Source organism: Phyllostomus discolor, chromosome 10, assembly GCF_004126475.2.
Source record: "Phyllostomus discolor isolate MPI-MPIP mPhyDis1 chromosome 10, mPhyDis1.pri.v3, whole genome shotgun sequence".
NCBI lineage: Eukaryota > Metazoa > Chordata > Mammalia > Chiroptera > Phyllostomidae > Phyllostomus > Phyllostomus discolor.
In genome coordinates, this window is record NC_040912.2 from 17,538,115 (window position 1) to 17,610,203 (window position 72,089).

General features: G+C 41.0%; 2 protein-coding genes and 1 long non-coding RNA gene across 4 annotated transcripts; 2 read left to right on the forward strand and 1 right to left on the reverse strand.

Annotated features, from left to right (window-relative positions):
• The first annotated feature begins 26,747 nt into the window (after nt 1-26,747).
• FERD3L (Fer3 like bHLH transcription factor) lies at nt 26,748-27,533 on the forward strand. The gene has a single exon (XM_028525195.2). The coding sequence runs from the start codon at nt 27,039-27,041 to the stop codon at nt 27,531-27,533; it is 495 nt and encodes a 164-aa protein (XP_028380996.1). The 5' UTR covers nt 26,748-27,038.
• Nucleotides 27,534-44,354: 16,821 nt separating this feature from the next.
• LOC118497051 lies at nt 44,355-53,047 on the reverse strand. Of its 2 annotated transcripts, none has more exons than XR_004899601.1 (4): nt 52,681-53,047; nt 50,051-50,144; nt 48,258-49,456; nt 44,355-46,590 (listed from the first exon to the last, which is right to left on the reverse strand). It is a non-coding gene; the product is annotated as an uncharacterized LOC118497051 (long non-coding RNA). The 2 variants fall into 2 exon arrangements; XR_004899602.1 differs by lacking the exon at nt 52,681-53,047 and adding an exon at nt 50,419-51,326.
• Nucleotides 53,048-58,387: 5,340 nt separating this feature from the next.
• Nucleotides 58,388-60,332, forward strand: TWIST1 (twist family bHLH transcription factor 1). The gene is made up of 2 exons (XM_028525978.2): nt 58,388-59,156; nt 59,673-60,332. The coding sequence occupies exon 1, from the start codon at nt 58,518-58,520 to the stop codon at nt 59,112-59,114; it is 597 nt and encodes a 198-aa protein (XP_028381779.1). The 5' UTR covers nt 58,388-58,517; the 3' UTR covers nt 59,115-59,156; nt 59,673-60,332.
• The last annotated feature ends 11,757 nt before the right edge of the window (nt 60,333-72,089 follow it).

Genomic DNA, 72,089 nt, shown 5'->3' on the forward strand with positions numbered 1-72,089 from the left:
CTCTGGGGTATCTATCTAAAGGCTTCTCCACCCACATGTCTGATGCCTCTGCTGACATGATTGGGACAACTAAGGACTGAATACACCTTCACATGGCTCTCCATGTGGCTAGCCTGCCTGGGCTTCTCCATAGCATGGTTCTCTTAGCATAACCAGTCTTCTTACTGCTTATCCTCAGAACGAGCATTTGAAGAGGTTATAAATGGAAATTGCCTTTTTCTTAAAGGTTAGGCTTGGAAACAGATCCAAGGTCACACTGTTGTATTCTAGTGATCAGAGAAGTCACAGAACTTGCTTAGATCCCAGAGGTGGGGAAGAGACCCTACTTCTCATGGAAAAAAGCTCAAATAACCAGCAACTACCTTTAATATATCACACTCAGGTCTCAGCTGGAAATAAAGCCTTAAATTTTATTTTGAAAAATTTGTTTTCACTTACCAAATTTTTAAAGAAGAGAAGTAGAAGCTAGTAAAATGTAATATGTTTAATCATTATTCACAGAAAGGAAGTAATTTATATTCTATTAGAATTTTAAGTTTTAATTAGCTCATAACCAGTATATAACATTGACTAATGGTTCAAGTGTGCTTATTTATGTTAGCCACTAGTTTGAAAATTTGATGGATGGTGTTATTTATGGGTTGTATCTTCAACTTGGCCCAGATAAATTGGCAGAGATGCCAGCATAGAAGGTTATAGGGAAGAAAATGGCAATTCTTTCATAGTACATATAAATATTTTTTGAAGTTAGAAGTTATGATCGACTGCATAGCAAATAGTGAGCCCTCTCAAATGACTTTATAATGATAGCAACCATTATCATATGCTTCCATGGGAGAATTTTCTCTTTCCAGAAGTATTTTTTAATGGCCATTTAAACAATATTTGATATTCACACAGAATTTAGACCATAATGGCTTGATTCACTTCATTAGTAAGTCTGTGGGAAAATCAGTGGCCCCTTGATTTAGGATTAAAAGGTTTTCTCCTATGGCCTTTAATTTAAATTCCCAGGGAGTAACCTAGGATATGAGTCTTTAAAGTCCCATATAATAATGTAGGCTGTTTCCAATGCGCATTAATAGCACCGTCTTTTGCTGAATAAAATTTATAACGCAGTCCACAAGGGAGGTCGTACGAGGGTTGTTTGTGGTGGTAAGAAAGAGGAGCTCTCTGAGCCCACTATCGGTAAGGAGAGACAAACCGTACATGCGCACTCTGTGGCACATACTACTCTGTGGTGGCAGGGGAAACATCGAATAGATATAAAGGGAGTAACATAGATCTCAAAAATAATACTAAATAGAAGAAAAAAAGCAAAATTAGATCTACATAGCAATACAATTTATGTAAACTAAAAATCCACACAACAATATATATAGATTTTACAAGATTAAATACAAACAAAATGATACATCTCGACATATTCTAAGGTTGCTCATAAAGGGGAGGATATATGAGGAAAATTGCTGATGAAATGGGACAATTTTTAAAAAATAAATAATTAGAGGAAACTTGCATAGCCCACTAAAAATCATTAGTTATAAACTGAGTGGTTATGTTTGACTCAACCCTCTTGACCAAATAAGACAAATTATGATCCAGTTACTGCCATCAATTTAATTGTATAAATCACTAGATAGTACAGATTACATTCCAGAGACTGATAAATACAGCTAGTCATTGATTAAATGTCATACTGGACAAAGAAAACTATTATAACATCACGGTATGTACAAACCAGTCATATTAAAATAATAATAGATAAAGGGAATCAAAGGGGTTTGCTGGTCTTCCAAGATTTATTCACATCTTTCCTTCTCCAGTTAATTTAACTTGGGCTCTTAAAAATATATTTTAAATATTGGCCTATGTCTAAACAACCACTTTAAGAGATTGATCAAAAAGACATACTGACTCAGAGAACATTCCGAGAAGTGTAGAGTAGGAAGCACCGGGAATCCGTCTTCCCACCTAGACAAAAATTGCAGAATCTTTCTGATGTAACTATTTTGGAACTCTCCAGTCTAACCAAGGCTTGGAGGTAAATTGTATCTAATCTTGGTCAATTTCAGCTCTCAGCACAATAGCAGCTATCCATCTCTGTCTGCTCCCCTACTGCCGAGTGGGCAGACATGCAGGCTCCCCAGGAGCAGCTTGTACAGTTGGCAGGAGCCACAGCGGGTGAAAGGACCCTGTCCTCCAAATACCTGGGATCTGTGCTCTGATCACTGATGGCTGCTTCTAGTCACAGAGATGCAGACAAAGAGCTGGGTGGCCGTTTCATTCTACCTTCCCCCACCATTGCAAGCCTCTGCCCTATAAAACTTTTAAAAGAAAAAAATAGAAGAAAAGCTTCATGGCATAAAACTTGGCAATGATTCCTTGGATCTGACATCAAAAGCACAGGCAAACAGAAGAAAAAACAGACCAATGAAAAGTTATAAAAGTTTTTAAAAACTGTGCACATCAAAAGACACTATCAGCAAATTAGAAATTAAATCCATGGAATGGGATAAAATAGTTGCAAATCGTATATCTGAAAAGTTATTAATATCCAGAATTTATAGAAAACTCCTAAAACTCAACGACAACAACACAAACCCTGATTCAAAAATAGGCAAAAGACTTGAATAGACACTTCTCCAAAGAAGATATACTTGGAAAAAAAGAAGGTATACAAATACCTAATACACACATGAAAAGATGTTCAACATCACTAATCATTAGGAAAATACAAATCAAAACTACAATGAGAAAGCACCTCACATACCTTAGGATGACTACTATATAAACAAAAAAACAAACAAACAAACAAACAAATAGATAAAGTTGGCAAAGCTGTAAGAAACTGGATCCCTTGCCCTGACCAGTGTGGCAGGCTCAGTTGGTTGGGCATCATCCCACAAAGCGAAAGTTCACTGGTTTGATCCCCGTTCAGGGCACGTGCCTAAGTTGTGGGTTTGGACCTGGTTGGGGCAATACAACAGGCAACCAATCGATGTCTCTCTCCCTTCTTTCTCTCTCCCTAAAAAAATTAAGTTATAAAAATTGGAACCCTTGTACACTGTTGGTGGAAGCATAAAATGGTATTGCTACTATAATACCAATATGGTCGTTCCTCAAAAAATATACGATCCAGCAATTCCACTTCTGGGTATATACTCAAAAAAATTGAAAGCAAGGCCTTGAGAATGTATTTATATGCCCATATTCACAGCAGCATTATTCACAACCACTTAAACATGGAAGCAACCCAAGTATACATTGATCAACGAATGGATAAATCAAATGGTATGTACATACAGTGGAATATTATCCAGCCTTAAACAAGAAGACAATTCTGACATATGCTACAACTTAGGTGAACCTTGACAGCATTATGCTAAATGAAATAAGCAAGTCACAAAATGCAAATACTGTATGAGTCTACTTACATGAACTACTTAGAATTGTCAGCATCATAGGGACATGACCTAGAATGCTGGTTGCCATGAACTAGGGGGAGGAGTGATTAGAAAGTTACTATTTTAATGGGGGTAGAGTTTCAGTTTGGAAGATGAAAGAGTTCTGGAGATGGATGATGGTGATGGTTACACAACAATATAAATATATTTAATACCATTGAGGTGCACATTAAAAATGGTTAAGCCCTGGCTGGGTGAGTCATTAAGTTGGAGTGTCATCCCATACACCAAAAGGTTGTAGGTTCAACCCCCGAGTCAGGAGGCTTACAGGAGACAATGGATGGATGTTTCTCTCTCTCATTAATGTTTTTCTCTCTTCTCACCCTTCCTCTCTCTAACATCAGTAAATATATTCTCAGGTTAGGATTATATATATGTGTACATATATATATCACATATAATATATATTATATATTATAATATATAAATAGTTAAGATGGTAAATTTTGTGTTGTGTGTATTTTACCACAATAAATAAAACTGAGAATGAAATGGAGGAGAAAGGAAGGCTCATAACAATCTCAGATCTATCATGATTCTGAAATACAGCTAAACACGCACCTCCAGTTCCCTGATTAAAGCCAGGCCAATTGCCTGAGGGTAATTTACCATGGCTACTGGCTCTGCCTTCTGGCCTGAGTTTAGAGCTGAATAACTTTCTCTGCTTGATATCTGCAGAAGCTTGAAAACCAGGAGACCCCTTTTCATTATAAAATGAGTCTGTTCCTTAAGTTCCAGTTAGTATGATTTCTTTAAAGTCCTGGTGGATTTCTTGCTTATCAAATCATAATCCGTATCAGCCCTGGTCAGATAGCATCATCCAGATATATCAAGGTTGCAGGTTGGATCAGGGCACATACAAGCAGCAATTAATGAACCCTGGCTGGCATAGCTCAGTGGATTGAACACGGGCTGTGAACCAAAGTGCCGCAGGTTTGATTCCCAGTCAGGGTACATGCCTGACTGGGAATGTTTGATGTTTCTCTCTCTTTCTCCCTCCCTTCCCTCTTTAAAAATAAATAAATAAATAATCTAAAAAATAATTTTTAAAAAGAAGCAATCAATGAGTGCATAATTAAGTGGAACAACAACTCAATGACTCTCAAATCAATCAATAAATAAAAAATTATAATCCATATCACATTGCATATGAATGAGTTAAAATGGAATCACCTAGGAAATGAAGAGCTTATGTGTAACATAGCTAGACAGGTATGAGATTTATGTTAAAACTGAAATTTCATAATATATTCAACCATAATGTTTTAGCACATTTTTCTAACATGAGTGTGTGTGCAGAAGATTTCCATTGTTTTTGACAGTATTCTGTAAACCGGCTGCAAATTTATAAGAAATTTTGAAGAACACTTTGTTGATAAATTCAAAGTTAATTTTTAATTTTGCAATACCATTTTGAATTCAATATTAATAATGCTGTGTTATCAAAAGAGTGAATTTACTTAACTTAGATACAAGTTTGAAATTATGTTTTTGCTTTAAGTTCATATCAATTCCTGTAAAAGAGATAAATCAGTTTTTATCAATGCAAATGTGAATGTTAAAGGAAATTATTTGGGATTTTCAATTAAGTTTTGCAAAACTTTTGAATATATTTGGAATAATTTGGATATATGGATCTTTTTAACTGTAAATTTTATGAAATTTAAATATAGATCAAGTACACCCAATGAAAAATTAGTGTCTGAGATATGCTTTAAGTACAAATTATACATTGGAGTTTGAATATTTAGTGAAATATAACAATAATATATCTCATTAATAATTTTATACTGATTAAATGTTGAAATATTTGACCACATTCAATACAATACTGACATTAATTTTACCTGTTTACTGTTATATGTGGCTATGTGTTAGTTATCAACTTACTGCCTCTAAGCTCTAAACTCCCTCTTCAGTACCTGCTCTGTGAGACCTTAAAGATTCTTAAAGCATTTCCTTTTTACAGTCCACATGCTTTTCAGCTTTGTTAAGTTGAGGGCATTAGAGGAACACTGCAGGGTGAAGGGGCTCCTCCTCTTCATTCTGACTACTGCGCTTTTGGGTTTTATCTTGCTCTTGCTGCACAGTTATTAGGGACCTCACTGCCCCGCCCTGGGCACAATGATCACCATCCAGCAGCCCTTGACCTAGGGGCACTGCTTGTTCCCACCCTGGTTCCCTGGCTCTGGCTGAGCACCTTCCTAGCAGCCACGGCTGCATCCCACGCCCCAGGATTGTTTGCTGCTTTGCTACTCACTGACTGTGGATCATCTCTGACCCAGGCAGCCCAGAAAACCTCTCAGCCATCCAAAGAGCTAAAACCACATTTTCTCTAAGGGAGTCTGAATCCCAGTCTTGGAGTGGGGCCATTATTCCAAGGTTAGCCTTCTTTGAGCACACTCCCTTAGCTCAAGTGCATTTTTTTAGAGCTCTCATTATATCTTCATAGTCACTCTCCCTTCTTAGCTTTAGAACTCTTTATATTACACTTCCCCTGTTTGAATTACTGTGTAACTTCTATCTGCCAGTTAGACTCAAACTGTTACAGGTATAGAAATGTTTAATTACATATGTGGTTTTATTTTAGACAGTGTTATTTAGAACATAGAACTAAAGAAGGCAGGCAGAGAACAAGCAGAAAATCTTGAAAATAATTACACTTAAATAAAATTAAGAACTGAAAATCATTTCAAGCTTCAAGAGATAGATGATATGCTTACATTGAAATGTTGGAATGGTGCAGAAATATGGTTCTATCTATACAGATGCAAAGATTTAGTTGGAGGAAGACTTACCCGAGAGGATAGAGTATTTATCCCACTGAAAGGTAGTTTAAGTCCCTTACCCCAACTGAAAAGAAGAATGAAGAGAAAGACATGACCAAAAACAAAAAGTCAAAAGTAAAGCTGGCATGCTAGTTTTTATACAAAATTGATATGTTTGGAAAGGCCAGTGTGATGTGAAAAATGAAATGATTTGTACAATTAAGCTATGATCAAAAGTATGAATATCTAAAAAACACGATTTATGCCCTGGCTGGCATAGTTTAGTAGATTGAGTGCGGGCTGCAAACCAAAGTGTCGCAGGTTTGATTCCCAGTCAGGGTACATGCCTGGGTTGTAGGCCATGACCCCCAGCAACCGCACATTGATGTTTCTCTCTCTCTCTTTCTCCCTCCCTTCCCTCTCTAAAAATAAATAAATAAAATCTTTAAAAAAATGGTTTATTAATTTGCTTCTTACAAACTACTAGTTCAGGTGTTAGGCAGCATAACATTAAACCATAAAATAAATCCATATTTAACCTCATAATAGGAATTTAGATCAACAACAAATATTCAGATATAAATAATATACTACTTGGAAATCTATTATACTCCTTAGCAAAAGGACTAATCATTACAGCCTCTTAAAAACTATCTACCAAATTGTTAAAAGTTAGACAAAATCTCATTGATTGTTAAGAAGACAATACCTAATATTGTTTATATGAGCAATGTAATAATAATATAGATTTCATGTTTGATGGGAAATATATCTAATACTAATTATTGATCAAAAATACTAATCAATATTATTTTATGTGGTCTAAAACTGCAATTATCTAGATATTCCTCAACATAATAACTGAATGATTTTTCTTAATGTGGTAGATTAAAGACCATCATATTAATCAAAAACAATATTCATTGAACAGCAAAGGAAGGGAATTTTATAGTAATGTAAATTCTCAAGCATTCCAACTATAATTTAAGTCATGCAAAGACCAGAATATTAAGCCATCAAAAAATAATCCATAAGAAAACTGCTGACTCCATGGGTTTTGGACTGAATATAGCCCTAAAAATATGTTTTAGAAAGTTTGTTTAGTATTATATAACTACTTGGGTTATGTGGTTTTCATATTTTTCAGTCTATTTATTAAAACCATTGGTCCTAGATTTAATTGCTTGCCACATACGGAGTCTTTCCAAGGTTCCAAAATAATAGGATCACATTATATTTCATCAAAGTTTAAGATGACAATTGTATTAGGTTACATACCGATGATAAAAGTAATCAGAAGACATTTTTTAAAGTATGCACAGTATGTAGAATCCACTAAAAAACTAACTTAAAATTATAATATAAAGGCCTTTTCTAGAATTAGCAAAAACAATGAAAGCAATTACAGATTGGATTCCACAGACTCTGCCTGTATTACCCATATTTTTCAGACCATAAGATGCACCTAGGTTTTAGAGGAAAATAGGGAAAAAAGTTTTGAAGGAAAAAATGTGGTAAAATATTTAATAACATAAATAGCATAATATTTCACCAATGTAAATGTAAACAGAACTCAACAACAGCATTATCAACCATTATTCTTCTAAAATTTTGGGGGGGGAGTGTCTCATAGTCTGAAAAATACAGTAAGTATTATATCCATAATCTAAACAATAGGGTACAAAGCAATCTCGCTGAATTGTGAATGGCACAAAACTGAGGGACTAAATTCAAGATATTCTTAGTTAAACCATGAACCAGAATTCTAGCTCATAACTTTTAAGGTTTGGGAAATTCCCAGGTATATAACTCCAGAACCCAGATTTATTTCAAGCCATTAGAAGCCATATTCTTCAGATCCTTTGGCATGTGATTCTCATTCTTGGCTGCACACCAGTCTGCTGAGTAACTGCACCTCTCATCAATTCAGGAAAGCTCAAGTAGTTCAAGGGAAGTTTTATTTATTAGACATTCTCTCTCTCTCTCTGTAAATCAGCTGTATTTAAAGGTATAACTGACAGATAAGTGGTGCCTACTTAAAAGCAATTAGAGAAGTTTTGACCAAGGTATACATCTGCAAGCATATCACTACAATAAAAATGATGAGCATATCTAGCACCCGCAAGTTTCTACATGTCCTTCTGTAATTCCTGCTTCCCAACCACATGCCCTCATTCAATGACAACCACTGATCTGCTGCCAGTTATTATAGATTAATTTGTATTTTCTAGAACAGTATATCAGTGGAATCAAAATATAAGCTCTTACTCTGTTTTCCTTAATTTGGCGTAATTATTTTAATGTTCAACTATGCTGTAGCAGGTATCTATCATCTATTCCTTTTCATTGCTGAATAGTATTCCATTCCTTAGCAGCCCTTTTGTTTACCCATTCATCTGTCAATGGACAATTAAATTGTTCCCAGTTTGGGGCTATTAAAGTAAAGCTGCCATAAACATTCCTGTCGAGCACATATGCTTTTATTTTTCTTAGGTAAATATGTAAGGGTAAATGGCTGGATCATATGGTAAGTATATGTTGAACTTTTTAAGAAACTGCTAAGTTGCTTTCCAAAATAGTCATACCATTTTACATTCCAATAAGCAGAGTATAAAAGTTCCAGTTTCTGTACATAGTCACCAAAACTTAGTATGGTCTGTCTTTTTGATTTATACAATCTTATAGGAAGTTACTGTGGTTTCAATATGTATTGCCCTGTTGCTTAATAACATTGAACCTCTTCATGTGCTTATTGTTATAAATATACTTTCTTTGTTAAAGTTATCCAAAAAATGTCTCAGCTTTTTATTGAGTGGTTTGTTTTCTTCTAATTGAGTTTTGAAAGTATTTTTAATATATTTTTATTTTTTATTGTATTTTTCCATTACCATTTAGTCCCCTTATACTTCCCTCCCCAACCCCACAATCACCACACTGTTGTCCATGTCCATGAGTTCTTTTTCCTCGATCTCTCCACTGCTTAATCTTTCCCCTTTCCTTTGCTGTCATCCTGCTCTCCTTCTATGGCTCTGTCTTTATTTTCCTTGTTGGTTCAGTTTGTTCATTAGATTCCACACATGAGTAAAATCATATGGTATTTGTCTTTCTCTGACTGGCTTATTTCACTTAGCATAGTGTCCTCCAAGTCCACCAATACTGTCGCGAAGGGCCAATTTTTCTTTTTTTATGGCTGACTAGCATTCCATTATGTAAATGTCCCATAGTTGTTTTATCCATTCCCATATTGATGGACAGTTGGATTGCTTTTATTTATGATCACCAAAATATGGAAGCAGCCCAAGTGTTAACTATATTTTAAAGACACTTCCTATATATTCAGATATTGAATTTGCAAATAGTGTCTCCCAGTCTGGGGTTTGTCTTTTTTTTCTGTTAGCAGTGTCTCTTGAAGATCATGTTTTATTTTGTTTTGTTTTTAAATTTTGATTACATCTATTTATCAATTTGGTATTTTTATGAATCATGCTTTTGAAGTCACATCTCAGAAATCCTTGCATAACTCAAGATCACAAAGATGTTCTCTTATGCTTTTTATAAAAGTCTTATGGTTTGGGCTTTATATTTAAATGTAAGATTCATTCGGAGCAGCATTTGATTTTATCTCAATATGCATAAAGTTAAATTTACTAATGTGGTATCATCAAAGAAATGCATAGCGGTTAGTTAGTTGGCCAAAGTTACAATCACAGGTTGTATGATATAGAAAGGCTCTGAGGGCTGTTGGAAAATCTGACTGTCCTAGATATTTTTCAAATGTTGTATTCATTTTTCTTTTGTTTCATACAACAGGGTAAGTGCAGTGCCTATTGCTCCACCATTCACAAAAGTGGAAGCCCTCTATTCTTTATTTTTTAAAAGAGCATTAACCACACAATCTCTGTATTCATTTCCTACCTGGAGAACTAGGGAAAAAACCAGAAGGATGGTACCACAGGTGCAGGGAATGTTCCACATCAGAAGGTCTGGAGAGTAACTGTGGCCATCCCCAGGAATTCAAAGGGCCCCAGCACATCTAGAACACAGAGAAGAAGTGAGAGATGACTCCAGAGAGCTTGTCGGAGATCACACTACTGAAGACCATCTAAGTCATATTATGGATTTCTGATTCCGTCCTAGGAATGATCGAAGTCACTGAGCAGATGTTTGCAGTGTAGTTGTGATTAGATTTGCAAATTTAAAATAATCGCCATCAGCTGCAGAGTGGAAAATGCATTACAGTGGGTTAAGATATTCAGGGACAACTTAGGAAATGTGGAACATTTTTGGCAGATGCATGACATAGAGTTAGTCAGGATGAGGGGTTCAGGGTGCACCGTGATCAGTGGCAAATAATCAAGAAGGAGAAAACATATTCCTGACATGGTTAAGAGGAAGCATGTAAGGTTTAATGGGAAGTTAGAAGATAGAGAGAGTTTGGAGAATCTGTAATGGTACTCCAAGGATTTCATATTATATTAATAGCAACTTTAAATATTGAGCAAGTTGATGGTTTTTTTGTGGAGGAATGTCAGAGAAGTTCTTTAGGTTGATAATAATATAGTCTGTTAACTAAAAGAGATAAAGAGGAGTTTCAAGAACATTTGGAATTAATTGCAGATGTTGAATCAAAGCAATACGGAATTGTGGTAGATTTATAAAAATGGGAATTAAAATCAGAACAGAAATCTCTATCTAGTTTTAAAGCTTCACAGTTTATTCACAGTCACTCATTAAAACAACCTTGTTTCTCAATTCTGCTCTATTTGTCTCTTATAAACCTAATATTGTTTAGTCCACAAAATGTTTTATATATTTTAAGTGCCCTTATTGTAACATGTTGTGACATTTCCTATATTATGCAAATAACTTGTGACTACATTAACGTATTTCAAGCCATATCATTTTGATTAAACTTAGCATTTTAAGTATGAAAATATACCCATCTATTTATTAATTTATATCCTAATCAATTTAAGCATTTAATAGATTAATGATAATAAAATGATTAATCATCAAATGAAACAAATTAACTCCTTCACATTTATCACTATTAATCAATGAAGTCAAAATGATAATAGAATAATGCATGGACATTTCTCATTTCCCTTTATGGAAAATATTCTTATTGAGCTCTGTATTGAAGAAAATATATTCTATGTCCTGTAATTTGAGATTGATTTTGACTATTTGATTCACAATTTGCATTATAGAAACCACTACTGATTTTTCTCCCTAGTCTAAATTGTCATTACTGTTTCCAAAACCAAAAAGCTCCATCACATCAATGAAAAGAATGCTCCGGTTCAACAAAATTGCAGTATCATAGGCCAGGGGTGTCAAACTAATTTTCACCAAGACGCACATCAGCCTCATGGTTGCCTTCAAAGGGCCAAATGTCATTTCAGGACTGTGTAAATGGAACTACTGCTTAACTAGGGGCAAGGAGCTCAGTGCTGCTGCTGGGTAGAAACAAGGTGCCGGGCTGGATAAAACAAGGTGAAGGGCCAGATTTGACCCTTGGGCCTTGTGTTTGCCACCTGTGCCACAGACTTAAAATTCATAAATGATAATTCAGTAACTGTATAGGTAAATACACATCCTTTAACCCTGTGTGTGTCTGTGATGATGATGATAATGATGACACTAGAATCCTTTAAGAAATGATGCACCATACCTAAGAATCGCTGGCAGTCATTTAGGACAGCAGTCCCCAACTTCTTTGGCACCAGGGACTGGTTTTGTAGAACACAATTTTTCCACAGGCCAGGAGTCAAGGAGTAGTTTTGGGTGATTCAAGTTCACCTCCTACTATGTGGCCAGTTCCTAATAGGCCCAGCTCGTGCCTGTTGGGGACCCCTGATTTAGGAAATCACCTGATACAACATTAATCTGGGCACTGAGTATGTCTTGGCAACGTAAGGGTGACAAGAAGACCCTCAGCATCGGTTGTGGCAAACAGGCTTTTCTGCATCGGATTTCCATCATTTGCAAGAAAAATAAAATGAAGGGAAAAGATTTTTCCTTTTCAATTTATGTGATACTCTCATCATCTTTGAAAGCTGATGAAGGAATCTTTGGTGAAATGTGTTTAAAAATCTATCCCATTTTATAGTACAAATTTTACCTAACTTGACTTTAGCTAAAATGATCAAATTTTTATTTTTACAACATATGTAAAACAAAGTTTCACAGGCTAAGAGCTCAGCACAAATATTAGAGTTTGTGTGTTATTATTGGTTCTAAATATATCTCATGTTTCTTCTCATTGGGAGTATTGACTAAACTGATTCTATAGGAATCCAACTCTGATTAAACCACATCCCATGAGGTCATAATAAAAGCAAAGTCTAAGAAAGATGTCACTATTTAGCCAATACAGCTTTCCTAACCCATGCATTTCAACTGTACCTGCATATTAGAGTCATGTGGGGAAATTCAGTTTAAATGCTGAGTTAATTTTTCTGAAGCATTATCCCACTATCAATAGTTTTCAGTTCACATGTACTTTTTAAATGCAACCAAGATTGAGAACCACTGTTAGACTTAATCCATGCACCAAAATCTTGAGAGTGCATAACAGTAAGCCCTGGACAGGGCAAACCCTGTCGACCATTCAATAGCCTGACTCCATAACTCTAGGCTGGGTCCAAGAATCTGCCTTTTAGCCAGCAGTTCATTCTGAGATAGGTGGTCTACAGATCAAAGGAGAATCACTGTCCTATACTCAAAATCAAGCTTTGTATTGTTCCAGTCTCTGTGTAAGACCTGTGTAAAGTACACACCCCAATTTTAGAAGAAAGAGAGACCCTGAGAGTCAGAAAGGAATATGAAGTCAGAGGGCAGGTTGACAGGTGAGGGCTCCAGCAATGAAGAGCAGTGAGAGGAGAAGACCCAGCTGAGCAGAAGTCCCGTCTGTGCAAGCTCTACCGATAAAATGTCCCACAATCTGCACCGAACTTCTCCTCCTCGGGAGTGAAATTAAGAGGAGGGTTAGAGAGAGGCCTTGTGCTCTTCCTGAAAGCCAGTGTTTTTTTTATTTGTTTGTTTGTTTGTTTTTTGGTAATTACTATTACCACAAAAAAATCTCAGTTGATTTCTTCTGGACTTATTTAGCACACTATGAACTTCAGTTCTTCATTTCTTTAAACAAATTAAGATCGTCAAGATGGCATATTTTAGGGGGTAAAGTGAACTTCACCTTACAATGATACCAACATTCATCCAAGTCAACCTGTTCTTAGAGAACCCTAAAATGGAACGCTGCGGGCCAGTATTCTACTGAGGACACATAACCAGTCCGCTGCTGGAGGGGAAGGTTAACCACAGCCATCTCCTATAGTAAAAGGAGTTGCTCCCCCTGGGTGTTCATGATGAAAAGTTAAACCAATCACTTGGATACAAGGAAATATCTTAGTCTGGACTAAGGCACTGGAAGAGAAATACTTGGTCCAGAATGGATCCAAGTCATGGATGAGGACAAGGAACCGTTAAGAGATCAAGAGCGCATGCACAGTGTCTAATGTATAGCAAGTGCTCAAGAGCAGTGTGTTCTGCAGCAGCCACGCCCCGGCTGCTCAGAAAGGTGGGCTCTCCGCACTCCACCGAGCTATTAGTCCCTGTTTGTCTCCTTCCAGAATGTGCAGCCACCGCCTACTGCCACCAGCGAGGCCACCCTGACCCTCCTGCTACACTGTCCCGGGAAGCGGCTCTCGACCTACACGTTCAACACAGGCTTGTACCTGCTGCCGTCCTGTGAATCTGAGCCCCGCAAGGCCCTGCCCACTGCATCCCCAGATGCTCCAACAACAGCAGCGCCAGGTCCCAGTAGCAGGCCGGGGACGCCGCTCTCCCGGCCTAGGAGATGTGCCCTGTGAGTCAGCAAGTCTCTGCCCACCCTGACAGCTGCAGACTCTCAGTCTGCTACCCACGACACCTCGGACTCAGCCAGAGACACAGAGGGCTTCCGGTCCCTTGCAGTGACTCAGTGACAACCTCCGCAGTCCCCACGTCCTGGCTGCTCACCCAGCCCAGCATCTGCTTGGTAGACCCAGAGACACTGTCCCCCCACACCCAGAGCAGGCGGGGCAAGCAAGACCTCAGCCATACCCAGAAGTCCCTGGCCTCCCTCAAACCCAGCACTGCAGCCCCAAAGGCACTCTGATGACCAGGGTTAAAATAGAGGGGCTGGCCTGTGGGGACACGACCAGGTGGCCACTCAGCACCCCTGAGCGAGCCCAGTAACAAGGAAAGTCTGGCGCCCCTGTCCTCAGTCCTCAGAACCGGCTTTGGTGGCCCATCCAGGTCAGCTGGCACTCAGCGCGGTCTGCAGGTGGCCCACACGGTGCCCCCATCTCCCTGGCCCTGACCTACCTGCCCAGCCAAAACAGCGCCCTCAGGGTGGAAGAGGTACTCATCCTGCCGGGGGTTCACTCAGCTGCCAAGTCATCAGCCACAGAGACCAGGGAATGGAAGAGCGCATGCGCTGGCCCACTTGGCCACAGGCAAACAGCCAGGGGCCGGAGCATCCAGGTGACTCTTATTAACTTTAGTATTATAGCACCGATCATTACAGAGCCCACAGGCCAGTAGAAAGGGGCATCATTGTGAAATCTGAGAGTCATTGAGTAACAGTGTGAGAAGAAGGAGAGCAAAATGAGGAAGGAGAAAAGGCACACTGTGGAAACCTAGAAAAGTCTCCCCGGGAGGCCTGCTCCATTATCACACTGTGTGTTGGGGATGTTTCTTCTCAGATGTGAGAAAGCAAATTGACAATGGCTAACAACGTTATGGTACGGCTTTCAATGTTGTTTACTCTGTTCACTGCAAAGGCAGTGCTGACCTAGCGCACACTTTTCCTCCGTGGTTTTTGGTTCCCATAGCATGCCGGGCACAAACCTGATATCCAAACAATGTCAAAGTCACCAGACTGAGCTGGAGTTAAAACACAACAAATCTTTCAAGTCTTGTTTTACCTATAAAGTACAGATAAATTTTCAGGAACTTTAAAAACCATTTGACCATTTTTTTTTCTTTAGAATTTTAAAAATTTAAGTATTGCATCTAATCATCTCTGCTATCTTCACTCCACCTTATGATGAACTGAAAGAAATTCATCCTAATTTTCCTAGGAGTGAATTCTGACTGAAGATAACCAGTCTGGAGATCAGGGTCCCAGGAGCCACTTCAGACTGGCCCTGGGGAAGGATAACAGTTCAGATCCACTGTACATAATCTTAAACTCAGGTTGGAGTAACAGGGACTAAGTTCTGAAGCCTGGAGAGATAGCTGCACTGAGATTGCATGTATGTGTGGGTTAACATGTAAGGAGATGAGACTAGTCCCACTGACCTGGGCCCTCATGGGTGTGGCAACTTATTTGTAAAGGTTCCTTATGTTAATGTAGGTGGGTGAGCCGGGGTGGCTCTAAAAGTCAGAAGGAGGATAGGCTCAAATTTGGATGAGAACTACATGAAATTCTGAGGCAATATATTGAAAGAGGTCCAGGACGAGGATAACAAACTTGTGTAACAAACCACTTTGCCAAATAAGATGACTGATAATGACGTCAGTGCCACTTGAATGGGATGAAAGTTTGTTTCAAAAATGGGAATTTTCGGTAGGCACAGAGCAGCACTTGGGAGAGTGCTCTGAAGGGTCATCATCTTTCAGGACCCACAGGGATAATGACAGTAGCAGCTTCCACCGTGATGATGGTTTTTTCCATCCATGACCCTCACCAATACGGAGATTCTGTAATCCTCAAATGATAGCTCTGAGAAGCCACAAAGAAGCTAAAGACTGTGGCAGGACAACCAGGAAACCCTGCCCAAGGAAGATGGGTGAGTCAAGAAGCAGGAAAATGGTTAGGCAGCCTTTCACTTCAAAGTTGTTAGTTTTGATACAGCCAGCATTTTTTTAAGCTTAAGTAAATCACTTAAATTTAGGAGAGATAATATAGGACAGAAATAAATCTAAGTGATACCCCTGGTATCTTTACCTAAAGAAAGTTATTTAATGAAAATGCCTAGTGAACCCAATAGAGTATTCCTCATTGAAGAAAAAGGTGATAAGAAGCTTCCAAACAAAATGCAAGTAACATTGAAGGAATAAATTTTATAGAAACCCTTTGAAAATTATTGAGGAAATATTGGGTTAGACTTTCTACTAGGTGCTGACATCAGATAAATACCTGAGGTAGTGGAAGCATTGTAACTTGGTAATCAAACCTGTGGGCTCTGACTTACGTTTGAATCCTGATGTGAGCATTTATATGATGCATGGGTCACCAGCCAGCAGTGATCACGGAACGCTGTGGATGGCTCGTGGAAACGAGAGAAAAAACATGCACAGAGACAGACCAGCTTCTGTGGAGAAGTAGGGACAGGATGGCCACCCCTTCAAGAAGGGAGCATGCCGATTTACCGTGTTAACCTGCTTTTATTGGGCTCGTTTTGCATAAGAATTCAGGTAAAGCACAGTACTCATTACAAGGAAGTAAGGATCAAATAATAGATAACAAGGAACTCTGAGGGTCTGTTTTGAGTCAGGGTCAAAGAGCTGTAAGACTTTTAAGGAACAAACTAACTTCCTCCTTGGACCCTTCTCATTCAACTGAGAGCATTCTAAACAAAGCAGGTTTCACAGGAGTTTACATATTCTTTCTTAGGCCTGATCACCCGGGGAATCCGCCCTTTTCAGCACAGAGCTGCACCACCCTGTCATTGTTTCACGCTTAGGTGGAGCAAGGGAAGTGAGGCAACCAGGAGATAAGGAGATTTTCTCCCAGACGATGAGGACTCAGGCTATGTCAAAGCTAAGGAGCGAAGGTCCATCACCCCCTTTTGTTGTAGCCCCCAAAGCCCTTCTTTTGGGGGCCTCCCACATGATCATGCCTGTCTTACGTCGTTCCCCCCTTGGGGAATCTTACCCGTCTTTGGCTAACCAACCAAGCTTTGGGGTTCAGTTACGAATGAAGCAGCAGAGGCAGCGCTCCTGCCAGGGAGATAAGCTTTTGTCTCCTTGCTGGCTTACGGTTCTAAGGGCGTTGCCTTAGCCTTGGCGGGGGTTACAGCTTCTGATACCAGGCAGGGCGGTTCCCAGTGGTTATACATTTGTGAAATCAACCATTTTGAGACTCATTTGGAAAAGAGGAATATTTGAGAATCTTCTGCATAAGGTTGTGGCATTAAATGAAATAATAAAAGCACAACACTTCAGTAACATTTTTGTTGTTTTTGTCATTATTATACAAGTCCTGAAGGAGCCTACCTCTGATACAGAGGGAGATAATCATCATGTGTCACTCATATTACAGCTTTAAAAATCTACTTATTTAATGACTAGAACTTGGAAGATATTGCTGAAGGCACTGGAGATTCAGCTGAGATAAAAAAAATGATGCCCTGCCCTCATGGAGTAGGTCAGTTTGGGTCCTCCTCCAGGAAGCAGATGCTGAGACCCAGTTAGGAATGAAAGAGGCCAATGCCTGTGTGGGGGATGGAGGTGTGTGGTGTGATGCGTATGGAAGACAAAGGAAGTGGGAGTAGAACTGACCTGGAAACCATTCAGTCTGTGATACAGATATGCCACCTGTGAAAGGAAATCAGTGGGAAGCAAAACTGGGCAGTGAGAGAATTAGACTCTGAGGCAGATGTGACAATGGCTCAGGCAGTACAACAGGGAGTTATAGTGCAAAGGGAGACTGTCAGCTAAATGCACTTCTCAAGCTGATTAAGTCCTTTCTAGAAGGAAGACAGGAGCAGTGCACATCCACAGATGCCACAGTTCAGTCTGTGCCACATGGATTCCTCTCCATGCAAGAGTTGAGTGGTGACTTCTCCAGGGTTCAAAGTTGGTCTGTTCCTGAGCATAAATGTGGAAGACAGAGACTAGTAGAGCCAACGAGAGCCCCATTGCTGCTGTTCTTCTTGTGGTTGCAACTGGTACTCCTTGTCTTCCTCTTCCACTCACCATTCTAAATCCCTCCCTCCCTCAGCTATCCGCTAGCCTAGTCTTGGAGGTTTACCTAATGATGTATCTCAAATCCTCTTTCCAGAAGTCTTAGTCTGGTAACCACATGCTCCTCACTCATAATCAGACAAGAAAGTGCCAATAGGTGCCAGAGTGGATCACCTGAGTCCACATACTTTCTTCCTGCTCATCAGAGGATGGTGATTCCTCTTCCTATTTGCTGATGCCTGAGGACTCCAAAGTGTCCACATGACACCAAAACTTATAATTTAACAAGACTTTTGCTGTCTTTAAAGCTCAGCATCTCTAAATATTGAGTCCTGAATTTAGTTTCCAGCTTTTTCTGCTCTCCCACTGACGGATTTAAGAATTTCTTGCCATCACACTTCATTTCAAATCATGTGTAAACTGCTTGAAATTTTTAAAATACTCTTTATTCACTACATTATTGCAACTTCTTAAGAGCTGGTCAGTTTCATCATTCTTAAAAGTATTGCATCCCTCATACTTTTCAAAAGCTTACAGCATGTCATCACCCAGGATAATCCCACCCACTAGAACATCCTCCCTAGTTACCAGCAGTGAAAGTTTCATCAACTGGACCACCACTTTGTACCAGGAACTATGTGTCCCACATACCACCCAGGATGGCTGGTGATCTACTCCTCAAATTCCAATTCTACTTGTCAGAATACTCTTAGTAGCAATCTAGTGAGTTCAGATCCTCTGGAAAGGGGATACTGATATCAAGTTAGAAGAGGACGGGCTTTTCATTTTTGTTGTTGTTGTTGTTGGAGGTGGGGTGGTAACTCCTGTGAAAGATAAAGGGGGGAAAGAATTCAGCTGGGAAGACCTTGAGTCATAAGGATTGACATCCATAAAAATAAAAAGAGAGAGAAGGAGGAGGAGGGGGAGGGGAAGAAAGAGGAGCGGGGAGAAGAAGAAGAAAAAGAAGAGAAGAAGAAGGAGGAGGAGGAAGAGAAAGGGAAGGGAAAGAAGGAGAAGAAGAGGAGGAGGAGGGGGAATGGGAAGGGGGGAAGGAAGGAAGGAAGGAAGGAAGGGAGAAGAAGGAGAAGAGGAGGAGGAGGAAGAGAAAGAAAGAAGAAGAGGAAGAGGAGAAGAATGGGATCTGCACAGGAAGAACCTCAAACTGTGATGCAGAGCTGGAAAAAAACAGCAAACATGATAGGGAGTTATATAGAAATATTACCTATTGAGATGTCCCACACAGGGTAGAATGGCCAGACCCTAGTATTCCTTTCGTGCTGAGGCTGACCAGAAAGAGTGTGGCCTCAGCTTGAATGGCGCAGCAGGTCCCTAAGACACCACAGTGGGAGCATGTTGGCTTAATGCAATCCTTGCGGTTGAAAGAGAAATCCAAGCAGTGTACTTCTATAATTACCCCTGGGAGTTCATATTCCAATGAGGGAAACTGAAAGCTAACAAGTCAACAAGTAAATATATACTGTGTCAGAGCTCTGTGAACTGTAGAGAGTGCAAGACAGAGGAGGGAGGTCTATATTAGGGGGTCAGGAAGTGCTTCTCTGGTAAGCTGGCATTATCTAGGGACCTAAGGGAGAGACAGATAGCTGAGAGAAGGGCACTGCAGTCAGAGGCAACAGAAATGCAGAGGCACTGAGGCACGTAATGTGTCTGCATGTTGGAGGAGCAGCAAGCAGACCAACATCGCTAAAGCAGAGTGAAAGAGGAGGGAAATAGGACAGGCGCTCTCACAGGTATTAGTGTGGGAAAATCGTGTATCATGTAAAATAGCTCCTTTTAAGACATGGTTATGACTTTTACCCTCAGAGAGAGAGAGAATTCCTCAGTGTCTCCACTTGACTGTCTAATAAAATTAAACTCAACTTACGCAAAGCTGATATTCATGCTGTCCCAGATACACTTTTCCTAGGTTCTTTCTCTTCTCTGTGATCATGACACCTTTTCTAGTTGTTCAGACCAAAACCTTGGGATCATCACCCTTGACCATTTCTCCCCCCGACCCCCATACAATCAGCAAATCTGGTTGAATTTTCTTCAGAATATATCCCCAATGTAATCACTGTGTATCACAGCAACTGCTCCGAACCTGGGTTACTGTAAAGACCCTCTGGTTAGATCTCTCCTTTGTGTTCCCTGTAGATTTATTCTCAACACATGAACCAAACAGGTTTTTTAAACAGTAAGTAAATCTTCAAAAGGCTCCAGTGGATGCCCATCTTACTCAAAGTAAAAGCCAATGTCGTTAAATGGTTGAAAAGGCCCTACATGATGCAACCCTGCCCCACAGGACCACACGAACCTCATCTCCTTCCATCCCTCAGTTCTTTGTCTTGTGGTCTCTGTGGTGTCCCTCCAGCATCCCAGGAGTCCTTCTTCCTTATCTTCTCTGAATTGTCAGCTCTCTTTTCCTGGGCACTCTCATTTGATGTGCTCTTAACTGCCTCCCTACCACCTTCCAGAATTCAAATATCACCTCCAATCAAACTTTTACATGATAACCCTATTAAAAAAAGCAACTTGCACCCAACTTTCAGCATTTACGATCCCCACTTACACTAAGCATTTTTCCCATAACACTTACAACCTTCAACACAATAAAGAATTGTTTGTGTTTCCTATCTCGTCCATTAATGTATACCAAACTCCTAAATCAATGCCGCCACATGGACCAAGCACTTGTAGGCATTCAATAAAAGATTGTTGAAAAATGTGTATGTTTTCTTTAAATTTAGGGTAACATAAATTTAGTATATGATAGAATAACATTATAATTTGTATATATTGATGCAAGTAGTAGATTCATGTGTAATATTAATTTTAATATATTTAATTTCATTTTCTTATTAAGTGGAAGTGCTCCTTAATATATTAGGTTTAACCAAATTAAATGGCCCACTTTTTTAGGTTAAAACTGGTTTGATTTTTGGCAGTTACACATTTTAACTTAAAATTAAGATTTCCCCCATATTACCCTGGCTGGCGTAGCTCAGTGGATTGAGCGCGGGCTGCGAACCAAAGTGTCGCAGGTTCAATTCCCAGTCAGGGCATATGCCTGGGTTGCCGGCCATGACCCCCAGCAACCGCACATTGATGTTTCTCTCTCTCTCTCTCTTTCTCTCTCCCTTCCCTCTCTAAAAATAAATAAATAAAATCTTTAAGAAAAAAATGTTTAAAAAAAAAGATTTCCCTCATATCACAAATAAAGAGTATGATGTCAAAAAAATTTTGAAAAATTGTTAAATTGCAAAATCACACATATAGTGTTTAAACTCCAAATGTACACAGAACTTATGGATTTATGGATGACTATCAAACCTATATTTATTTTGAAAGAAAGTCACTATTAAAAATACCGTGCAAAAAATATAGTATAGGAAATGAGGGAAAAAGGGAAAGTTATTTAGGGGTAGTAGTTTATAACATCCTGAGGGATATTTTTTCACTCACACCTCTCTAACTTCCACAAGTTTTTCAAAGAGAAGTGAAGAATTTGGAGGGGGTTCAAACAACAACTAATGTAAGAACCAATAAAAATTTGGAAAATAGATTTGTCCCAAGGCTAACTTTCATATTAAGAGGAAAAACATTCCATGTGAATAGGAAAAACCTGAGGCAAAATAAAACATTTAAACTAATTTGAGCAGTTTTTTTAAAATGATACTTTAAAATAGATGTGAAGTAGCATATGTAGCTGTGTAATCTTTTTGCCGGCAGAAACACGCCACTGCAATAAGAAAGCTGGTGTGTGCTGGAAGTATGATCTTCCTCTGATGTGCTCCCTTTGAGTGGTGCAGTTCACTCCATTAGATCACTACAGACGCCATCTCCTGTTGCTCTGCCATCCTCCAGGGCAGCGGTCAGCAAATGACAGCCTGAAAACAAAATTCTGCCTGCCACCGACTTCTGTACGTAAAATTCTACTGGAACTCTGCCGCACTCACTCACTTATGTATTAGTTATGGCTGTTTTCACACCACAGTGGTAGAGCTGACTAGTTGTGACAGAGATCATACAGTCTGCAAAACCTAAAATATGTACTAGCTGGTCTTTTCCCAAAAAAAGCTTATCCACCCCCTGGCATGGTGTGATGTCTACTTGGTCAGTGCTAGCTCACCACCAAAGTACCCACATTCCTTGCTGTGGGAAGAGGGCAACAGACCAAGTGGAAGGCAAATGTTTTCATCTTCAAAAGGGCAACTTTAATTTGCACATTTCGCTTCTCATTTATCCCATTGTTGTGAATGTGGTGGGGCAAAAATGTCCAACTAAAGTATGTGTGGGTGGGCCTATCACTAAAAGGCAGAGTAAGTACATCCTGGAGAACAATGAGCAATTCCTGTCAGAACTCCCTATGGCAAAAGAAGGTGATGTAGGTGGAAAGTAGGATGGAAAGGATGAGCCTCTCCAAGCAGCTGTCTTCTTTTCTGAATGAATGAACGGATTTTGACAATGAGAAACACTTCGCAGAGTAGAAGTCTGCTCTGTCAAAGAACTTTGCATCTTCTTATTCCTAGTTACTTGTAATTCACCCAGAGCTTAATTACACTAATACTTTAAAGAGCAGGTCATTTGTCATCAGGGAAATGCAAATCAAAATCACAATGCACATCTTCAGGATGGCTTGAAAATGCTAACTTTTGATAAGGATGGGAAGAAATGAATTCTAATACATCTCTGGTGATAGTGTAAATTGTTGCAACCATTTTGGGAAGTGATTTATCAGTAATTACTGAAGTTGAACATATACATAAACCATTCCACTTCTAGGTGTATGCTGACCAGGAATGCATAAACGTTCTCACCAAAGATATGTACAATATCCAAATTGTTGCAACTTATAATATCTAAAAACTGGAAACTACCCAAATGCCCATCAACAGTAGAAGATATATTCACACAATGAAATACTGTTTAGCAGTGAAAATAATATGCATGAGTTTAGTTAAAAATCTTGAATGAAACCATAGAAGAGTATATAGGGTATGGTTTATGTTTATGTAATGCTCAAAATGTGCTAAATTGATCTTAGAAGTCAAGAATAATACCTCAGAGGGTGGTACTTTGGAGAGTGGCTAGTGACTGAGTATAATGTCTTAAGGGAAGTTGAAATAGCCTCAAGTGATACAGTTAAGGTTTATCTATTTGTTTATCATCTCCAATTTCTTGAGTACTCAATTTCTTGATTTGGGCACTAGTTTCATGAGTATGTTTACTTTATGAAAATTCATTAAGCTGTATATATAATTGGTGATTTTTTAAATACATACTTGACTGCAAAAAAAAAGTCAACCTAAAATAGAAAAATAAAGTAGATGTATACATATATTCTTTTAACTCTAAAATCAGCCATGGCCACAAGCCATACATAATTTGAAACTGAGTGAAAAAAGGACACAGCCCACTCATTGTGTGACTTAAGGGAGTGTTTCTTAGACCTTTCTCTCTACAAACATTACCATAGTCTGCTGTTGTTCTACTTTATCACTTTCCCTAAATTAATGATTCTGTAAGAATAAAGGAAGAGATGTGAAAAAAGGGAGGGAGAAGGAAGGTTTAACACATTTGGGAGAGTTAGGTATCTGCTTTACTGTAGATCCTTTTAAATCTACCTTTCTCTCCTTACCACTCAGTTCCACCCTCCAGCCCCCTTAAGAATCACTGCTCAAGTTATTCTTGGTCATTTGCTTTTTTTCTGCTTTGATTCTGAATACAGAAAATAGCATACACAAAATGTTTAATGTTTAATTGGGATGGCCTATAGAGTTAAAAGAGGTAACAAAGAGAGCAAAATTGTTATCTCATGATCATATCCTGAAACATCTTGAGCAAAATTATCAAATTCTTTACAAAACCCTCCTTGTAGATAACTGAATAATTATAAATTATAGGCTTAGAACTAAAAGGAGACAAGTTTGAACTTACCTTCTTTAATCTTCAGTTGGGTTATTTGAAATGTTTCTCCCTTAACTTTCAAATCTAGAAATGAAAATAATAGTTCCTCCAATGGGATGAACTGTTTTAAACTACTTAGTATTTTATAAATATACAACATTTGCTTATGTTTACTAAGGAATGAAATATTCACAAAAACAATCTTTAAAGTAGATGCTTCCAAATAGGCAGAGAAAACACTTTCACTTATTTGTGTTCTACAATTGATTATATTTATCAATCAAACAAAATATACTGTTTGATATCAAACAGTATATCAAACTGTTTTGTTTGATATACTGTTTTTATCAAACAAAAAGTATATTCAACCATAACCTAGGTGTTAATATTTTTGCTTTAATATTGTCATCAGAATTAGAACATTATAAGGTAAACTGAAATTATTAAACAGAAGTGTCTACATTAGGATTTTATGATGAAATTAAAAACAAAGGGTTTTAAAATTATGCTAAAGACATACCTACAAAGACATTTTTACAAATTCATCAATATTTTAATGTTAATATTAGAAAGCAATTATGCATGTAGGTCCCATTAATTTTGCCACAATCTTTGTTGTGGTGTGCTTGTTGAAATATTCATTGCCTTGGATAAAATAATAAAGAATTTTAGTCCAAGAAAAGTGGTTCTTTAGCACCACATGATAGTGCCTGACATATATTTTATTAAGTGTTAAGTTTAAATTTTTACCATGTTTCCTTTCATTAGGTGCCCTAAAGTATTTTGTTGCAGAACTAGATTCTTACCATATGAGGTATTTAATAGACGTATGTGCGCATTTATAAAGGGATATATGTCATTAGAAAAATTTAAGAACTAAAAATCAACTATAAAATTTGTCCAAAAATGTAATAACACATTAAGTTATCCAAGAGTTAGAAAGCATGTCACTGCTTGCCAAAACAAAAATTAACTCTCCCATTTACTTATTTCTCAGCTACTGTTGGAAGTCCAATTCATTTTTATTTTTCAGACTTTTTTGAATATTTAGTAAAAACAAAATAATTAATCATAGTCAAAAGATCTCATTCTCATTAACCTCTTTCAGGAATGTACATTTCAATTCTTCTCTGCCTGCATTATCACAATAAAAGTTGGAGAGTGAAGAGTAAACACAAGCGAGGAAAAATAAAATTAGTTAAAAGACCAAAGAGCAAGAAGAGCTACGACACAGTGGGTTAAAAAAGAAAGAAAAAGAATTCTAGACGGCACTGCTTGAACGGTATCTGGGAGTATACCCTGGGAATCTAGGAAGAAGAAGGGGAATTGAGCTCACCTGTCAGAAATAGGCGGTTTCTGGGAGCTGTCCAATGTACTAACCAAAGCATCATAGTTGCAACTTACCTTCCTTATAGGAATTGGTGTGCTTGGTGATTTTTTCCCTCTTGAAGTAAACAACTGTTTGCTCACACTCCTTTTTCCCCAGTTATGTCTTCTAATACATCTTTAAAATGATTTCTAACAAGTTGTTCTGTCCACAGTGTCTTCTTAAAATTCCCTACACTGAATAATTAAATATAGTTACTGATCAACAAAGAAGGAAAAATGAATCCTTTGTTAAAATATTAGATAATATGAAATCGGTAAAATGTTCTTTTCATTATACCAAATTTGAATTTCTTTTTATGTAAAAAAAGCTATCTAAGGATAACCAAAAGTCTCCCATAAATAGAACTCAATAAAGTATAGTTCCTGCTCTTATGTCTTGTTGGGTAGTGCAGATCAATGGGGGAAACCAGCCAGATGGAAGTGTTAGGATTTTTCTTTGTTCACAAATACCGATCAGCAGTTTAAAATTCTCAACAGGAAGACTTCTCAACAGAAGGTGGGCTGATGGACCCATGGATTTACCAAAGGGTAAGTCACATTTTTTAAAGGATATTGAAGCTGTTTTAGGGAGTGGTGGGAAGAGTTTGCCTAGCGCCCGCCCCCCCCCCCACCCACACATACGCTGGGATTATTCACTAGAGCAAGCTCTGAGAAAATATGCTGGGCCTCCCCTTTTCAACTTATTGCCATCATAATTTGTGCCCTTGGAGTAAAATCCTCTCCTTTACAAGAGTAGGGGATAAGGGTAGGGAAAGGAAAGTCAAGTATCTGAATTGTTAGGCCGCCTACCACAAAACAGACTTTCGAAGTCAGGGTTTGTAACGCGGCAGGAGAGATGTTTACAAAGCCCTGGAAGGAGAAAGCCGGTTCCAACAGCGACTCTGGGGAATGCGCTCTGGGCCCCTCGACCGTGCTTACTTAAGCTAATGGAAGATCTTGCCTTTCAGTAGCCGCTGCACTGGGATACCAGACAAACGGCTCCCCTCCACCCCCCGGCGGGCAGGGCCCCTCTTCAGGACATCATTAAAAGCACATGCACTTGTTTCACACTCATTGGCAGCGTCACACGGCAAGGTTCACAACTCCGAGTCGGAAGCCAAGGAGAAGCCAGAGAGGTGGAAAACATCCTCGCTTTGAAACGCCAACTCTAAATTAAAGAACTACATGAGATAAGGAGCCTGCACAGTATTAGTTGGCCGCGGGGTGAGGAGAGACACGAAAAGCACAGCAGGTAAGAGCTGGGGGTAGTTGCCAAGAAGGAACTGTCCCAGGTGGCGCAGCGAAATGGATGGCAGAATTGGAGGCCGGTCTCTGTGAGTCTTCCAGGCTTGCTCACGCTTGTCTCCTTCCATCAGTTTCGAGAGGAGGGACGTCGTCACAGACTTCCCAATCGGTGCGACTAATCCTGTTATCAGCTTAGTTATAAATATTAACGTCCCCTAGCCCTTCGTCGATGCTATCGCATCAGATTCAGGGCTGTTAGGAAGCCGGTCGCCAATCTCGCCACTCCCTGCGAGAAACCGATGAGACACCGGGCCAAGAGGACGCGATGGCGGTCTATCCCGAGAGCTGCGTGGACGCCACCGTGCTGGACTTCGTCGCAGACCTGTCCCTCGCCTCCCCCGGGCACCCTCTCCTTTGTGACTTCGCGCCCGAAGTCCACTTTGGGAACCGAGGCCTTGTGCTCCAGGAGGGAAGACCCAGGAGTCTGGCGCGCTTTGAGGAGGAGGATCCAGAAGAAGAGGAGGGCGAAGTAGACGAGGAGGAGGAGGAGGAGGAAGAGGAGCACGCAAGAGGCACCTCCCTGCTGGGTCGTCCCAAGAGGAAACGAGTGATCACCTATGCCCAGCGCCAGGCAGCCAACATCCGCGAGAGGAAACGAATGTTCAACCTCAACGAGGCTTTCGACCAGCTGCGGAGAAAGGTGCCCACTTTTGCGTACGAGAAAAGACTGTCCCGGATCGAGACGCTACGCCTGGCCATTGTCTACATTTCCTTCATGACCGAGCTCCTGGACAGCTGCAAGAAAAAGGAAACCTGCTGAGCCGATCTGGGAGGGACGCGTCTGCTCCCTCCTCGCCTGGGCGCGTGCAGCCTCGGGGTGTCTCAGGGGCCGGCAGTGGGCGCAGCTGAAGGGCCTGGAGGGACGTTCCGAGACAGAACGTCTGGCCTCTTGGAGCTCGGGCCGGAATTGCAAAACACCCACAGTCCCCCTAGAGTTAATATACACGCGGTCGCCCTCCATGGAGTGTGCTGGGCGGCGGCGGGCGGGCAGCGCCTGGCAGCGCCTCGTAAGAGCCAGCGAGGCCGTCGAGGCGCGAACTGAGAAGCAGTTTCTGCCTGCGGTGGGTGGAAAGTGAATCCTCTCCGCCTACGGCAGACTCCGGGGGTTTCTATCGACTCCAATCTCTCTTCCTTACCTTTTTAAAAATTAGATATTAAAAATAGACAGTTTTTTGATTCTCAAGAGTCTGCGGTGCCGACCCTGGCAGGCTCGCTACTCAGGCCTGCGCGCTTAGCAAATCCGGCAGCTGAGACCCTGGAGGGGCGCTGGGCGCGGGCTCCGGAGAGGCCAAGGGACTCTGCTTCTCGTCCGGTCACCCAGGCTCATAGAGAGACGAAAGAAGATGCGGAAGGCAGTGGGGTCGAGAGGACTGGCGACCTCACACTGTTCCTTTCTCCGCCCCTGCTCGCTACTTCCCTGTCTTCTCCCGGAACTAGCAGCCCCGTTGGGGAACCTCCTCGAGCCCCGCGCTTTTACGCGGGAGCAAGCAGCTGCGCTCCTGGGGGCCTAGGGCGCCCACGGCGCTCGCCAGGGGACAGCGCTTCCCCAGTCTCCTGGGGGGAGGGGGAGGGGCGCAGGGCGGGTCTTCCCCAGTGCTGGGTAGCCTGAGCGCGCACTTTTAAAGCAGGGAGACAGCTTTGGGTCTAGTCGCACCTAGGAACAGGCAAGGAAAACAGTCAAAGGAGGAGACGCGGTCCTCTGCTTTGCAAAAATGTGTGCATTGGAGATGAGGTTGAAGCAGGGCCATACTCAGGGTCCTCTTCCCGTTTGGACTTTCTGCCATTCCCCAGTTCTTCCTTCTGGGGGACCTGCTAAACCTGAACTGGGGGGCTTCAGAGAGCAGTAGGTGAGGAGAGGAACAGGAGTGAACAGTGCCAGTCTTACTGTAAAGTCAGAAATCCCGAAGGATGAGTCCGGTTCCCAACACTTTATCTTGCTCTTTCTCTCCCTCTCCCCGACGCCTCGACCACCCCTCCGTCCCCACCCCCACACTGTTCCTATCATACTTTAGAAATGTAATTCATTTTACTAAGAAGTAATATATACTTATGCTAGAAAGCTGGAAAAACAAAAGTTAAAAAAGAAAGAAAATTTAAATCATTCCACATTGCACACAGCATTTTTGCCTATTTCCTTGTCTTTTTTGTCTATACAGATATAAAATTAATATGAACAAGTTTGGGACACTTTTGAGTACCGATCTTTCTCCACTTGGCATTATGGAATGATCACTTTTCCTTTGACTTTAAATGTGATCCAAACGTAATTTTGATTGTTGTATTTTACTGTCACATTGATGTTTCACAACTGAACTCCAGTCCTTTACAAGTGCATAACTAAGATAGTTTCTTTCAAAAATAAATAATGATGCAAAGACCATTCTTATAAATCTCTGCCTATCATAATTCCCTTAATACTACATAGAAGTGAAATCTCCACATCAAGTGAACATTTAACTTGGTGGCTACGATGGCCAGATGGTGTCCCTGGTAGGTTCTGCTGGTTCACACTCTCTCCCACCAGCACTGAAGGGACGTGCCTGCCTCTCAAGTGCCTTGGGAAACTTTCTGTAGGAACTGGGTTAGTTCTGAAATGACCACCCTCCCAAAGATGATTTCTTACTTTGACTGTATCTCTTCACCAGGATTTCATTTTCTGTCTCTACTACAAGATCATCAGGATGGACAGGTAAAAGAAAAAAATGTAACCAGCTGAGGCCAAACAACAAAACCAGGCCATGTTTGTTTGTTTGTTTTTAATTTTCCAGTGTCTTCATTAAATAAACTGAAATTTGGACAATGACCTCTATATCAGTTTTATAAAGTAAAATCACTCATTTTATTTTCTATTTCTAAATAACATTTTAGCTACTAAGACTAGCCTATTTGTATTTTTAAAGACAAAATTTAAATTATTCATTTCAATAGATTAAAGGAAAATAATTATTTCTCATTTCATTATCAAATAGTGTTGTGCCTCCCAACTTATACAGTGCTAGTGGCTACATCAATCCCTAATGTTTATCCACTTACTCATTCATTCAGTTAAAAAAGGTGTTGATATTTTACACATAGTGTGAATGGGTTCAAAACTGAAAGAGACTATGCAAGCATCTCTTCTTTTCCCACTTAAAGTCCTAAAACCTAAACATGACTTATTAAAAAGTCTGCAAGCTTCAAATAAGTAAAAAAAATGGTTCAACTCTAGGAACCATTAATATTTTTTTGAAAGAATCAACTTTGAAAATTAGAATTAAAAAACTGTGTAGACAAAGGATATCAAAAATCACTGGGTTCTGTAGAATAAATACAACCATCACCCTTTTTTTATTGTTCAAGTACAGTTGTCTCAATTTCCCCACCACCACCAGCACCCCCTCACCCCAGCCATCCCTGCCTCCCACCCTTGAACCTACCCCCTTTGGCTTTGTCCATGTGTCCTTTATACATGTTCCCTGATGGCCCTTCCCCTCTTTCCCCTATTATCCCTCTCCCCTCTGGTTACTGTCAGTTTGTTCTTTATTTCAGTGTCTCTGGTTATATCTTGCTTGCTTGTTTGTTTTGTTGATTAGTTTCCACTTATAAGTGACATCATGTGATATTTGTCTTTCACAGCCTGGCTTATTTCACTTAGCACAACCATCACCCTTAAGCCTCTCCCTCATATTCTGAACTGTTCTGTTAGATTCTTAGCGAGAACATAATATCCTAGAGTGAATACCCCTTCGGCATAGTAAAGAATACTTGAAGAACTTCCAAATAAAAAGCTATTTCCCTATTATTAGTAGAATGATGTCCACAATTCTTCAAACTGTTACAGCTCATAAATGCTTTGTCCTTGTAAGTGTTTTATATGTTTGGAAGGTAAAATATAAAGTCTCTTAAGGCATTTTAAAAATCTTTGTACTAATAGAATAATGTGAAGCCAAGTAAGAATCAGAAACACAAAGAAATGGATAGATTTTCCCCCTTACACCAAATTATCCCTGGAGGCAACACAGAATGGTCTGGATTTCAAACATGAATCCACTGCACCTCCATATTTTGACACTCAACTAAGCAACATGATAGCTTTAATTTTTCCCATTAGATCCATAAATTCAGCATACTTTTTAATACACTGTTTTAGTATATATACAACCTATGTTAAAATTGTTTTATTTTTTATTATCTTCTTAAACAAAACTGATAGAAATGTCAGGAGACATTAGTTTTTAATACCTTGTACCAGTTAAAAAATATCCTAATTATGTCAATTACTTCTGGAAAATTGTACTGATTAGTTTTTGAAATCTTAAAGTTATTTGGACACTTGGAATGCACCATTTTAGCTATTGCTTGGAATCCATTTATTTTTACGCTCTTTGCTGACTGAAAACTGCCTTTTGGTCTCAAACTAAGTTCCCCATAACTATCAGGTTACTATTAGTATTGAGACATATAAACCAAAAAAAGATCTAAATGAAATCATATTTGAAAGACACAATCAGGCTTTCCAGGGAAAGTAAAAATAACCAGAAGACTCTGCCATCAATAAATAGGCAGCCCCTCGAGATGATCATCTTTTACAGTTGCCCAGCGTGAAAGCAGGTTTTGGCAAAATGAGCACTGGAAATTGACCCAAGTCTGACTCTAGCATGCATAACTCCTGTGTGGACATACAATTAAGACCCTCGGACTGGTGTTTATTATTGCATTTGTCAGCATTTCATTCTAAAAACACTATATTGTGAAAGATTTATAACATGGCTATAAAACTTCTGAGTTGAAACTCAATAAGCACAGTTTAGTATAATTTTATTTTATGTAATTATAAATCTTCAAAAATGTCAAAGGTAATTAAGACACCCAAATACATTTTACAAGTAAGGTTCCAAAGTGTACCTGCAACTTAAAAAGCCAAGAGATTGATTTAATACAAAATATAAACTAGATTATTTAATTTTCATCCAAAAATAGCTGCCAGATTAGTAATAAATTTTAAGTATGACATCTACTTTTGTAGGGTGATAGTTCATTAAATTATATTTAAGTGAGTTAGAAAAGTGTTGAAGTACTGGTATATATCTATATCTTGGCCTAAGTGCAGTCCAAGGTTCCTGAATTTTCCAAACATTTTGGGTGAAGTAAGGCCCCATTTCTGGTCAGTGCCCTCTCTTCCTGTGAACGCTGAACTGAAAAAGGTTACAAAACAAGAGTCAGCAGTTCTGACCATTTTGTTTTGACTTTGGGGTTTCTTTGAATCCAAAGCTCAAAACCAAACCTGGCGGAGGAGGAGAGAAGGAAAGGAAAGAAGCAATGCAAACTGACAGAAATAAAATACCAGAAAGATGGAAAAACTTCTTCAAGTCTCTAGAAACCAAAGCTTATAAATTACCACAACTTTCTCTGTGACACCAAATTTTTAGTTCTATGCTTAAAATGCATTCTGTAAAGAAGTATAAGGAATCCAATGAAATGCAAAGAACAATATGAATGCATTTTAAAATACTATGGCTCATATTTGGTAGACCTCTACCCTTAATTAAGGCAAAGAAATTTTGATATTCAGTGAAATCAAGAGTTTGATGAATATTATAGAATTATTATAATAAAACATCTTATGGTTACTCAGTTCTTTGTTGTTTTTAAAGAACCATGTACATACTTTCTTTCATTTGATCTTCCCAACTGGATTTCAAGAGGATCTAGGGTCTCAATTAAATCAAGTCATCAGCATACCATCTTAAAAATTCACTCACTTATTAAAATCAGCATGGTACCGAGATTCCCAGGAAGGACCAATGGTCACATGTAAGTAGCACATGACTTTGAAAGATATTGCTTTTAAAGACCAAAAGTACCTTAACACACTCTGTGGATGATAAATTATATAAAAGTCTGATACGGTCTGTCTCCCTCAAAGGCCAAATTATACAACCTTCTATTTAGGACTGTGTGAAGGAGATTTCCACTTGTGGGCAGCAAATATAGATGACCTCCAAGCAGTTATTAAAGACAGCTTTTTATGCTATCCAGTCTTCAAAAGGGAAAGAAATAGCTGTGAGATATGAAAACAGGTAAGACAGCTGGTGAACATAAATATGTTTGAATGAATATGATTACACAATTATTTTATTGCAGATAATTTTGTGACTTCAAAACTTAATAAAATCACAAGCTATATATGTTACTGGTCAGATCTTGAACTGTATTTAGTCCTATAATTTAGTAAAATGTTGACTAATTTAATCCCATAGTTTAGTGAAATGTTGGAGAAACTAAAAATGGGATGAAGGAGGTCAACCAAGTAATTTCAAAACTATTCATTCTGGGTGAAGTAATAATAACTAAATAGCAATAGTAATATCTGTAATAATATATATACTGTATTGCTACTTGCTCACATGAAAGCACATGTTCTAAATGCTGTGTTTAGTTCTTTACGTAACTTACAGTAAAGTTCTCATAATAACTTTAGGATATACTATTATCTTCATATTATTACCTTCATAATGATGAGGACACTATGGAATAGAGATGTTAAATAACCTCCCGTGCTTGATGAGCTAATAAATAGTGAAGCTAAGATTTACATCCAGTGAAGACTTTCAGAGCCCAAATTCTTAGGGACTGAAGTTACTTGTAAATGATTATATGATTATTATATTTAAGCAGAAATGATGAGAAAATAAGTATTCATTATCTTTACTGAGGACCTCAGAAATGTAGGCATGGGCTTTTCTTACAGCAGAGGGATACAGCCTCTGCATGCATGTGCACGCACACACACACGCACACACGCACACACACACACACACAAACCTGGGAAGAAGGACTACTCATGGAAGTTTTTAAAAAGGGCTTGAAATAATCTCCTGTGGATAATTTGAGGACACAGCTTTCTTTTCATGACCACATGCTTATAAACAGAAGCTTTGGAATTTGTCAGCGGTGCGTCTGAATCACAAGTACATCACATAATGCTATGGAAACTGGTACAAGTTACTTAACCTTGTTGACCCTCAGTCTCTTCACCTTTAAAGCAGGGATAATAATGCTTATCTGACAGGGCTCTTATGAGGATTGACTGAAATATGTATGTGGAGTAAATGATGTATAGTGAGCACTCAGTAAGTAGTAACTACCATGGGAATACACAGCACCATCATTATTATCATCATCATTATATCCCTTCCAATTCTATGGCAACAAAGACTCTATGAACACGGCATCACCTCTACCACCAACGGTAACGGGTGAAAACATAAAATACTATATAAAGATCAGGACTTGTTATATAGTGCTTTTAAACAAACTGAAAACCAAAATAGATTTTTTTATCTCCCAATATTTGTTACATCTGGAATCACTGACTGCCAGCATTTAGTCCTGGTATATGCATCTTTCTAAGTGGAACAATACACCCCCAGCTGATGAACGCAGAGATCAAAACTGGCTCATTTAACCTGCTATTATAATAGCATATATATTAAAAACAAATGGTAGGTAAGTTACTTTAAATCTGAAAATAATCACCTGAATTCATTCAGAGGAGTTCTATTCTCTCAGCCTAGACATTATGTTTCAGTATATGCTTGCCAAATGAGTGTGCATTTATTCAAATTAGATAATTTATGATGAAACCATTGTGTATCTTAGCTGCAATGGTGTCACACTAATCTACATATATGATAGAATGGTGTAGAACTATGTTTTTTTTTACACCAATGTCAAGTCTCAGCTTTAATATTGTACTGTATTATGTAAGAAGTAACTAGTGGAGGAAACTGAGTGAAAGAAACACAGAACTTCTCTGTACCATCTTTGTGATGTCCTGCAACCTATAATAAATTCAAAATAAAAAGTGAAAGAATCAGATAATTACTACAACATGCTATTGAACTTATAAATGTAAATTGTCATTAATTTTAGGGAGACATTCACATATACTTGGTTCATGTCATGTTCTACAGTTTTTCTCCAAATGTTTCATGAACATGAAACCAAGTTTTTTTGCATGGCATTCTGTGGATCCCGAAATAAAAGTCAGGACGCAACCTCTAAAGGACCTGGCCAAGCACTGAGTATCTGACTCTGGGTCCCTTGGATCACGCTGACATTTTTAAAATTAAATTTATTGAAGTGACATTGGTTTATAAGATTATATAGGTTTCAAGTGTACATTTCTATGCCATATCATCTGTATATTGCACTGTGTGTCCACCACCCAATGTCAAGTGTCCTTCTGTCACCATATATTTGACCCCCTTCACCCTTTACTACCCTGACCTCATTCCTTCTAGTAACCGCCACCATGCTGTTGTCTGTGTCTATGAGTTCTAATTTGTTTGTTTTTCTCATTTGTTCATTCATTGCTTTCACTTCTATATACCACATAGGAGTGAAATCATATGGTTCTTAACTTTTTCCGTCTGACTTATTTAGTTTAACATGATATTCTCAAGATCCATCCATGCCGACATTCTTGGCAAAACGCATTCTCAAGAACGAATTTGTAATGTTGAACCTTCACATCTTAATTCTCCTACTTACTAAATTAGATAACTCACTTAAAACATCTGGGCTTCACTACCTGCCCGGATCTGTAAAATGGAAAAAAATAAACACAGGGTTATTTTAAATATCAGAAGAGATCTTACAAAGAGCTTCATACAGTGCTTCACACAAAGTAAATACTAAACAACATTGTTGTTTCTGCTAGTTCAATGTTGAACTTTTATCTAGAGCAAAGTGACAATTCAGCCTTTTAGAAGGGCTCATGAAAACACACACAAAAGCGATATTCAGTAATCTGTCCTGCTCCTCTCAAACAGTCAGTCTTAAACAACATGGCATTTGTGTCCAATTTAAGCTGTTCTCCTAATAATGTATTTTTGTTTAATTTTGTTTTTAAAACAGATATTTAAAGGCATGACTTCTGATCTATGACACACACAACCACAACCTTCAGCTGGCAAGGAAGGTCACTACAAACCTGACATTCCTAAAATAATCTGTAAAATTTGCACACAAAGCTTTGTATGTGAAAAAGTGATACCCCACGAGGTAAATCCTCTGAGAATTTATATTTGAGCAAGTTAATCTCGAAAGCTAAGGTGTTGGTGATCGTAAATGACAAGCAGGACTGCCTCATTTATTAAGTATTGATTTAGGCCAGCAATTTTTTTCATTTCATGGCATACATAAACTAATTACTAAAATTGTAGCACACCAAAAATATATCTTTGCTGATCTGACAAAAATAGGTATAATTTTGATAGAACCACAGAAAAAATCATAATAGTAATCACCTACCCTTTTGTTTCAAAGTGACTTTTTAAAAAATCAGGTGTCTATATTTGTGTATAAGGAATTGTTGCACCAACCAATCAGACGAGCTTGTTCTGTGACATGACCAATAAGATGCAACTCTATTATATGACATACACATTCATGGTTCGAGGCAGGGCATTCACACCTCCCGGATGCCTATTACTGTGTTGGCCATTGTCATTTTTCTTTTTACAACCTAACAGAGAAGTTGTCAAAGCCTCTGACCAAATAGTCAGGTGTTGCATGTTTTGAAAATCCTCAAAGCACACCAGTTGAAAGCCGCTGATCTAGGTGAACATGAAATCAAAAAACCCACTCAGCCCACTTAACTGGGAGTGGGTAGCAGAGTCATGCTTTGCTTCAGGTCCCCAGAGAACATAACGGTGCTTGCACACCCGAGCAGGTCAAGAGACTGCCACCTGCCTCGGACAGAAAGGAATCGGGGAGGAAAAGAGAGCAGGTGCCTTTCAGAAGCTGCAGAGAGAGCAACTGAATCCCAGAGTCCATTCTTGAACCTGTTCTGTTGCCTGGCTTCCTTGTCTCTTTATGCACACAGATTTTTGCTTTCACTCTGACATTAGTGGGTTAACACAAAATCTCTGAAAAGTGGTGTACTCTTTGGCCTAAATTTAGTTACAATGTAAATATCAGTTTTTGAAAAGATAACCTTAGCCTTAACGTATACAAAAATTTTCATATATACTATTTATTATGATCATTTTTCCTCCTTGCATAGAAAGTTAAAAGAATAATTATTAATTGGGATTTTCAATGCTTTGATTCAATTTCAAGTGGCTTGAGGGCTGATGATAAAGGCCCTTCTGAAATTTATTAAAATTTTTCTGCCTTGGGAAACATACCCAATTTCAAATATTCTCACCATGGGTTTACATTTTTGACCAAAAAAATGTGGCGACTATAATTAACGAGCACTTGACAAGTAGTGGTTTTCTTAATTGTAGATCTTATTGAACATGCCACACCATTTCTTTCATCACTATTCATTTGCCTAATCTCACCAAAGCCTATTACAATTAGAGAGATGAGCTCAGTTAAAATATATGTATATAGTATACCACTTTGTTTCAAGATGACAGAACCACAAATTAAATTTTATATCCTTATTAGTGTTCTACATTTCATCAAATTCAACCAACTGCTTCTAAATTTAACCTGAAACAGACTGAAAAATGCCCAGAACTCAAAGCATTACACAACAAAACGACGAAAATCTTCCCAAATTACACCCACATGAAAATATGCCCGACCTCAATCCGTACTTTGGGGGCTTGCTTTGGGCACCTCAGAATTTCTACTTTTATGGTTACAATCCCTCCCTCCATTGTATGACTCATGTGCATGCACACATGCACACATGTAAAAGCATTTTCATCAGAATACCTTCACATGTGTTTTAGCACAGATGGTACTTATCTCCATTTTTTTTTACTCATACCTTAAACCTTAAGCTTTTATTTTCTTCCTTTCCTTCCATACTTGGGTAATTTCACTCTGCTTTACTAAGAGGCATCTCTTTCTTGAACATTATCTATGTCATAATGATTGTTGAACATTCCATTTTCTATCACCATAAGTATCCGTGTTTGTATATACACTGAAAACAAGCTCCAAAAGTACTCCAGTTCTTGATTTAGCATGAGCCCCACATAAGTATATCAGGCCTGAATATAATTACGAGGACCAGCAGCCAGTCAATTGTTGTAAAGCAAGTGTCTGGAATTGCCATTCAGGAAACCTTCAGAACACTCATTGATTAGATGAGGGTCACTGACTCAATGAGAAAAACAGAATTTTCCCTCGGAGCAGAGCTACTTCCTCTGGAGAGATTCAAGAGTATGTAAAGTTTAGGTAATTTACCATATCAAGAAAGAAGTTAGAAAGGACACAAGAATGCTCTCTGAACCTCAGCTCCAGCTCAGATCTAAGCCATATTTCACAACATTAGCACATTTTGTGGATTTTTACAGCTTGTTCACAGAAATCTCACTGGTAGGAATTTAGACTGAGGAAATAATCAAGGCTATGAACAAAGATCAGACAGCAAAATATGTATCTCATTCTTGTTTATGATATCAAAATATAGAAAATAGCCTAGATGTCTAAAAATGTGTATCTTTATTATAAACTGTTGCAGTTGTTGAAAGGATAATGCACAAAATAGTTTGTGTTGTGGAAAGATATTTTCAATAAATAATAAGTAAAAAGTATTTTATAAAGGAATATGTAAGACATGATTTCATTTCTGTTGTATATGGGAGTGTGTGTAAGTATATATGGATATGTATGCATATCTTTATATCTGTAAATATAAATGTTCTTTTATACATGATGTAGGAGAACTGATCATTTTTGCATTTGTTTGTATTTTTACAGTTTTCCACTATCTCCTTTTGCTCATAAAAATAATAAAATTATTTTAAAGCAACTGGGACAGCAAAAGAAACCACCAACAAAATGAAAAGCAACCTATGAAATGCAAGAAAATATTTGTACATCATCTATCTGATAAGGAGTTAATATCCAAAATATATAAAGAACTCATGCAACTCAATAGCAAAAGCACAAATAATCTGATTCAAAAATGGGCCAAGGATCTGAGTAGATATTTTTCCAAAGAAAACATACAAATGGCCAATAGGTACATGAAAAGATGCTCAACATCACTAATCATCAGAAAAATGCAAATCAAAACCACAATGAGATATCACCTTGCACCTGTTAGAATGTCTGTCATCAAAAGGATAAGAGTGAAGTGCTGGTGAGATGTGGAGAAAGAGAAAACTTTATGCATTGCGGGTAGGAATATAAATTGATGTAGCCACTGTGATAAAAATTATGGAGGTTCATAAAAAATTAAAATAAAACTATGACATGATCCATCAATTTCACTTCTGGGTGGAAATGAATACTGAAGGAAATGAAATCAGTACCTGGAAGCGATATCTGTAACTCCCCTCCCCCATTCACTGAAGCATTATTCACAATAGTCAAGGCATGCAAACAACCTACTATCTAGGGATGGATGAACGGATAAAGAAAACATGGAATATGCATACAATGAAACATTGAGCTATAAAAGGAAGAAAATCCTGCCTTTTGGTACAACATGGATTAACTCTGAGGGTATTGTGCTAAGTGATGTAAGTCAGAGAATGACAAATACAGTATGTTCTCACTTACCTGTGGAATCTGAAAATGCCCAGCTCATAGAAATAAGGTAGAAGGGTGGTTGCCAGGGGCTGTGGTTGGAGGATATGGGGAGATATGGGCCAAAGGGTACAAACGTCCAGTTGTAAGATAGATAACTTCTGAGAGTCTAAAGTAGAGCAAGGTGACTACAGTTAACAATACTGCATCACACACTTGAAAGCTGCTAATAGATATTAAATGTTATCATCACACAAAAATGAAGAAAATAAAATAACCTTAAATTAAAAGTAGCAACAATACAGATTGTGAGTTGTACTCTAAGTTGAATGATGGGATGTTGTTGCTCAGGTGAGAACTTTTGACTTCTTAACTCTAAAACATGTAAATTAGGTATGTAACATGCTTACAAATGATATTCTGTAATTTCTTTGGGTTCTAGGAGCAGAACATACTAGCATACTAGAGGCCTTTCTTGTGATTCCTTCCCATTGTTGCCTTCTCTCCTTGCAAGTCTATCCAGTGTCCTGATACCTAACACCCTTGATTAGCTTCAGAGCATTCTTATTGTTTCATAGGAATGAAATAACTGGGTTTGGGGGAAATACTAATTTTTATTTGTAAATTTGTCTTCAGCAAAGCAAGTATTCTACAATCCCCTCCCCAAAAAAGAGAAGTTGAAATTAATTAGAGAGATAAGGATTAAATTTACCATTAAATACACAGTTAAAGAGTAAAAGAAAAATTACTTAGAAGATATGCACTTTAATTTCTTGACACCGAAATGGACATTTTAACAACATCAGATGTTCGTTCTTAAACACGGCTGAGTTCACATGTAACTTACACACACAAACACATGTGATTTAAAAAAGGTACAGTAAACTCTACTAATGCTAAGAAATTTGTTGAGTGGTCAGGAATACACTTTTAATTTCTAATGAAGTTTGTGATGTTTAAACAATTAGTACCACAGTTTTGCTTTCTATTTAGCCCAAAGTGGCTTATAGTGTGTGTATTGTGCTTGTGTGGGTGCGTGTGCATGTGCCCGTGTGTGTGTGTGTGTGTGTGTGTGAGGTACAGAGAACTTGTGTAACATTAACATTTACCTTAATTTTTAAAAGGATACATTAGAGCCTGATAACGTACTCTCAAAAAGCTGTACATACTCATATTCATGTGTTCATATACATTTGTTTTCACAGTTTTCATACTCATGGTTTGAAAGCTTCCATATACCAAAAGAAAAAGAATTACATTTCTAACATAATTTCAAAATATTTAAAACCTGCACTGTTTTTAATAACTTTTATTGTTTTTAACATGTGACATTTTATCCCCATTAGCAGTAACAGATGTCTAATGCATTAGAAGGGAAAATGCTGCACACGTGTTGAAATAGAGGACTTTACTGAAAGGAGAGCATGTGCTTTGATTTATATTAGTCGAAATTTAGATACTGTACTTGGTGCTATTTCAGGAAATGAAAAGGTGAGGAAGCTGTTATATATCAGTAAACCAGAGCAAAAGTCTCCATAGAAACCAAAACGGTTTCTGTGGGAGCCACTTAAGCTAAATTAATACCTAGAATATGTTCATATTAGCCCCCAGGGAGCTAATTTGAACAAAACAAAACCCTTTCTATTGATTCATGTATGTTACATAGTATTTACAATTCTTCTTTGTTCACATTTAATTGTCAAAAATTAATCGGTCATCGAGTCTACGAAAATTTGGGTGAATTCTAAAGAGAAACGGTCACAAAGAAAACAAGTGATAACTTACTCTTCCCCAACTCCATTATTTCTGTTACAAATCAAAAGGAGCATAAAGAACAAAAAATAATGACATGAATTCAATTTTACTTGTTTGGCTGGTTTTATGTCTCGATTTTCAAAGGCACCTTCTTCCCTATACGATATGGTTTCCATTTATACCATCTTTCAAATAAGACATCTGTTGCTACTGGGGTGATTTCTATTTCATGCAATTTGTATTATGTTCCCCTGTGATTATTTTCTCTACTACTATTGCTTTTGTTCATAGCATAAGGAAAAGTTCGTTGCATATAAATCGAGATGCTTCCTTAGGTGCGTCAGAAATGCACATGCCTATGCCTGTATGTGGGCCCATGTGTGTGTTTGTGAATGACACACATGTACAGCTTCCTATAGCCTGATGTCTAATAAAACAATAAAATGCTTATCTTATTTATGATGTTTTGGACAGCAAAAAGGGGAGGGAGAATGTAGGACCATTAGCAGATAAATATAGGATTAGTCCACAGGATAAATTGGTCCTGTTTTGGCCAGGTCCACCCCGTGGCAGTCAAACTCGATATCACTGCCCTTGTGCTACTGGACAAGGTTACTTTAAGGTTTTTCTCTTTTTGTCCACTTTTTTTCATGCTCTTTAACAAAACTAAAATTAAATTAAGATGGGTTTCTAAAGAACAATATTTCACATTAAAAGAGAAAATTTGTAAGGATGTTTGTTTCATTATTTTAACAAAAGGAATATACAAGTTCTGGGTTGAAAACTAAGGCTGGCTCCTGTCCATATGCAATGCCAGTATAAGAAATAATTGGCGAAGTTATAATATCACAGCCAAGGAACCCAAAACAGTATCAATAGCAGCACCAAAGTCAGAGATGCTGAGTCCTGGCATCCAGAGGACAGTAGCAAACCCCAAGGAAACATCTTTTAAGAGGCAAGGACCGAACTCAGACTGATTTTAACTATGCACTGGAAAGTTTTCATGGAGGCTTACCATAAATTTCTTACCAAAGGGATTGAGTGACAAAAGTGAATACAATTCTCAGATTTATGGCATTTAATTCAGAAATAGAGTTTCTCTTGAAATAAAATTCCAACCATTAGGAGAATTTCCAAGTCACAAGATATGATTTATAACATTTTCTTCATCAGCTTAACATATAATGCCATTATTACAGCCCTGATTTTGTGGATGTTTTTCAGAGTAATTCACTCTTTCACAAATCTAATGTTTTTCGTTCATATTCTGACTGATTTGCTACAACTTCACTGTAGTTGCTTTTTAATGTTCCTATATTATTCCTAATTGGCTCTCAATGTATTGCACTGTGTTACAGTTCTCCTGGTCATTCATCATTCATGTCACAAGGGTAAGTGGCTATGTTGAATGAAAAATAAAATAATTATAGATATCTCTTGCTTCCCTTCTCCTCACTCTCTCCCTACACAGAACCTTTTTTCCTTTAATGTTGCCACTGTTGGTTGATTCCTTTGGACTATATTTTATATGCTGCATATAAAATCAAAAGTTTCTCCTCTTTTCAAATGAAGACCTTTTTTCTTCTACAAAAATGCATGCAAATTATGTTTTCATCAGAAATGATAAAGAAAGAAAACACAAAGACATAGTTTGTTGCAATTAAGTGAAGTGATTAGACTACATAAATGTCTCCTTTAGAAGAGAGGGGTTGACAAAATGATCAAGAAAGTGAACAATTTCCTGGCACCACTTTCCCAAGTCCAATGTTCATGCACATCAATGTCATAGTAAGAGAGTGCAAAGTAGCCATAGTATGGGCTCTGTTCCTATTTAAATTGGATTGGATTAGATTGTGTGTTCTTGCTCTGTGGAGCATCCAGTTCTGACTCTAACTTCCATTACTAATTTAACAAAAATATATTAAATAAGTATTGAGTGCCTACTATGGACTTGAGTCTTTTCTCAACACAATTTTCTAGTTTGATTAATATGACTTACCTGAAAGGAGCTCACAGAAGAATGAGGGACTTACACCTAATGAACTTGTGCAGATACTAGATGGGATATGTGGGAACGTTGGAAACAAGAACTGTTGAACCCTTACCGCTGGGGCTCAGTTGTTTGGGCATCATTCTGCCAAGCGAAAGGTTGCCGATTCGATTCCTGGTCAGGACACATGCCTGGGTTGCAGGTTCGGTCCCAGGGTTAGGGTACACAGACCAATGTTTCTCTCTCTCTCTTACTGCCTCCCTTCCCCTCTAAAAATAAGTGAATAAAATCTTTAAAAAATGGTAGCTATTGGGATGTAGTAGACAAGTATAGTTAATATACTCTAAGTCCTACACTAGTTTATACTTAAAGGCTGCTAACTTGAAGCTGCTGGAAGAGCAGCATCATCAAGCTGAATAAAATGGTCATATACCTAGTATACAGATTATGACTAGGTCTAAAAGAGGCAATTCCAAGCTTGGAGTCAAGTTAAAGCCAAGGATGACAGTTTTTTTCACTACTTCATAAAGAGCCTGCTGGTTATCTAACAATCTCCATTCTTCCCTTCTTCATTTAGCAACAGAACCCATGAAGGTGACACTAGACATGGCCATTCAGCTAATGACTACATCTCACAGCCTCACTTGTAGTTAGTTGTAATCAGACCTAAGCAGAAGTAAAAATAAGACCTAAGCAGAAGTCTCATGAAATTTTTAGATAGGTCCCTTAAGAGAGATCTTCACCTTGCTTTTCTTTTTTCCTAGTGGCTGGAATGCAAAATTAACATGAGATCTGGAGTGGCCACTTGATCCATGAAATGTTCTCATTTCGTGGGTAGTAGAGTAAGAAGTTAATTCTCCAACATCCAACATGGCTGAGCCACAGGACCTATCCAAATTTTTCATGAGATAAATAAACTGCCTTGTTTAATTTGCTATATTTTTTAAACTTGTTATTATAGTGCCATATCTTACCTTACATATCTCTTTCTCTTAGGTGCCTTGGGACAGTTCCTGGCACATAATAGGATATCATAAATATTGTGGACCACCACAGGGCAGAATGACCTCAGACTACACAGAAAGTTTGTATGCCTAAAGGCAGAACACAAATAGGTAAGGGCCAAGTTCAAAATCCTCTGAGCATGTTAGGCTGAAGCAAGGGGAAAAGTCTTACATACCTTTTCCCCAAGCCAGTTTATAACACACCTCAAACTCCTCATACCCTAGCCTCATCTCACAAGGTACCATTCTTAGGTTACAGAAAGGAAAATGGGCTAACTGTACATACAAAATGAAAAGAACATGAAATGTGATGGAGCATAAATCTGTTCTATACCTTATCAGAGACAACTCAAAGTTATTTTCATTTATGACAGTATGAGCAGTATACATTTGAGTGAAACAAAAATTTTTAAAAAACAGTTTAATATAACTTATTTTAAATTTTAAAAATTATAATACATCTACCATAGTTTTAGTTAGTGTGTCTACTGTGACTTTCTCTTTGATGAGACAGATTTAGGCCAATAGCACTAAGTGGTAGAAGAGAATAACTGTTCGTTGTTATACCTTTGCATCTAACCACGGGTAACAAAACTTTCACATTAAGCATAAGTCTTCCACTTAAGATTTTGTTGGGCACAATGGTTTTCTCAAGAAAATAGTCACTTCGCTGTTAACCTCAATGATCACATTTTACTGTTAGATTTCAGGAAGCAAAATCTCAAAATCACTTCCAAACAACTTTCAACATCTCAGTTAAGGGAGAGAACATTTGGTGAGGAGAGCCACCAGTATGTGCGTGTTCAAGATACTCAAAAATCTGTAACAGAATGAAACCTCATGAAAAGAAATGAACCTCTGGGATGTTTACTTTCAGTAAATTCTTTTTGCCACCATATCATAAATCTAACCTAAATGGCATTATTTTTTAAAAAGAATAGCCATATGAAATATGTTATGTACTTAATATACAGATGTGCTCAAAGATACTGTCCTTTACCGACACTCAGTGCTTCCTTCTCCAAAAAAATTAAGTGGGAGGAAAAAACTCCTCTCAGGTCACAGTACCAGGAATAGTTGGACTTCTCGTGGTCTCTCTCTCTTCGCCCCCCTCCCTGTGTGTGTGTTTCCTTTCATCATTGCTCACCACAGTTCTTGTGTCTTTCACAGTAACCTAAGAATATACTTGACCTTTTGTTTGTTGTTTGTAAGAGGACGCAATGGTATTTTCTGGGTCCTTCCACACTTGTTCTTATGTGTAAATGTGACTCTGCTTGGAAAGAGGAACGTCTTAGATGGCATTCTTTGGGCAGGTGTTCTTATGAAAAAGACCGAAGTAGCCTGATACGCATTCCTTTATGAGCCATCCATGTGCTCTACCTGGATGCTTGTAGGGTGGTTTCTTTATCTTCAATAGCCAACATTTTCCTGAGAATGTTCATAGGTGTGATTCCATTTTCATCCACTTTGTCTGGAATACAGTGTATCATTCTAGTCTATGAATCCCATTAGCTTTTTTTTTTACTCTAGAGAATTGTTTTATGTCTTTTATTATTGATTATTGCTTCTTATCCATTTATTACTGGTTTCTTCTTGGGAAAATGAAAGGTCTCTAATTTCACAATATCACCCTACTTAAAATAGTATTTCCCCATTAATCCCTACACACCTTCTCTGATTTTTTTTTTCCTTCCATAGCAGTGATGACCTTTTTTTTTTTTGGCTTCCTCCTCATCTCTTCCTCACACCCTTCCTCCCATGGTAATCTCCTACAGTTACATAGCTTAAAAGGTTATCGATATGCTGACATACTTCAAACTTTGTCTCCAGCCACACCTCTCTCACAAACTCCAGAGTTGCGTGTTCAACTGCCTGCCCAACAATTCCACTTGGATTTCTAACAGACAACCCAACATGTCTGAAATTGAACTTTCTAGCTCCCCTGAACTGTGTTCGATCACAGCCTTCTCCATCTCCGTAGTTGCCAATGCTTCGTTTCTCTTGCTCAAATAAAAAGCCTTCGAGTCACACTGGATCCCTCTCCCCTATACCTCATATATTATCTTTAGCAAAACCGGTTGCCTGTACCTTCGAAATATACCCGGAATTAGATCACCTCTTTCCAACTCCACTGCTACCACCCTGGTTTAGGTCACAATCACCTCTCACCTTCATTACAGCAGTGGCCTCCTAACCAGTCTCTCTGTCCCCAGAGAAAAGCCCGTGCATGCCAAAGACCTTGGCATATTGCTGGGTTGGCATTATTCCTGCTGCTCGGTACTGTTGTCAAGTGAATCTTCCTCTGTCTCCCGCTTGTGGCGGAGTGATATCTTCATATCATGAGCAGAGGAGCACGCCTCAAACGCTTATGCCATCCTGAGGAATCAGCAAAGGACAGGACTGCCATGTCAGCTAGCTGAGAACTAACTCCCCTTCTTGTCCTCCCATATGGAATAGGAAGATTGTCGCAGCCTCAGATTGGGCACTTCCGTCACTTAGTACTTTCTCCCAGAGACTTTGTTACTCTAACTTCTGGCTCTGTGAGACTTCCTCCTCTTCCAGCACAGGCGCAACTTCTTCAGCTTCTTCTTGGCCAAGTAAACAAAACAGAAAATTTACAGAGAAGTTTTGCTTTATTATAGTTTTTCTTTCATCCTTACCAACACTCGTGTTAAGCCATGTCCCGCCGGTGCTACTATACAAAGCAAAACATTCTCCTAATTATTGGATACAACATTTGGGAGAGCAAGACAAAATACGTTTATTGAACAATTTCAGAATCCAGTGAGTGGTAATATTTAATTGAATGTTTGTGGGAAGAAACAGTGTCCAAATTAATACTTTCAAAGTAAGTGTTTTTAATCTCTGAGTAATAGATATCACTCTGTGTCATTGTCACTCAAGTATTTGGCTAAAATGTAGGTTTAGGGTGACAGTGGGGTCCACTGAGGGATATTTGACCTAAAAATGCACTTTGTGTACATTTCTAAAGAAAATAACAATCAATAAGCAAGTATTTGTGGAGCCTATTTTTGCACATTATGGAGTCCCTGGGGAATGTGAGAAGCATCTGGTTTCTTATGGACGTTGGGCTGCGTGGGAAGAAAATACTAACATGAATGAAAGAGATCCCAAGATGAACCACCCAACACCGACTTATGATACAGAGAGTCGCAATGCTCTGCACTCTGGAAATGCCAGCTCTGCAGCAGCTCTGAATGCCCCACATCCAAACCAACTCACCGTTATTAGGTGAGCACCCAGACTGCAGGGGCTGGTGGAGAGTGCACTCCCATGACCACTTGGATGGATGGAGGAGGGGGTGGGCTGATGAAAACAGAGGTTTTAAGCTAAACAATTAGGTAAACATGGGGCTGCAAATACTGCCTAGAAAATATAGTCAGCAGTGCTGTAACAACTACATGCGGTGTCAGGGGGTACTAGACTTTGCGGGAAATCACTTCGTAAGTTATATAAATGTCTAACCACTATTGTATTTGTACACCTGAAACAAATACAATATTGAATGTCGACTCTCATTGGAAAAATGGTTATAAATTTTTTTAACATTATATAAATAATTTACTGATTTGCAAGTTATTTGAGAGCAACAGTAAGTTCCACTTCTCTGTGAGGAACCCACGCTGTGGTGCCAAGTGCACAGCTGAATATGAGAATCTTCAGCTCAGGCAAAACACCATCCAACACAGAAATTGAAGAGGTCATATGCCTCCTGTCACCATTTCTGTGCAGCTTGGGTATAGAATCATTGAATCTCCTCCAGTTAGCATTTCCCCCCTGAACTTTGAGTCTTTAGGGGCTTGGACAAAGATATAGAAGCAGTTGCTCTTCAAACAGTACTGGATCATCACTTGAATTCCTCAATGACCCTTTAAAACTTTCCCTTTGCACTCTTCATTTAGAATTGAATGTGAATGCTTTAGCTCTGTCTACAAGGTACTGCAAAACTTATTCTTCATTTACAATAATAATATCAAACATGTATCAAGTGCCAAGCATCATTTTAAGTGGTTAGCTCTTATGGCTCTATTTCATCTCAGGTTCAAGTACATTATTCTTTCTCCTTCACTGGAAGCTTGGGGGGATAAGTAACATCCTTTAGGTCACAGGCAGGGAGAAGTTTAGCCATATTTGAACATCCACGAACTGGCTCCAGAATCCAGGGTATCATCTACTACACTGTCCTCTATGGCCATCCTGTCTTGCCAGAAAAGGAAGAACTAAAACTTACCCTAACTCTTGTCATCTATGACTTGAATGAGGTGACTCTTCTAAGCAGTTTCTCCAGTTCTGTAATTGTAATGCTTTAAAACAATTTTTTTTTAATTAGAGTAAAATGATCATCTAGTTTAATCTAGGGAAATTACTTAAGTTCCTATTTTCAGTCTGCTTTCGTTCCACAGAATTCCTCCAACAGTACGACTCTCTGCCTTACCTGTGAACTCGGGGAAATGACAGGAGCTGCGGCGCACGTGTGATCACAGCCTCGCTGCTGGTGTTCCCACATATCAAATCTGACAGTCGTTCTGCCTTGCCAAAGTTTGCCCTCAAATTCTCCCTCTCTCATTTAGGATTTGTGTTAAATGGACTGCTGTAAAATATTTTAATGATTCTATAAATTATCTGGGTGCCCAATTTTCATATAAGAATCAGTATAATGAAAATAACAGTGAGTAAATGTTACATAAATCTAGAAGTAGAGTTTATTTTTCCTGAATATTCTATCAGCCTGTGTAGTCTATTTCAGAGGATGGCCCAATTAAAATATAAGTTAAATACAGTTCATTTGTAATGTCTGCTCTTCAGATAGCTCAGCCCTGCTGACGTGCTTCTGAATTAACATCTTTGTCTCTCTTTAGGGTATTTTTTAACAATGATCTCTCCTCAAAACCTTGACTGAAAATAAGGCTGCATTAAGGTTACTTATGACCATTAGTGGATATTTCTGTTTTCTCAGTCACTATATACACTCCTGTTCCCCAGAAATATTTCTGGTCTTGGACACACTACGTATAAACAGACCCATTAGAGTTAAAACCAAAAGATCATGAATTATTGTTTTCTCTTAATTTATACCCGATAGTAAATAGAAGAGTGTTCCTTTATTTGATGGACCCATGTCAAGGTTCTAAGACCTTGACAGAGATCAGGATGATGAGACAAGGCCAGCGCACTCTAGTTTCCTCACTGCCTCTTTGTGTTCTACCTATCAGAACTGAATCCAAATGACAGCTGGACGTCTTCAGCCACCCGGAATAGCAGGCAGGCAAGGCTCGCACAGGCCCTTGAACCACCACCTTTGCTTCCACTTGGAAGACTCACAAAGGCGCTAGTACCACGACCTTCTGTTTCTTCACAATTCTCCCAGCCCCTCAGTCCGGCCTCTCCCGTACGTCCCAGTGTCCTTCGGTTGCCCAGAGCCCCTCCAGTCTTGAGGAAAAACATCATACAATCTAATCCACTTAAAGGTGTTAGTGACCTAATGGGTGACCTCACCGTGGGGACTCTGCCATCTACAAGAGGAGCCTGGAGAGGACAATGCCAGGCCCCAAATTAATGAGTTACCCATGATAGATTTAAAGCATGACTATGGGAAGTGTAAGGTGGTTTTTGGAAGGAGGCCCTTCTGTCCCCCTTCAAACCACTTTCCTGCCTATTTTACTCATTTTTGGCACAAATGTTTATGCCTGCAGTTGGCCACACACAGTTTCTAGAATTCTCATCACTTAGGAAAATGCTTTCAGGTTCCAGTTATTGCCTAATCTTAGTTACAAGCAGTCATAGAGAAAACTTTTCGTCTATAAAACTTACTAGTCAGACAAGATAATTTCTAAAAGCCTTTCATGTTTACGTATTTTTTATTTTTTTGTAATTATCTATCCATTTATTTCATCTTACAGAAAGAATTGAGGCTCCATAATCCCCCTTAGCCCTGTCATTTCCTCCCAACTTTATATTATCCTGTCCACACCCCCATAGCTACTGCAATCATGTATGTTCACGCAAGTCAACTGATGTACTTACATTCGGTGTTTTGTGGGTTGATGAGAGATCCTCCTAAATCTAATCACCTGTCTCATCCATCCCCTGCACTGTATCTGTCCACAGACTGACATTTCTAAAACATAAATCTCATCATGTACTTTCCTGACTCAACGTTCTTCCATTTTCCAATTGCACTTAGAATACAACCTGAATTCCTTAGCATGACACACAAAGTTGCTGTGATCTGCACTTTGCATCATTTCTGGCTGCTTCTATACTCCTTCCACCTCCAGCTACCCAACACTCCCCACAGGTCCCTGAGAAGGCCACCATGCATGCTCAATGTCACACCTTTGTCCATGCCACTCCCAGCGTCTTTCTCTCCTCCTACCCCTTCTACTTCTCACCTGGTTTGCCCCATTAATCCTTTAGGATTATGCTGAAATAATGTACTTGCATACTTCAGGAAAACTGCAGTGTAGGCTTGCTGTATTATTTATGAATATCTGATTCTGCTAAAGAGAGTAAGAGAAACAAGGAGGAAATAAGTAAACTGAGAGACATCGGAGACATCAGTAAAGTAAGTAGGAAGGGACAGAAAAACTACATAAGCATCAAGTAGTCATAAAGCTCCCAGGGAACCCATATTTATGATATCTTAAACAGGACTCCTATTGGTGACACTGGACCTGGCCCACGTGTCTTTCTGGCAAAGACAGAAAGATAAAATACATAACCACTCAGTAGGCTAAGTGTCAAGCTCATCTGACAAAGAACACATTTGCCTTGTGCCTCTCTGGTAGGCCAAGAGCTCCAGCCATCCTCTAATACTGCATACCATAAACTTTGGACCTCTTACCCCATCAGCAAGGAAGCCTGAGTGATAGAGAGAAAGGGGATAGGAAAAAGAGGAAAAGGGAGGGAGGGAGGGAGAGGGGAGGGGAAGAGAGAGAGGGACAGGAAGACACAGACACACACACACAGAGATGATATTAATGAAAGGATATTAACATTGTGGATCTGTGTTCCCCGAGATCCTGGTAGCATGGTCCTTACTGCTTGTTTGCAACCTATTGTAGTATATTAATCTGCCCCATTTACTTCCTTTTCTTGCTGTATGTTTCAAATTGATTCAACAAACCATGTGTCATGTGCATCTTCATTTGGTCAGTGGGCCATTCTGTGGGTTTCTCTCCAGGACAGGCTTCCTGGAAGTCTATTAGGAGGCTACCATCACAGTGAGGTGATTTCCCAAAATACAAAGCCATTCTGTTGCCTTAGATGAGGTTCAGCGTTCTTTCTTGGCACTACTTAAAAATATGTCAGGCAGCCAGAGGGAAAGAGGGGTGAGGGAAGGTAGTGGTGGACCCATAGGGGAAATGGGGATAGAAAAAGACTTTGCTTTGGGTGATGGGTGCACCATGAAATGTGCAGATAATGTTTTCTCCAGTTGTACACTTGAAACCTGTGTGGCTTTGTGAACCAATGTCACCCCAATAAAGTCAATTTTTAAAAAAGAAAGAGAAAGAAAACATCTATCACAGCATTTAGCTCTCCATGTCAGAAAATAGTTTACGTATTTGATTTCCCACTAGACTGAGACATCCTTGATGTCAAAGACTAAATCTTCTTACTCAGAGATCGAAAGTAATTAAAGACTTCAAGGAATGTATGTTAAATTACAAATCAATAAACGTGTTGCAATTAATGAATGCCAGTGGAAACCAGAATTCACATCTCCTGAATGCATCATTAGGCAGAATCGGAACCTTACAATCTCTCGAGGTCTTGAGTAGGGGTGAGTGAGAATAAGACTCATCACTTACACTATGTCTTTCCCTGAGGAATCTGAGGTGGAGAGGGCAAAAGCATTGATCCTGATTAACTACAGGGAAAAACAACCAGTTTGATCTCCATTCTGGAGGTCAAGTGGAAAATAACTAATGAGTCTTAGCAACCACACAACATTTCTGAAATCCTATCATGGCTCATAGCATTTTTCCAGGAGGAATGGCATCAGTATTCCCCCAGATGTCCTCCTTCACCGTCCTGAGATCCAATAAGGACAATGTGTTACCATCTTTGCTCTAATTCTGGACAGGCCATGCCAATTAGATGAACATCAACTTTAATTAAAAGTTTCATGGCCCACCCTGGCTGGTGTGGCTCAGTGGATTGAGAGCCAGCCTGTGAACTGAAAGGACACTGGTTCGATTCTCAGTCAGGGCACATGCTTGAGTTGCAGGCCAGGTCACCAGTTGAGGGCATGAGAAAGGCAACCAGTCGATATATCTCTCACACATCAATGTTTCCATTCCTTTCTTTCTCCCTCCCTTCCCCTCTCTCTAAAAATAAACAAATAATTTAAAAAAAAGTTTCATGGCCCTTCAGCCTGTTTCTTGTGTGGTTTTTGTTGTTGTTGTTATGATTTAGGTGAGAGTGACAAGGATTTTTAAAACTAAATGCCTATAATAAAGGCCAGGCAGCTACTTATAACTCAGGCAGAATCTGAGGCAAATAATCCTGATGCTTTCCTATTTCCCACTAAGTGCAATGATTTCTTTCTCACTCTTGTCATTTAAGCCTTTTATTCCCCCTGCACAGGAAGCTTCATTCTCTCTTTCTCTATCGATTCCCTTTTTCTCGCTTGCTTCAGCTCCATCTTCTACCCTCTCTCCACATTCTGCTCTCTCTCCCTTATTTTCACTTTGTTCTCTCTCTCTTGTCTTTCCCTCATCTTTTTCCAAGTCTTTCGGTCCACTGCCCAGTCCCTCCAGCAGGGTCTCAGAGGATGTGATTAGGGACATATCCGCAAGAAGAGACAAATGCCAAACAAAAGCCCTGGGTTCCCACTAAAACTGAAATGCCCCATCTTGGATGTCACGGCACTCTGCCGGAACCACAAAACTCTTCCAGAAAAAGATCAAGACGTAATTCATTTTAACTTTAATTTACAAAGAACTCAGCCCTGAAATCTTTTGGAAGGAAGTAGAGAAAAGCGGAAGGCAATCTTAAGTTAAGTCAAAGACGATCTGTAATAATTTGGGGTAAGTGGTGGGAGTTAGTACTTTTTAACTCCCTTATTTTTCTACAGCTTTGAAAAAATAATTTGAGGTTTTAACCTACTGTGTGCATTAAAATATAATTGACAAAATATAATTTCCATGTAATTTTTTATGTAATGACATTCCCAATGCCCCAACTAAAAATTCACTTTCAACAGCATTCTGGAATGGCCATATTTTTTTTTTTTTAACTGGTTCTAATTGTCAAACATGGCTCTGAAGTTAAGAAAATAAAATTCCTGGTCAATGACAGTTTTGCATGAAATTCTGCTAATGTAAAATATACTTTCCTTTAAAATGGTATTTTTATTCTCACTAATGTATGCTTCTTCTACAATAAACTCTGTTCTACAATAAAGAGAAAAGATCATAATTTTTCCAAAAACACTAAAGCTTAAATGTCAATTCATGTTTGTTTTTAAAAATTAATAAAAGTGACGTAAATCAACTATACATCCCTGAAATGACATTTAATTGTGGAGTATTTTTACCATGCCCTTAGCTTGCCTCTTCCACCAGCTTCTTTTTAAACCAAGTTCTCTGGGAAATTGTGTCCTCTTGTGGTCACTGGCAAAAACAACATGTTTTCTGTAGAAAGAATCAAACTAAACAATGGATGTAGCATTTAGGGCTTCGGGCAAAGCCATTTGTGGAAGAAAAAAAAAAAACCCTTGAAGAGAGATGAAAGTTGTCATTAGAAAGGGATATTTAGCTGGAAAAAAACATAGAATGTAAATCATTTGATTTATATTTCAATTGCTCCATTATTGGATGATTAAAAAGGAGGTAAAAATGCTATGATGTAAGAAGATTGTGGCCATGATAAAAGCCTCTATGGACAACTATGCATTTCTTATATTCTCTTTTCAATTATTTATTGCAGCGATTATTCGAAGTAAGTAAAGTGGGAGTGTATTTCCACAAGGCTAATGGGCAGCAAAGATGGAGAACAGACTTCCAAGCCTGCACTCCCAGCAAGTTAAAAGCATTTGGGGAAAGGCTCTTCAAAACTCCGTCTGTCTCTACACTCTGATTCTTCCCTCCCTAGAAGTTTGGCAAGTTATGTCTCACTTTGTGTGAGGAATGCCAGATATTTGAAAAATTAATATTTATTTGAAAATTTGATTTGTTCATTTGAGGTGTTGGCAATTCAATTGCTTGTGCTTTATATTTTTTTCCACTTCATTTCTGGACTGCAAGCTTCAAGTTTTAGTTACTTACAAGTTTAGTTTGTTTTTTGTTTTTTTTTAAAGAAATTCCTAAAGAGAAAGGTAGAATCAGTTAAAATCATGAATTAACCTATCATTAAAAGAGAATGACCCCTTAGTTAGGGCAAGGGGCTCAAACATCATTAAGGCTGCCTGTGTCACAGAGAAAGGGTCTGCTTTTACAGTTATCAAGGTCATTTGTGCTGCCACAAACTTCACATTTCCCTTTGAAGAAATGCTCTCACTCACATCCCTATGCAGTGATGAAAATAAGATCTCATCTACAAGGAGCAATCTCAGAGGAGATCCACTCACTGCAGCCTTTTCCAATTTGCGCCCCCTTCTGTGGGAATGATCTTGTGCTTCATTCATGCAATTTGGAGGAATTATTTCACAGAACTCTAAGCCAACAAGCAGGTGGTAGGTCATCCAAAGACCGAGGAGAAAGAGTGGACACAGATCTGACTACTCAGCGTTTGTGCAAGACCCAACTCCAAAATTTACCAGCTTGCTAACAGTTTCACAGTGTGTTCCTCTCCTTCTCTAAAAGTATTTATGAATGATTGTTGCTAAGAGAATGCCAGTGCATATTCAAACTGTAAGATGCAGATCTGTACATACTTATTGCACATGCTCAGTATGAGATCCCTAACTCTTAACTTCTGTTTAAAAAAAAATTAACACAGCACGCATTCCTCAGGAAGGACTGCAAACATGCCAACTTCGCAGTTTGAACACAAAGCTCATTTTGAATTATCGCGTGCAAAAGAGAACTTTTTTGATTTTGGTTAATTTCTTTCAGAAAATTTACTTTAGAAGTAGACAAAATGATTAAGTTGCAATTGATCCAGTATTCCCAACGAAGGTAGTGTTCCACTGACTTTCAAGTCAGGCTCAGGTCCGGCTCAAAGGGAAATTTCAAAGAATGTTTTTTAAGAGCCCCAAAATTAGGCTTTTAAAACTATGACTTCGTATGTTCAACTGAGTGTTTTTGAAGTTATCATTAGTGTGTATGCGACATATGCAGAATTACATTCAGCTCCTCAGCACATAGAAAGGGACCCTGCCTTTATTCTTGCTTCAGCAAGAGTGGATAATTTTTAAAAACAATGTTAGGTAGGATATAGCTATAGATGAGCAGAGTGGAACAATCAGGCCAGGGAACGTTATGCAAACTGGGGAGTATTGAGCTCCAGACGTTCTGAGAGGTGATTCATTTGGTAGGCTACATCCTTCTGCCCCCAAAAATAACATTCGAACACTCAGAAATCGGTCTCATCCTCATCCTCCACTCTTTGGAAGAGTTCGAGAGATTTCTTCTCGGAACTAAAGTCGGTCATTGTGACTGGGTCAGGAGGACTCCGTGTGGGGATGGGGAGTCGTAGTTAGGTCACTCATTTTAAATCCTCTTCTAAGCATTGTCAACCAGAGAGTCGCCTCAGCCCTGCAGGTCTCTATAATGGCCAAGGGCTCTTCATCCTCTAGAAGTTTAGTGCCTGCTGAAGGGCTGGGCTCACTTGTTTAAGAACTAGTCTTGGAGATTGATGACTTTGCAAGTAGGATTGGCTAATGATCCCTGGCTGCTGCCTTGTCAAGGACTCGGTTTCTCCTCCAGTTTCTCTGCCCCCATTTTCACCCCCCCCACCAAATCCCCTTGGTCAGGTATGGTTTCCCTCACACTTTGCCCACACGTCCCTGTCTTGCTTACCCACATCCACAAAAGAAAGCATCCAAATATTTGATCTCTTTATTTTTGAAAATTCGGCTGAAGGAAAAAAAAAAAGATTTGAGATTGATCTTTTTTTACAAATAAGGTAAGTAAAGGTGGAAATTTCTCCAGATTTCTGCAACCACTTCAAGTAAGAATTGCGGAATACTCTGCAACTCAGATTTACAAGAAAAGGACTCTGGGTAGAGGGTGGGGCAGAATTTATGCCTCGTCCCTAACTGCTTCCGAGATAAAGTGCTACAGGCAGAAGATGCAACACAGGGTACTTATCAGGGTGCGTTTTGTTTTAAAGAGCCCTGCTTGAGTGCTATTAAGTGGAGGTCAAGTAGAATTTGATTTTCAGACAGGCTTTCATTTTAAAATATGTCAGTGACTCGCGAAGCAGGCCAGTTGGCACGCTGTGGTCATTGTTTCTAAATATTTGTAAAAAATGGTGATAGACAAACCCCTCCCAAGAAAGCAGAGCCTTCCTTGTTCGACCCCCGCAGGAGGGACGTCTCTTGCTCTCATTTCCCGCACCAAGGCTGACCCCCTTCTCCGGACCCATGCGCTCCACACCCCTGGGTTTCCCGGACCAAAGCTGGGAGCCTCAGCGGGGCACAGCCACGTGGCCAGCTCGCGTGTCGCCTGGGCTCCCGCCTCCTCCACCAGACGCCCGCGCCCCTGGGTCTGGCCTTGAAAGGGACACTTCTCTGAGTTAATTCTAATCTTTGAGCCCAGGCGGGGGAGAACCTGAGCGGACCTTGGCCTGCGCAGGGGACCCCGGCCCAGGGTGCAAAATTCTGGCACCCTCCCATATTTGAACCACCCTCCTCCATACGACTACTGCTTTTGGCCTCTGGTTTGCTTTGCAACCCAAGACATGAACATGGAATAGTTATTCTGTCCCAAATGGTTCCAAAGAAGTAGTGGAGCGTTGCAAAGATGAGCTTCCCTTCCACGGCGGCTTCCCTTCCCTTCACCAGCTCACCGACTTTTGTTGCTTCTGATTTGCCAGATTCTGCCTTAACACCCTCTTTGGGGTTCTTCGTTGCTACCTTATTAGACTGAAGTGCTTAAAGTGTAAAAATGTCCAAGTAACTTGTATGCGTCTGGGGCGCAGAAAGCATAATTGACCACTCAACCTCCAGAAATGGGGCCGGGAAAGGAGGCTCTCACAGCCGGCAGCCCCGTGTGTCCTGGCAATGGTGAACCCCGTCTCTCTCTCTTTCGAGCCGACATTGAGAGGTCACCACGCAAGGCCTTATTTGGTAGTGGGGTGAGGACGAAATAGCCTCCCACCTTGGGCTGGCAGTTCAAGCCATCAGAGCCGCAGCGAGGACGCTGCGCTGCCCCCCTCTGGCCCAACTGCCTTCTTCAAGGACGGTCTCCCTTCCGCTGGAGAAGGACTTCTGCCTCTTTCTGGCACCTTCGGAGGTGTAGTCCCTTGGGTATTGGGAAGCCTTAGGCTGGGTCACTACTGAGAGAAAAAGAAGCTCAGATGCTTCTCGGGCAGGGGCCAGAGAGGAGGCCAGGGTGCAGATCCGCAGTCCCGGCAGCGCGGCCACGTCTTCAGAAACGCCCACGACCTGCGAGCCAGCCACAGCAATTTGGCCCTTGGGACTCCACGGACCCATCTACTTGACCATTGGTGGGCCACGCGATTGCCAATTTTCTGGCCATTCCCCCCGCCCAGCAATCCCCAACCGGCCCACGGACCTGAAGGCTACTGGGGCGAAATGAGACATCACCCAATGTGCAGTAGCTGTCGCTCTCGCTGTTGTCACAGCCACTCTCCGGGAGGGACCGACACCGCAGCCGCGACGGTCCCCTCCAGCCGCTTCCCCCGGCCGCGCTCGGGTGCGGGGGTGCGGCCCGCGCGCTCCGGCGCAGAAGAGAATCGCCCAAACCCGCGGGAGGAGGGCGGCGGGGAGGGAAGGAAGGGGGAGGGCAGCAAAGAGGCGGGCAGAGGGGCCGGCCGCCGGGCCAGGTCGGTTTTGAATGGTTTGGGAGGACGAATTGTTAGACCCCAAGGAAGGGGGGTGGGGACGGAGAAGGGGGGCTGGAAAGCGGAAACTTTCCTATAAAACTTCGAAAGTCCCTCCTCCCCACGTCAGGCCAATGACACTGCTGCCCCCAAACTTTCCGCCTGCGCGGAGATATAAGAGCCTCCAAGTCTGCAGCTTTCGCCCAACTCCCAGACACCTCGCGGGCTCGCCGGCACCCGCAGCGTTTCCAGGAGGCCAAGCGGGGTGTGCTTGCGGCCGTTGGGCGCCTTCTTTTTGGACCTCGGGGCCATCCACACCGTCCCCTCCCCCTCCCGCCTCCCTCCCCGCCTCCCCCGCGCGCCCTCCCCGCGGAGATCCTCCCTGTCCCTCCTCCCGTTCCCTCCTCGGTGGGCCGCACCGCCCGGGCCGGCGCCGCGCGCGGGGGAAGCTGGCGGGCTGAGGCGCCCAGCTCTCCTCCTCTTCCCCGGGCCGCCCCTTTGCCCCGGGCCTGCGAGGCCGCACGTTGCCGCCCGAGAGATGATGCAGGACGTGTCCAGCTCGCCAGTCTCGCCGGCCGACGACAGCCTGAGCAACAGCGAAGAGGAGCCGGACCGGCAGCAGCCCCCGAGCGGCAAGCGCGGGGGGCGCAAGCGGCGCAGCAGCCGGCGCAGCGCGGGCGGCGGCTCGGGGCCCGGCGGGGCCGCGGGCGGGGGCGTCGGAGGCGGCGAGGAGCCGGGCAGCCCGGCCCAGGGCAAGCGCGGCAAGAAGTCTGCGGGCTGTGGCGGCGCGGGCGGCGGCGGCAGCAGCAGCGGCGGCGGGAGTCCCCAGTCCTACGAGGAGCTGCAGACGCAGCGGGTCATGGCCAACGTGCGGGAGCGCCAGCGCACGCAGTCGCTGAACGAGGCGTTCGCCGCGCTGCGGAAGATCATCCCCACGCTGCCTTCGGACAAGCTGAGCAAGATCCAGACCCTCAAGTTGGCAGCCAGGTACATCGACTTCCTCTACCAGGTCCTCCAGAGCGACGAGCTGGACTCCAAGATGGCAAGCTGCAGCTATGTGGCCCACGAGCGGCTCAGCTACGCCTTCTCGGTCTGGAGGATGGAGGGGGCCTGGTCCATGTCCGCGTCCCACTAGCAGGCGGAGCTCCCCACCCCCTCGGCAAGGCCGGAGACCTAGGTAAGGACCGGCGCTTCTGCGCCCCTTCGCCGCTCAGGTGGCAGAAGGACTGACGGCCAGGCCGCGGATCCCAGCCCACTGCGCCTTCCTCCCCTTGTCCCGCTTCCCTCTCAGCCTTCCCACCCCACCTGGTACCGCCACCTCGTCCCTCTGGAGGCAGTTCGGTACGGCTAGGGGGTGAGGGATGCGCCCTTGTGAGGGTGTGCGTGTGGATGAGTGTGCGTGACAGACAGGAGGGAAGATGGAGAGAGAGTCAAGGGTCATGGGTAAGGACAGTTGCCAGCGCCTCCCTTTCTTTTTGGCTTTAAAGTTTTCGTTCTCTTTACAACCAATGTTTCCAAATTCCACCTCCTCCTTCTTTCCGCCCACCCACTTCCTCTTGCCCTTGGGCTGAAATCCTTCCAGGTTGTTCAGCGTATTTCTTGGTGGTGGTGATAAGAACAGTGCTCACTAGTCTTAGAAAACAGCCAGAGACCTACACAATAACCAACTTTACCCCCTTTTGGGTTTTTGCAGATGTCATTGTTTCCAGAGAAGGAGAAAATGGACAGTCTAGAGACTCTGGAGCTGGATAACTAAAAATAAATATATATGCCAAAGATTTTCTTGGAAATTAGAAGAGCAGAACCCAAATTCAAAGAAACAGGGCGTGGGGCGCACTTTTAAAAGAGAAAGCGAGACAGGCCCGTGGACAGTGATTCCCAGACGGGCAGCGGCACCATCCTCACACCTCTGCATTCTGATAGAAGTTTGAACAGTTGTTTGTGTTCTTTTTTTTTTTTTATGACGAAGAATGTTTTTATTTTTATTTTTTCATGCATGCATTCTCAAGAGGTCGTGCCAATCAGCCACTGAAAGGAAAGACATCATTATGGACTTTTCTCCATTTTAAAATGGTAACAATCAGAGGAATATTAAGAACACCTTTAGAAATAAAAATGCTGGAAAAAAACTGACGTGCAAAATCACAGTCAGTTCATTCCTTTTTTTTTATTCTTCCTCTGAGGGAAAAAAAACTTAAAATACAAAAAACAACATTCTATTTATTTATTGAGGGCCCACGGTAAAAATGCAAATAGATCCGGTGTCTAAATGCATTCATATTTTTATGATTGTTTTGTAAATATCTTTGTATATTATTTTTCTGCAATAAATAAATATGACTGAAAATTTTAAGAACCTTAGAGTTTGGTCTATATTTTTAAAGCTTAGGATTAAGTTGGAGGTCAATACCTGCTTGTTTCACTCTGGAGGCACACAGGAGGGAGGGGGCCCTAATATAAACAAAACAGCGAAAAACTCAAATAAACCAGCTACTGACAGGTACAGGCCTGTTATTTAGAAAGACAGCTTTACTATTATTCCAGTTTGTTGTTACTGGGCTTAGTAGCATCTCTCCATCTCTAATCAGGTCCCCAAACGGCAAAAACTTAAATTTGCTATTTACCCCTCTTGCTTGTATTTGGAAGAGGCAGCTGTAAAGCAGTTAAATGCAGATCAGCAGTATGTAGCCAGCACTATTTTCTCTTGCTACTGTGTATTTTTGTCATGCCCTCCATTTTTTTGGTAAGGACTATTAAATAATGGGTTTATTTCAGTGAGAAGATGCACAAACTGTTACTAAAATTATTACCCTTTATACACATATAAATGAATACAAATGCAAAGAAAATAATGGAGTTTAGCCCAGCAAGAGAGAATTCCATTTGTAATTTGCTTAACTCTTTCATGAATGAAAATGACATTTAGTGTCACGTTTGCTGCAAAGAAAAGCCAAAGTTATGAATATTTTCCCACTTTGATGTTACCCATTATGAAGGCATGCTCCTTTTACACATAATGAGCATGTGGAGTGAAATACAATACAAAGAACATGAACTTTCAGTATCCTTGTTAACTATTGGAACAATTACAATTTTAAATGCTATAGCTATTCATTTTCTAGTCAGTTCATTAGCAAATATATTTTATCCAAAATTACACAGAATTTTTCTGCTACATTATGTATACAAAGTATGATGGTGTTAAGTAAAACAATAAGAACAAACAGTGCTTGATTTTTATTTCATTCTGGTTATGTTTGGGCCAGGGAAATTCTGGCTTTTATAATTAATATTAGAAATAGTAAGTTTGTATTGCTTAGTTCATAACTTTTATTTGCAGTTTGGTGCATTCAAGTGCAAACAGGAAAACTTTCAACTGGAAATTGAAAACTTTCAATTGCTGCTTAATTCAAACAATGACTATGGCGGAAAAAAAAGGGTAAGAATGCAAACAGATCGTGTTTGCTCAGCTCAGGTCGAGGGTACTATATTGTCCTAAGGTTTTTATTTCCCTCTCCACACGTCCTCACAGAATGCTGACTTAACAGTATGGTACATTTATGAGTGTGAATATTTTAGACCATGTCTTAACGATAGGAAGCCTTAGCATTTGCTTATATTAAAAGACTAGTGAAGGCTTGGGGGATTAATATTTGGATTTTACTGGTCTTTTAGCAAAGAATGAGATGGGAAAGTAATTCTGTATGGGTGTACTAGTGGACTGTGTGTGTGTGTGTGTGTGCACGCGCGTGTGGAGGGCAGAAGTGGAAGGAAAGTGCCCGAGGAGGATGAGGGAGAACATCAGGCTGGTAATTCTCTTTTGTGTGTGTACCATCCAACCACCTCCATTCTCTAAGTTGTTCGTGGAGGGACCTCCTTGTTCACTAGCTTGGTCTGACTATTTGATATTTCAGATTTCTTGACGTACCTCAGGATGGAGCCGAGCATCATTGCTGAGAAGGTAATTTCTAAACTCTGATGATACAAAAACTAGAAGTTTCAAAATTAGGTAGTCTTCCATTTGCCTTTTTTTTTTCCTTTCCTGGTGTTTTGTTCCCTCCATTTCTCTCATAAGAGAAAACACTTTGGAGAACAGCAAATGCCACATTTATATTGAATAATACTAAATACTAAACTGAAGGTAATGTTTTCATCTAGATCTTCAGACAAATAAATGAATGAAAGCAGGGTGGTGACCAGTTTTACTTTGAATGAGAACAATTTGACGTGGGAAATATCAACTATTGGAACACAATGTTCAGCTTGCAGACTCTATATATCCAACCTCCTCAACCCCAATCCACGTGACAATACTGATTCTTCTTTAGAACAGAAATAAAGCCACCTGTGTGTTTTTTCTCTCCACCGTTATTTCCTGTTGCATTTTCTTTTACTTTATTTTTGCTACCTATTCTCATTTAAAGGACACTTAGAGTAATTTACTTCTGTTTCAGAAGTGAGAATTTAATGTGGTGGCAGGCCCAGGACTCGTAACTGTTTAACCAGAATGCATTCGCTGGAGAACGAGTATGGTATTAAATTGTCTTGGATGAATTCTGCACAACCGAGTAGGAATATTTCCTTTACTTTGCACATAGCTTTTTGGCCTTGCTCTTAATGTCGCTGGATTGATTGATGGCCTTCAGTCATAAGAAAACAGCAAGTTTCTGTTCCCATATACACACATTCCCCCTCTTCATGCACACTCTTGCTAAGCGCAGTCACAGTTGATAATTCATGCATAGTTGCAGGTACCCTTCCCCAAGTGAAACATATAAAATAACATTAAATAGCAGAAACTCACACAACGTGTGTCCTTTTTTTCCCATACCCAACAACGGCACAAACTTCTTGCTCTTTCGGTCGTCAGGCTCATATTCATAATGGAGCTTTTTAAGGGACACTTGGCCTCTTACAAAAAAGTCGAGCATTTTGCACATTCCACGGTTTGGCAAACTCAGAACTGGTTATTTTCTCTAGACCGGTATCAAGTTCTTCTCAGGCATATGATTTCACTTGAAGTCCTGCCCAGGAATCCTTCAAAGTGAGCGTTTGTCCAGCTCTCATGATGTCAGGCGGTTTTCCCTGCATCTGTAATTTGAAGAAAAACAAACAAACCTGCGGGGAACAAACGCCACGGAAACCTAAACAGAGCTTGATGGGGAGCGGGAGTCTCACCTGCGGCAGGCGCGCGGGAGGGGGACGCGGGCCCAGCCTCCCCTGCGTGGGTGGCGGCCGGGCCACACCGCGGGGACAGCGACAGTGTCCGCGCCCTCCTCGGACTGCGTGCACCGCCCGGGGCCCGCGTCTGGCGCGGCGCAGCGCAGAGGCGGCGGCTCCAAGTGTCAGCGGTAGCGAGGGGAGCAGCAGCAGCAGCAGCTTTAGGCAAAGGCCCAACCTCCAATTTCCAGAGACAGGCCCGCTTTAGCGACAAACGGGGGTCAGGAGGGGGATCCCCGGGGGCCACTTTTCCAGAATTTTCTGCTTATGTGTCGTAAAGCGTGCCCCACCCCCAGCACCAGCGAAAGTGGAAGGAAAGTGCGCCGGCCAAGTGAAAAGAGAAATCTGTTTCCTTGTAATTTCTCAAGGCCGGCAACCCCACTATGTCCCAAAAAACCTCGAAACCTCGGCCCTTCCAATGCAAAAAGATTTATTAATTAGCCGTATTTACCGAACAGCAAAAGACAGACCCTGTAAACAGACCATTGGATCCATTTTCCATTCGCTTTTGTCCCAAGGCCCCAGGACGTGAGCCCACTTAACGTTCTCAGCAAATCAAAGCACGTGCCCTTTGAAGAAGGTGTGTAATTGGAGTGTAAGGCATGTATGGAATTCCCAGATGTCTATAAAGTAAGAAGGAGCATGTGGCAGGTCATTGGAAGGTGGGGCAGGTTAAAATCACTGGTACAAAAGTTTCCCCCTTTCTATTCTTTTTGGTAAGAGCCAAGGAGATAAGCCTCGGGGAAAGGATGCGGCGAGATCCTAACGTCTATCCAGCTTCTATCAGAGTCATGGTAACCATGGTAAGAAGCACATGGTCAGAAAACCTCAAAGAAAACACTCAATTACAGCCGGGATTTCGCGGGCGCCCAGCAATGAGATCGGTTGGGGTTTGCTGGAGCGAGGGCCTCAAGCGGCCGGCTTGCTTGTTTACGTGGACTATTTTCTTTTCCTTCTATTTCCCCTCCTTCTCAAGTTTGTGGACGTGTCTCCGTCCTTCTGCCTGAGATGTAAGCTGAAGCCAAGGAAACAAAATTCCAGATTAGGAAAAGAAAAAAAAAAAAACGTTCTAAGAACACTCATCCCGGAAGGCGGCCTTCTTGAGGAAGGAGAGATTGGAGCGAGTGAAATTAAATTTCTGTAAAACATGCGGTTTAAACATCTAGCGGTTATTGCCAATGCCCAGGTAAAACGCACCCGTCGACCTCAGCTGCTCCTTTTTTCTCACTTAACTTCGGAATATAGAGTCGTGCACGAGACTGTCGGATCCAAACGCGAGCTGGAGTGTGGCTTATTAGGCAGTTGTGTTGTTTTTGTTCTGAAGCCGGAATCGAAGGAGCTAGGACTTTCCTCCAAGGATTCAAGATGGTGCCCTCATTGACCTACAGAGTGGAGCCAGAGGCGGGGGACCTGAGGACGGGGGTCTGCCGAAGGAATAGGCCCTGGGAGCGGTGGACGCTGGGGGGGTGTGGGGGGGGGCGGCGGGAGGGCGAAGCGCTGCAGAGTCACCTCGGGCTGGGGGGCTGGAACAAAGTGCACCCTAGACCCAGCCACTGAGGCAGGCAGGAGGGGAGTGACGCAAGCGTGACAAGTGAAAAGTTGAGCAGGTACCTGAAGCGAGTTTATCTTGCCCAGATGTTTGGGCTTTTACGAAACGTCACGTGAAGAGAACAGATGTACAACTTGCAAAGGGGCCACGCCTGTAAATACAAGGGAGGCAAAAGCTCAGAGGGAAATCCAGGCATAAATCATCAACCTCCTTTTCTAGTATCTATTTTCTCCTTTAAATATTTGCTTCCGGAAAGGGAGGACACATCTTTCATTAAAAGCCTCTTCCAGGAAAAGTCACAATCTCATCCCCTGCCCAGCACCCCCATGCCCTAGGTGCCTGGAGGTCGGAGGGTTGGGGTGGAGGGCAAATTTCTCCCCACTGCTTTTCTTGCTTCACGTTCCCCATCCCCCACGTTTCTCTCTTGGCTTCTCCAAGACGTTTGATCCTGAGAAACGTATCGAATCTCGGTTTGGAAAAGCTGAAACTAATCAATTGCCTTTTGAAAGGGTAGGGAGTGATAAGAAGAGCGAAGGAATGCCAGACCTGACAGACCTTAAACCTCCAAGATGCTTGGATGAGCTGAAAGATGAGCGGTGACCCCTCCCTCCTGGGGCGGGGACACAGCCTGCTGGGGATCCCAGCTGCCCCTGGCGCAGGGTTTTTACCAAGTGAAATCATCAGTTTGATTGAAAAGGATTTTTTAAAATGGCTTATACAGATAGAGGTCTTTCTTTTCTCCATGCAATAAGGGAACTCAGTTTACAAACAAAATTAAAATGAATTAGCAGTTGCCCAGTCGTGGAAGACAGTCCAATTCCTTTCTCGGTACTTAAGAGACATGTCCATAGAAGTTATGGTAAATATTACCACGTGGCACAGACCTGGGTCTCTGTGCGTATTAAGATTTTAAATTAACTAATGTGCAGTGTACTCTAACACTGTACATTAAATGAACTGCTGTGGCTCTTATTTAAATTTAAATGCAAAACTATTCCTAAGACTCTGCTACATTGACATTGCACCTGGCTTATAGTTATTATATACCCACCCATACAGCTCTTTACTTTGAACAATATTTAGAAGTTGGGAAGTTAGGGTACTTCCTTCCACTATATTAAATCTAATTTACTGTCAGAGTTGGTCTTACTCCTTTTTGGGTTTCCAAAGGTGTGGTCAGAATTGAAATCCCTTCAAAGTGATCACATTAGCTTTAAGGGGTGACCATTTTACAAATGCACAAGACCACATAAATGGGCACATCTTTTCTCCCTATACCATTTACTTTAAATACTCCTTTAGCCATCCCTGGAGGAACTTAATGTTTTTAATTACCTTGGGTGCCTTCCATATGTTGGTTATAGACCCCAAAGCATCCTGGAGGAAGACCTCAGATCTTGCTTTTTTGGGGTTTGCCCAGACTAGATGAATGTTAGGTTGGATCCCGACCCCCTGACTCTGCTCTGTGCAGCTTTCCTTTGGGGCTTGCAGACCTCCATTTCTAAACAGCGCTGGAGGAAAGTTTACATTTCTTTTCCTCTTTTGTTGCTGAAACTTAACACCAATCAAATAGTTGTTACTATTGTTGAAAGCCAACATGTAGCGCACAGAGACCATTTCAGAACCGCAAGTTGAGCAGTGACCATGAACCCTTCAGAGGGGTCTTCGATGCACCTCCGCCTGACACGGTTCCATTCCTGGGGAAGAAGCTTATTCCAGGGCAGCATTTTCTCGAATGTCCTCATAAACGCCCTTGGCACATCATGACAGAAGGAAATTTGTTTTAGCCTCTTGCTAAGGTTGCTTCTCGCCTCATTCCACCCTGGCTTCTCTTGCTACCTCTGACCAGCACACACCTTTTAAAACTTCTAACTTCGTCATATATAAATGAGATCTGAAGCAAAGAATCCTCCTCTCTCTCTCCCTTCTTTCCAGGCCCCAACTGAGTGAAACTTAAAACACATCTCATAGATCAGCTTTCCTTCTCTGAAGTTAGGCACAGTCCACGACCCGGATTTTCAAATAGCCCAGGCTGGAGTCTGCAATATTTAATCCAGTCAGCTATTAAATGTCCTCCGGCTGAATCAAGAGTATAAAACTCCGTGCAGGGATAATGATACCAAAGCAGTTTGGGGAAGGGAAGGGAGGCTGGGAGGGGGCAGCCTACTCCAGGGATCCTTTGATTTGGAAAATCCTGTTTTTAGAACTCCTGTCAGAGTAGTAACAAAGCAAAAAAAAAAAAAAAGGAAGGAAGGAAGGAAGGAAGGAAGGAAGGAAGGAAGGAAGGAAGGAAGGAAGGAAGGAAAAGAAAACAACTCTTTGTTCCAGGATATGGTTTTAATGAAATACTACTAATACACACACACACACACACACACACACACACACTCGACTATTAACCGCTTCTAAGATTCCGCTTTTCTTTTACCTATTAGGGACTAGGAGGTTCCGTAACGTGATCCCCCGTCCCCCCTCTCCTGCCGCCTCCTTTCCTCCCCAATTAAGCCAAAGTGGTTGCTCTGATGAGTCCCGCTCCGCAGAAACTCGTGGACTGACGCTACCCTCTGCATCCCGGCTCCACAACCCTCCTCTGAGCAAACGCTCCTCTGAGCAAACCAGGCCCCCGGGGACTTGACTGCGAGGGCTTCGCTCTCTGCCTTACAAAGGCGGGCCCTCGCTCTGGGAGCGAGCTCTCCTGGTCCTCGGCTGGAGCTCTTTTTAGGACCCCAAACACGTGTGGCACCAAGGCGATGGCGTGCCCCAAATCTGCCTGCCTTGGCTCCCAAACGACCCGGCCCCGGGGCCTTTTTGTTGTTGACTTGAAACACACGGAGGGACTGCAACTAATATAGCAAACGGGGCGAGGGATGGTGGAGGGGTGAGAAGAGGCAGGGAGTGGGGATCACCGGAGAAAAAGCAACAGCATTTGGGAAAGGGGGAGCAACACTTTCCGCAGCAGGGACGAGGCATCTTAGTAGCCGCATCCGTCCTCTGTAGGGTTAGATAACACTGTCCCTGATCAAAGAGGCTCGTGCTTAAATCACCCGTAAGAAATGGATCTTGAGGAGTAAGAGGCACGCGTCTCATAATCTCAGTTTTGGAGTCCTCTGGCCTCCGGCGCGGTTCCTAAGGCCCCCTCTGGCTGTGCCCGGTAGGCCAGCGGGTCTCCCAGCTGCGGTGTGTCGGGTGGGGGGAGGTCTCGCCTTCCCGTCCTCCCCGCCCCCACCCTCCCCCCACCGCCCCCTAGCTTCCGCTGCAGACGCCGGGCAGGGCCATCCCAGCTCCAGGCTTGAGATTTTAATACACTCGGTGGACTCAGGATTGACCAAGGAAGTTGAGGGAAAGAAGTTGGAGTCTTTCGATTTCCAACCCCTGAAGGTTGCGATATCCCAGAATCGGACACCTCTCCCCACCCCAGGTCTTAAGTGTCCTCGTCCCTCTTGGAAATTTGGGAAGTGTGGCGCTGCTGGGAGAGTTCAGCTACAGTACAAAGGGACTGGGAGGGTGTTTTCTGATCCGCGTTGTGTAAGTTTCGGTGGAACAGTTCTTTGCACTGAGGTCTGCCTCACGAGTGCAAAATGCAAGGAGCGGTCGCTGTCCCCTAAACTAGGACCTAACGGATTCTCTTTCTCCGCCTCCCACCTCCCAAGCCCCGGACTCTCTCGCACCTGCTTCTCCTGATGGAAAAAAAAAAAAAAATAATAAGCGAAAGCAAATGTCCACTCCCGCGTGCTGAGCGCTCTGGCCAGCTGTTCCCAGGACCTCAGAAACGCGCATTGGGCGACTTGAGCAGCGCTGTGGTTGGCTAGCTCCAAGAAAGCAGTCGACAAGGTTAAGAAAAGATAGGGCTTGTGAATTTGTGCGGGGGATTTACAGCGACAAATGCCCCTTGCCCCCTTCCTTTTCCTTCGGCTTTAGCATCCTCCAGATAAGTAGGATTTTAGTTATAATAGGTGTTTATGGTTCCAGAAATTGTACTTTGATCTAGGATTTTGGGGGTGGAGTGTCTAAGAGGTCTCTAGACGCTTGTCTGATTTGAATGCTTTTCAGGATGATTTATGGCAAAAGCCTCCTTTCTGACACTTCCAGATGCCAAAGCTCATACCTTCCAGGAAGGGTGAAGGAAACCTGCTTCCAAAGAGCCGCGCAGATGGGAGCCCTAGCGTGCCCGCCTGCCTGTCACCCCAAACAGACCGTGTGCACCAGCCTGTGATAACCTTTCCCTGCCTCCCAACTCAGGACGGGGGGGGGGGGACTCCCCCCACCCCGCCCCGCAGGATAACCGAACTAGGGAGGGAAGGCAAGTCACCCTTCCGTGAAGTTAGTCTTTTGCAGCTCACTCTGTTTTGTGCAGTTAACCACCTGCTCCTGCCCGGTTGGTGGTTTGGTGTTAATGAGATTTGACCCCCAAATGTGACACGGGGTGGGAATAAACCCTCCGTGGGGACCCCTGGTGGTTTCACCCTGCCGCCTCGGCCTCAGCCGCTGGCCTCTGCCGCCTGTATCGCGATGCCGGGCGGAGACCCAGGGAACCCTCAGAAGCTGTCGGGGCGTCGGGGCAGGGCCGGGGGGAGGTTGCGGCTGGAGGCGAGGTCTTTCCGAAAGCTTCCTGCAGGCTCCGAATGGCAAGGCGAGGCCAGGAAAAATAACCCTTCGACTCGATTGCTTCGAGCTCCACCAGGAAACCGAAAAGCTGCAATGTGCGCCGCGGCAGGGGTGCAGGTCAGACAGGGCGGGTGCTAACACGATTTCAAGGGAATCCACCCCCCTCCCCCGCCCCGCAAGGCCAGCAGAGCTGAGAACACGTTGCCTTCAATTGTCAACCTCAAGCTCTGAAGCTCAAGATGGGCCCGACACTCGGTAGCCTCCAGCCAACGCTTTTCCCGAAGGAAACCAGAGGTTTTCCAGCCCTTTCTCCTCCTTCGAAATCTTACAGATTGGGGATTGGGGGGAAGAAATCTGGTTTTCTTTCTTTCTTTCTTTTTTCCAAGGTGAAGGCAAATTAAGGAAGGACTTAACCACGCTGGCATTTAAGACCAGCAGCAAGGAGGGTCGAGGTCAGGGCACTGCTAGTGAACGGGTACCTATAAAAGAAGGTTTAGCCCTGACATCCTGGTTATTTTCCTAAAATCCCACAACGCTGGGAATCTGTAATATCTGGGGAACACTGTCTGAGTGTTCCAGTCTTTTCTGATGAGCCTCCACCCTTCCACCTCCCAAGCCCCTTCCATGTTAGTAGCTTGAAGGTCAGCGGTTTGCTTTCCTGATTGAAAAATAATCCTGGTTTCCTGGGTGGAGGAGAATGGATCAACTCAAAAGCCTTTAGGAAATCTCCTTTTCCAATGTTCAAGCTTTCTTCATTCTTCATAAACAAAACAAGGAACCCGATCAGTTTATTGGTTTACATAGAACCTGATTTTGATCAGCTTAATCATCTGACCAAAAGCACACTGCTGACTCCCGCCTGTCTCTCCAAGGACAGCCTGACAGTGTTTGAAAGTCACTGCCTTCTTCCTAGACGTTGGATCCCTACATCAAAAGGCTCAGGTCCCCTCTTGTCTTTTCAGTGTGCATATATTCAAGAGCATAAAAATATTAAATGAAAAAAACTTTCCCAACTTCAAACCTATCAAATTTTTAACAGCTGAAGGATATTCATCTTTAGGAGGCAGGCCAAAATGTCAATAAAAATTTAATTATTTCTGAAACATATGGGAGCGCTTAAAAGACCCAAAATATGATACTAAGTATTGATATTGAGAGGAAACTGAACAATATACTTTCACATTTGCTGGTCAAGACCTTATACCTCCCAAAAGTTCCACAAGCCACAGAAATTTTGATTCTTCCTGACAGGGTTTCTGAAAGTGGCATGAAAGACAGGTCAGTGATCAAAGGGCTCATCTGTATACTGTGGAAGGAGAAATTAGTGCTGAACTCTTATGGATTTGGCTTTTATTTTCTGTAGAAGACTGTGCTGTCTATGGTAACAAATATTGTTTCATGGGGGATGGGAGGAAGATATACATTGGTGTGGCCAGAAAGCATGCATTGATTTTTAATAGCTAGCACTAATTGCCTTCTGAAACGGTTCATCCCATATTCTTTCCAACTTGTAACTCCACCAGGCTGAGAGATGGTCCTTTATACTGGAAGGTGACACTGGTGACAACTGTTCTGTAGTTGGCTGTGATGAACAAGACAAATGTGTGACTTGGAATGATCTTCAGAATAGAAGTAGCTACTTTTTCCACGTATAGCTTCCATAGGACTTTTGCTTTCTGAAAAATGGCATCAGACTTTAATTGTTGCATCGCAGGCCAGTCTGCTCATCAGCTGCTGCTTTTGAATCAATCCTTGGATAAATCCTGATAGTTGATTTGACACCATTGTCATTACGCCCAGTTTTCCCTGCCGTTCACTTCACACTTACTTCCAGAGTTGCTTTGGGTACCTGTTACCTGGAGAAGTGGTTCCCACTGTCAACATTAGCCTGATGGTGATTTCATTACCTTCGTTGACTGGTTATCAGTAGGCCCTCTCCTATTGGAATAAAAGTCTCCATTTCTCTCCAGGTGTAGATTCATGCAATTCAACCCTTTAATTTAGAGCAAAGAACTCTGAAGTCCAAAGTGATTAAGATATTTGCCCAAGACTAATTGGGCCTAGGCCAGTGTTCTTTTCACTACTTGGGAGCATGTTTTAAGATTTTAAACAGCATAGTAAATTCCAGAATTGTCCTGAGTACCAGAACTACACAGTATCTTCCAGCTGAGCATCTGTCCCCCAAGGCTCATGGTCTTTCTCTTTCACTACAAAGTTTTGTGCAGACATAGCCGATAACAAGACCATGACTGTCTTGTTGGTCAGTGTCTATTTATAAGTGAGACTGGACGCTGCTTTGCCTATAGACATAACACCTGGTAAATTGGGAAGGCCAGTTTATTTCACTGTTTTGCCTTTTCATATATATAATTTTATATACACTAAAATTAATAATACTGTGAATAGATGTACCTTTCAGGGTACTTTTTACTTTATGTATTTTGCAATTATGGAAATAAAGCCTTGTTTGTGGAAAAATGCCCTAAGACCATTGTTTGTGTCTTTTATAAGGATAATTGCCACTAAGAATACTCTTATGAGCTCAAGACTGAAGGAAAAAGAAAGATAATTTAACTAGCATGTGCAGAAACTGTTTGCTGGGCAGAGAGACCAGGAGGGTAGTGTGCTCCATGGGCTGAGGCAGAACAAAAGGAGGACGCTCATAAGCAGGTTTTCCTACTCAGAGGCCAAAATGACCCCAGAGGCCTTTTCACTTGGTGATCTGTGATGCCATCC

Excerpts from the sequence above, each read along its gene's own strand:
- TWIST1 (XM_028525978.2), top strand. The coding sequence starts at position 58,518 with ATGATGCAGGACGTGTCCAGCTCGCCAGTCTCGCCGGCCGACGACAGC.
- FERD3L (XM_028525195.2), top strand. The coding sequence starts at position 27,039 with ATGGCGGTCTATCCCGAGAGCTGCGTGGACGCCACCGTGCTGGACTTC.